This window comes from Odontesthes bonariensis, chromosome 24 (genome assembly GCF_027942865.1).
Source record: "Odontesthes bonariensis isolate fOdoBon6 chromosome 24, fOdoBon6.hap1, whole genome shotgun sequence".
NCBI lineage: Eukaryota > Metazoa > Chordata > Actinopteri > Atheriniformes > Atherinopsidae > Odontesthes > Odontesthes bonariensis.
The window spans coordinates 25,485,010-25,557,098 of NC_134529.1; the positions used below are offsets into that span (position 1 = coordinate 25,485,010).

The 72,089-nt window shown below is 40.3% G+C and overlaps 4 protein-coding genes and 1 long non-coding RNA gene across 5 annotated transcripts in view; all 5 read left to right on the top strand.

Annotated features, from left to right (window-relative positions):
• LOC142374722 (adhesion G-protein coupled receptor F1-like) overlaps positions 1 to 2,637 on the top strand; it is a 2,761-nt gene extending 124 nt beyond the window's left edge. The window contains exons 1-5 of the mRNA XM_075458495.1: positions 1 to 1,012; positions 1,119 to 1,160; positions 1,562 to 1,612; positions 1,716 to 1,779; positions 2,005 to 2,637. The exon at positions 1 to 1,012 is cut by the window's left edge and continues 124 nt beyond it. Coding sequence (XP_075314610.1) covers positions 1 to 1,012; positions 1,119 to 1,160; positions 1,562 to 1,612; positions 1,716 to 1,779; positions 2,005 to 2,069 — 1,234 coding nt within the window. The 3' untranslated portion in view covers positions 2,070 to 2,637. The remainder of the gene's footprint in view (positions 1,013 to 1,118; positions 1,161 to 1,561; positions 1,613 to 1,715; positions 1,780 to 2,004) is intronic.
• Positions 2,638 to 14,901: 12,264 nt separating this feature from the next.
• LOC142375137 (uncharacterized) lies at positions 14,902 to 33,833 on the top strand. The gene is made up of 13 exons (XM_075459069.1): positions 14,902 to 14,967; positions 18,657 to 18,763; positions 18,966 to 19,017; positions 19,137 to 19,280; positions 20,443 to 20,472; positions 21,304 to 21,366; positions 23,310 to 23,414; positions 23,556 to 23,657; positions 23,804 to 24,003; positions 24,114 to 24,175; positions 29,290 to 29,411; positions 33,545 to 33,733; positions 33,826 to 33,833. Exons 2-13 carry the CDS (start codon positions 18,662 to 18,664, stop codon positions 33,831 to 33,833), a joined length of 1,179 nt encoding a protein of 392 aa, XP_075315184.1. The 5' UTR covers positions 14,902 to 14,967; positions 18,657 to 18,661.
• A 226-nt stretch (positions 33,834 to 34,059) lies between these two features.
• Positions 34,060 to 35,852, top strand: LOC142374723 (uncharacterized). Its single transcript, XR_012768785.1, has 3 exons — positions 34,060 to 34,133; positions 34,252 to 34,430; positions 35,699 to 35,852. It is a non-coding gene; the product is annotated as an uncharacterized LOC142374723 (long non-coding RNA).
• Positions 35,853 to 36,223: 371 nt separating this feature from the next.
• Positions 36,224 to 38,367, top strand: LOC142375138 (adhesion G-protein coupled receptor F1-like). The gene is made up of 3 exons (XM_075459070.1): positions 36,224 to 37,357; positions 37,464 to 37,505; positions 38,350 to 38,367. The coding sequence occupies exons 1-3, from the start codon at positions 36,308 to 36,310 to the stop codon at positions 38,365 to 38,367; spliced, it is 1,110 nt and encodes a 369-aa protein (XP_075315185.1). The 5' UTR covers positions 36,224 to 36,307.
• Positions 37,637 to 41,221, top strand: LOC142375450 (uncharacterized). The gene is made up of 3 exons (XM_075459469.1): positions 37,637 to 37,957; positions 38,061 to 38,124; positions 38,350 to 41,221. The coding sequence occupies exon 3, from the start codon at positions 39,362 to 39,364 to the stop codon at positions 41,147 to 41,149; it is 1,788 nt and encodes a 595-aa protein (XP_075315584.1). The 5' UTR covers positions 37,637 to 37,957; positions 38,061 to 38,124; positions 38,350 to 39,361; the 3' UTR covers positions 41,150 to 41,221.
• Positions 41,222 to 72,089: the final 30,868 nt, after the last annotated feature.

Below are 72,089 nucleotides of genomic sequence, written 5' to 3' on the forward strand. Positions count from 1 at the left end.
ATCGTTTAATTCTATCAATGGAAGGGTTGCACTTATTCAGTCAAGTGGCAAAATCAATAATATCTCAATAACCTTTGATACTCTAAATGATAATCTGGGGAATCCTAAATGTGTTTTCTGGAACTTCAATCTCTTAGATGGTCTCGGAGGATGGGACGATGAGGGCTGTTCCTTGGTAGTCTTTAAAAATAAAACCGTCAGCTGCAACTGCAACCATCTCACCTCTTTCTCCATCCTTATGTCACCAAAAAGTCCTAAAAACCTTCCTTTGGACATCATAACCTACATTGGAGTTGGCATATCCATGGCTTCTTTGGTCATTTGTCTCATCATTGAAGCTGTTATATGGAGAAAAATAAGAAGGAACACTACATCTTACTTGCGTCATGTCTCCATCGTTAACATCGCTGTGTCTCTCCTGATTGCAAACATCTGGTTTATTGTCGGGGCGTTCATTTCCGAAGCAGATCAGGCAAATCCACCAGCATGCAGTGCAGCAGCCTTTTTTATCCATTTTTTCTATCTATCCCTGTTCTTCTGGATGTTAGCCTCAGCTTTGCTGCTGTTCTACCGCACAGTCAGCGTCTTTGACGGGTTGTCTAAAACGGCAATGTTGGCTATTGGATTCTCTCTCGGATATGGTGTACCTCTCATCATAGCAACAATAACCATAGCTGTCACTGCACCCAAAGAAGAATACATCAGAGATATTGAGGTCTGCTGGCTTAACTGGGACGAGTCCAGAGCTCTGTTGGCATTTGTGGTCCCTGCACTGTTAATAGTGCTGATAAACTTCATAATCCTGGTTGTGGTGGTATACAAAATGTTGAGGAGAAGGGTTGGGGCAAGTGCTGCACAAGCAGCCGAAAAACATGTGCTGGTGGTTATTGCCAGATGTTTGGCTGTGCTCACACCATTCTTTGGATTAACTTGGGGTTTGGGAGTTGGAATCATGATCGACCCAACAAATAATGGAATCCATATTACATTTGCATTCTTCAATTCATTGCAGGTACAAATTTATTACCTTTGAATATTGATCTGTATATCATATTGTTTAATGATGTTTTTCTTTTATCACCAAATCCCTCAGAGTTGACATTACTTTGTGTCTTTAGGGTTTCTTCATTTTGGTATTTGGAACACTGTTGGACAAAAAGGTATGTCTAAATATTGAAATTTTTAACCAACTTTATTTTACTAACTTTTAAGAAACATCCACCTCTACTCATACTTTTGAAAATGTGTAACTAAAGTTTTATATATGAATGAATGATTCCAGTAGAGTTATGGTGTTTATATTACAAAGTGATCTGCTAGGATTCAAATCTAATCAGTAAAAGGCTAAATGCTTTTAACAGAAATTTTATTCATTCACAAACCAACCACAAGTAGTTGTTAAAATACTGCTACAAAATTTCTCCTACTGAAATCATACCTGAATGTTTAAGTTTCTCCATGCTGCAAAAGACCAGTGCAGTAATGAGGCTTCACCATTTCTTTCAAGTGTATGCATGAGTTTTTAAAGCGGCACACAAACTTTTGAGAATTAACTTTTCAGGTGCGGTCTGAATTAACATCAACGTCACAAACTTCCCAGAGTCGCACAGCGGTAAGAACAGTTTTTCCAATCATGTCTGTTGTTGTTGTTTTTGGTAATTCTTTGTTTGCTTTTTGAGGTGGTGTTTTATTTTTTACTTTTGCTTTCATTTTAGAGCACCAGTGCTGGATTTTCATTCAGCAATCTGAGAATTTTCAGGAAATTGAGACCAAAAAGAGGTACATCAGTCATGAATAAACTGAGGCTAAATTTAATAGCATGTTTAATATTTTTGGACATTTTATGCTCCTGTCCAAAACTTGGGTACAGGCAGAAATCAACTATTGGATTTATCATCTTGAACTTTTGACAGGCTTACTTTTAGATTTATAGCCTCTTGTACTATTACTTTATCTGCTGTTGTATTATTTTGCCTAAGACAGAATGATGTTTGTTTGTTGCAGGTTCTTCAAGTGGCTTAAATGTGTCCTCAAATGCATCTGAATCTCAGTCATTCGCCAACACTTAATATGTGCATTAAACATTTGTCAATTTAGAAAGAAAAGCAGTGAAGCAAAACCAGCCCTTTATTTTTCTTCATTGCGGCCAAAATCATTCAAAAGTATCTAGTGTGTGATGTTACATTCTAAAAGAGTTTGGTTTGATTTGTCTTTTTTTTTCATCTTTCTTTTTTCAAAAAATGAAGAAAACATTGTAAAACTATGTATCATCAACTATATATCTTGAAAAAGTGTACTTGTCTGAAAGCTGCTGACAACTTGTCATGTACACCAGCCAAATGTTTTAATATTATATGTTTAATTTTGACAGTTAGGTGATGCAGTGATCCACGTGAAAACCTATGTTGATTGTGTTGTTGTTGAACGTTGATTGTGATATTCAATACAGGTTATGTTCAGTCGCACTGTCTTGCACAAAACTAAACAGATGCACTTTATGAAAGCTCTGTTTTAATTTGTTTTGTTTGAATTTTAAAAAGACCAGCTGTTATTTTGTAGTGTGATTGTCTTACTTTTACCTACTTTTGTTGTGATAATGAGTGGCACACTAATATTAAATGTACCCTGTCAATGCTATGCCTGGAGATATTAATATGTTGTTGCATGTACAGTTAAGCCCCAAATTATTCATATCCATGCCAAATTCAGATATCTGTTGAATTCCTAATTGACCAATAGTTTCTGTCCGAGTGGAACTAATAGAAAGAAGTCAAAAACAAAGCAAGGAACTGTTTTACAGATGCCAGTGAAAACGTTTCATGTTTTGTTTTAGATTTGGGAGAAATAAAAAGTCATGGCCTTTCAATACATTTCTTTTATTAGTAGCCCCGCCCTCCGCCAAAATTCTGTCTGTTGAATATCAGATCCCTCAGTAACAAGGCTCTGTTGATCGCCGACTTTATTGCTGACCACAACCTAGACATTCTATGCCTCACTGAGAGCTGCCAACAACCACATGACTTCTCCCATCTCAACGCCGCTGTCCCGCCTGGTTTTTCTTTTATTAGTAAAACCCTCTGCTGCCTTCCTCACTGAATTCTCATCACTATTAACATCTTTATGTGCAATGTCCCCCACTGTTATCCTCCTCGGCGATTTCAATATCCACATTGACAACCCATCTAGTATCTTTGCTAAAGACTTCACATCACTCCTGGACTGTCTTGGTATCACACAACATGTCAACCTCCCAATCCATAACAAAGGTCATATATTGGACTTAATCTGCTGTACTGACATCACCCCCACTAACCTTAATGTCACTGATTTCCCCATTTCCGACCACAAAGCTGTACTTTTTGACATTCACACCCAACTACACAAAGCCAAAGAACAACGGACCGTCTTCTTCAGAAACATCAAACACATCGACACCACAGACCTCTCCACCCTGATCAGCTCCTACCCCAGCCCTCACCCAGCATCCTCCCCAGCTGACCTGGTGACTCACTATAACAACTGCCTCTCCTTTTCTCTCACCACCCTGGCCCCCCTGAAAAAACGCTCAGTCTCATTTACCCACACTGCTCCCTGGTTCACCCCTGAGCTTCGCCAGCTCAAAGCCACTGGCCGTCGATTGGAGCGACTCTACAAAAGGACTGGACTCACTGTACACAGCCAAATGTACTCAGACCACCTCCATCACTACAAGGATGCCCTCACCACTGCCAAATCTTCATACTACTCCAACCTCATCAACACTGGTACAGGAAACAACAGAGTCCTCTTCTCAACTGTCAGCCGCTTGCTCCAACCGCCAAAAACCCTCCCTCCTGACATCTCCACCGATCAGTGTACAGCCTTCTTGGACTTCTTCAACTCCAAAATCAACACTATTCACCAACAACTGGCCTCATCCTGCACCTCCCCAAAAGATCCACCCTGGATGATCACCACTGGAAAACCTCTCATCAGCTCTCTCTCTGACTTCACCCCAGCATCAGAACACACCATCTCAGAATACATCAAGAAAGCCAAAACCACCACCTGTCAGCTTGATCCTCTTCCCACCTCGCTTGTCAAAGCCTGTCTGCCATCCATTTCTCCCATGATCACCAACATAATTAACTCCTCCCTCACCACTGGTATTGTACCCCCCATTCTCAAACTGGCTGCCATCACACCCATCCTGAAAAAACCTGGTGCTGACCCACTCACCCGAACCACATTCTTCCACCTCCGCAACATCTCCAGACTCCGCCCATCACTGACCCAATCCAGCACTGAAATCCTGGTTCATTCATTTGTCACATCCCACATTGACTATTGCAATGCCCTGCTTACTGGACTCCCCACCAAACTCATTAACAGACTGCAAATCATCCAGAATTCAGCCGCACGGATCATCACCGGTACCAAATCTCCGGACCACATCACCCCTGTTCTCATTCAACTTCACTGGCTCCCAGTACAATACCGCATTCACTACAAAAATCTTCTCCTTACCTATAAAGCTCTCCACAACCTAGCCCCCACCTACCTCAGCGACCTCCTTCACCAACACACTCCCTCCCACACCCTCCAATCAACGTCTGCTGAACTGCTAACCATCCCCACGTCACGCCTCAAGACCATGGGTGACCGAGCCTTCGGTCAGACTCCATCACATCATTCAAATCCCAACTTAAAACTCACCTATTCAAACTGGCATTCTCCCTATAAACTGGACTCTGTGCACTTCTGTTTTATGTTGTCTCATGTTTTTATGCTTTTATTATTATTTTTTAATGCTCTCAAATTTTAATGTAAGGTGACCTTGGGTGACCTGAAAGGCGTCACAGAGTCTGGATGTTTTTCATTTCAGGACTCTCCCAAATAATTTCTGTTCAAACGAAGTTGAGCAAGAAGAAGTTTTTCTGCAAAGAGCTAACTCTACTTCTCCAGGTCATCACTAAGGCCCTCCTAATTGGAGACAAAGATTCTTCATGATCAGCCTTGACCAAGGCAGAAACACTTACTGAACAGTGTCTGACTAATCAGTGAGACTTTCACACATATTTGACCCATACTGGCTTAATAAGCAGGATATGTAAATCTTGGCAACCCAAAATTCTGCACTGCTGAGTCATGCCTCCTTGTGTACTCCTTGTGTTGAAATATAGACATTTGAGAGTCTAATTGTATATCCTACATAGAAATTGATATGTTCAGATGTAGCATTGTGAGTTCCACATGTGTACTGTACATATACATATATGTGTACTGTACAGTACACATATGGCTTTGAAAAATGCAATACAAACCTCGGCAACCCCAAACTCAGCACTGCCAAATGAAAACTCCAAGAAATGTAATGCTCTACAGAGCCCACCCGTGGCATCAATACAGCAAGAATAGAAATGTAAACATCAATTGCCAGGTATATTCATCACATAGTCAACAGCGTAGTGATTTCATGAGTGTGTTACATGCTGTGCCAGAAAAACAAAATACACTGAGCACAGAAAAAAAGTTTGACTATTAAAAGGTTCAGATGAAACGTATAAAGAACATTTCTCTCAGTGGAATAGCTTTAAATGTTTGTAAACTACATAATACTCGAGATAATGTATATCCATGAATGAAACCTATAACCTATGGTGCTTTGATTTTGACCCGTAATACACCTCATAAATCTTTGTAATGAGTGACAATAACCGATAGACTCTGTTTATTTTGCTGTGCGTGTTCCCGCAATGGGCATTCAGGGCATTGCAGTTCGCGGCATAACCCGACCAATGCACGATTACTTCCGGGTTTTAAATAGGCCAGCTAGGGCATTTCCGGTCAAGATGGCTTTCTATACGCGCTGCCTGCAGGACCTCCCGCAAGTTAATATTTTGAGACTCGGGACAATCACTGACCAAGTTGGTAACCTCGGAGTGTTGATAGACTCAGATCTGACTTTCAGCAGCCACATCAAAGCTGTCACCAAGGCAGCTTTTTACCATCTCAAAAACATCAACAGAATTAAAGGTTTCCTCTCCCAAAAATACCAGGAGAAACTCATCCATGCATTCATCTCCAGTAGACTCGATTACTGTAATGCTCTTTTAACTGGACTTCCCAAAAAGAGCATTAAACATCTGCAGCTCATCCAGAACGCTGCTGCTAGAGTTTTAACCCGGACTAAGAGATCTGAACACATCACACCAGTTTTAAAATCTTTACACTGGCTTCCAGTCAGTCACAGAATAGATTTTAAAAGCCTGCTGATGGTTTACAAATCCCAGAATGGTTTAGGCCCAAAATACATCTGTGATATGTTCAGAGAATATAAACCCAGCAGAGCTCTTAGATCCAAGGACTCAGGTCAGCTGGTCCAGTCCAGAGTCCAGACTAAACATGGAGAAACAGCATTTAGCTGTAATGCTGCAAACAAGTGGAACAAACTGCCAGTGGAGATTAAACTTTCACCAAATGTAGACATTTTTAAATCCAGGTTAAAAATATTTCTTTTCTCATGTGTCTATGCATGAAATCTGCACATTATCTTTTAATTTATCTGGACTGTTGCTTGCTTTTAAATAAATTTAAATAATTGTATTTGTTTCTCTTTATATTCTTTTATGTATTTTTAATGCTTCTTACACTCCCTGCTGCAATGCTTTTATTTTATGTGAAGCACTTTGAATTGTTTTGTACATGAAATGTGCTATACAAATAAATTTGATTTGATTTGATTTGAAAATTAAGTGGTATGTTCTGGTGTTACTTTCCTTAACTACCTGGGTAACATTAAGACCGAGACCACTTCATCTTGCGCCCGTAGCCATTTTATTTTATTGCTTTTATGAACCGGCAATCTCATGTACATCAACGCGTCTATAACATCAGACCTCTAGAGGGCAGCATCAGACTACAAATCTCATACATGAACAAACGTCCTTGCGTGCCTCAATATACACATACTCCTCCCCACTAAATGAAAAAGCTATACTGAAATAAATGTTCCTCATATTCGTCACTTGCATATTCCTATATGACAACTAGAATAAGTTGCAACAAGAGTGTAACATTAACAATGTAAACGTATGGCCTTCTTGTGTAACTGAAACAATACTGTAAGTCCCTCATTACGGTTTAACAGAAAATCACAGTATACTCTTTAACTAATCAAAAATTCAATTTTCAATTCAATTCAATTCATTTTTATTTATATAGCGCCAAATACAACACATGTCATCTCAAGGCACTTAGATAGTAAGTCCAATTCAAGCCAATTGGAATTCAATTAATTAATAAAAATGCCACGAAACAATAAACACAGTGCATACATCAGCTCAAATATTTCTGTCTCTTTTTTTTTTTCTTTCTTTCTAAGGGAATGAGGTAGCCTGCTCATCCCTGACATTACCCTGGGGGTTATTCTGCCCTGCACTTTTTCATGGAGCCACATTGCCACCTAGTGCTCCATAGCACCGAGTAGTTAAACTTAATCTTACTAGATAAACTGGGTTATCAGTCTTTATATACATTTGACTCAAAACTTATAAAACTCAGCCTAGAGAGCCTAAACAAATTTAAGGTAGTCAGTGTTGTGTTGACAATTATTTGCTCATAATTATGGTGTTATTATGTGCATAATTACTTAACCAACTGATCAATCATAATTGCTTTGTGTATCACATGATTTTTAAAAACTTCCCTATAAACAGGAAGATACTGCTATCTCATGATATCTGCTTCAAGTTATAACTTCAGTTATAACACAAAATTACCTGTACAAAACTTTACAATTACTTTTAGTGTTGAAGTAGCTTGACCCATCTTGGTGTTTGGTCTGCAACAATGTTCATGTCGGTGATACATGTTAAAGACGCTTTCCAGTTAATAGGGACCCAACTTTTCGTACTAAAAAGTTGCATTGCAACATTATGAGTTATTCACCTGCAACTGTCAGTGTTGTGCAAATATGTGTTTAGGTAAAGCTACATCAATGCACATTTGAAGTAGCATTCATAGGAATCTACCCTCAGACATGGATAATTCATTCCTCTTTATGTAATTAATTCTTCTTGCTTTTGAAACTTAAAAATGCGATGTGCAGTATGATACTTTGACAATCATGAAATTGCTTTTATAAATTGCCTATGCTTGATTGTCTGGCCTTGTTTGTGTATTTGTTGGGTGGTTTATTTTTTTTTATTGCTGTTGGTGAACAAGGTGTATTGTGGTTAGGTGTTTTAACAGTGTCAAACTGAAAATGAAGCTTTTTTTATTCTAATCTTTAACTATAATAATCAAATTCTCAGTGCCATATTTTTTGTATGCAGATGGCTTAACAAACCATATATAGCTCCTGACAGGGCTGGCATTAACTCCTTTCGTACAGCTTTAAAGTTTTAGTTTTTTTTTTCAAAGCATACTCATGTCATGCTGGCCTGAAGGAATAAGCTGTAAGGAAAACAGCTTAGAATAGCACAGCAGAGTATTCTGAGAGAGTTACACAAGTGTCAGCTGGTCGTCACTAATCCAGAACAGAAGTACAGTATTAAAGTTACTTGTCCAGTAAAAATGCAAACACCCTTACCATGGTCAGAGACTAAAACATCAATACTTTCTTTTAATTACAATTAAACACATCCAATAGTTTGCTATTACCAATTTTCTGTGATAGCTCTTTTTTCACTTGGACAGCCAAAAGACAATGCAGTCTTTATGTAGTTTATGTTTCTGTTGTCAAATGGCTGAATTAATACAGCCAAGTCTCACAAGAAAACATGCAATAGATATATTTGTTCACATGTCCAAAACATAGCAGTGGCTTAATTCAAGGTTAAAAAATTAATTCAGGGGAAAAAGCAGGAGCGCAACTACATATTTTTTAGGTGGATGCGAACACATCATCGGCACCCCCCCCCCCCCCCCCTCCTTTTTACCTGCCGCCTCATACAGCTTTCCTCCCTTAGTCATGCACTTAGAAAATACAGTAGTAATATTACGGATTTTTTTTAATGTTACATATTATATCAGGTGATCATTTCAATCATAAACAAATAAGAAGTTTAATAAAGTACAAATATATAACAGTAGTGGTACTCAGTGCTCAACATTTTATGTAGTGGAAATATGAAATCTTAACAGCCTGGAGTCCATGTCAGAGTTTTAAGATTTATTACATTTAAACTGTTACATTCCGTGACTTTGCATTTGCCCATTTGTCAATTATAACATCAAATGAAATAGACCGTGCCACACTGTTTTCAACAGAGATCACTGCTAACTGGGACAAGCGATCATTACTCATATTTGAACGAAGGTATGTTTTGATGAGCTTCAGCTTGCTAAATGATCTCTCTGCAGATGCAACTGTCAGAGGCATGGTTAAAAATACTCTAAGGGCTACTGTCAAATTTGGAAATACCAAATCAAGGTCTTCTTGAATTAGGAAATTTAACTTTTCTAGAGCCTTGTAACCCTTCAGTAGACGGCTTGCTGGGTATATTTCTTGGATTATATCTCTTGAAACATCACAAGTGGCGAGGGCATATGTGGTCACTGATTCCTCCAGCTCAGCTCTTGTCATGTGGTCCATGTTAGTGATGAATTTAAATTTCTCAGACACAAGTTGAAAATTGGAAAACCTCTCAGACAGCTCTTGGAGGAGTGTGTCAACAATAACATTAAAAACCATGAACCTGAATTGCCTTGTGGGTTCCTTTTCATGATGACCAGTGCAGGAATTGTCATCTGGGAAATTCTTTTGCTTCCTAAGTCGTTTCTCTTTGAATTCAGGAGAAGCATCCATTTCGATGGCTATTTTGCTTGCAATGTCAAGTGACTTCTGAAAGCCCTCTTCTCTATACTTGAGCAAAAATTCTTTCAGCGACTCGATTAGCCTAATGGCTGTGTCCATTGACACATCTGCTGCTTGTAGTGCCTTGCTTGCAAAGTTGATCTCACATAATAAGTCATACCAAATTATGAGGCACACAAGGAACTCCATACTGACAATCACATCAGATAGTGATTTTGCCTCTGAGACAATCTTGCTGTCTCCTGCCACTTCTCCAAGCTTTTGTAGTGCATCTAAAATTCCCCCCATCTGGAAACGTATAGCTTTGACAGAGTCTAGCTTTGCCTCCCACCGGGTGTCACTCAGAGGCTTCAGTGTGATGTCGACAAACTCTGTGAGAATGTCCCACCTCTTCACAGAAGACGAAAAGATTGTGTACAATCTTTGAACAGTGCCAAAAAAAGTTAGACACTCTCTGCTAGATGAGGCTGCATCACATAACAAAAGGTTCAGGCTGTGGCTGCAGCAGGGGATGAATAGAGCCTCTGGACATCTCTGTTGTATTAAAGCTTGAACACCCTTGTTTATTCCCCTCATATTAGAGCCATTGTCGTAACTTTGCCCTCTACAATTAGCCAAATCCAACCCCAGACTCTCCAGAACCCCTGTTAGTGTATCTGTGAGGCCTTTCCCAGTTGTGTCCTTCACAGGAGTGAACCCCACAAAAGACTCTGCAATAGTGACTTTTTTCCTCTCATCAGTATTAATGTATCGAATAATGACTGAGGCCTGCTCTTGCTTTGAAATATCAGGTGTGCAGTCCAGTTCCACTGCAAAGTACTTAGAGGCTTTGATCTGGGCAGATATTTTACCCAAAACACACTCTGATATTGAATCTAAAAATTCATTCTGAGTGCACCATGTCAGATATCCAGTGGTTTGTTTGGAGGCAGCCTTTCTAAGATGTTCTGCCAGTGTGACATCGTATCGTGCAATGAGCTCAAGGATTCCCAGAAAATTTCCATTTTTAGGATTTCCTAAATGAGAATTTTTCCCCCGTAGTGGCAAGTTTCTCTCTGCAAGGAAGAGTATGCAGTCAATAACTCGAGTCAACACACTTCTCCAGTGTGCTTTTTCAGCTGCCATGGTTCTCTGCAGTTCACTATCAATAGTCTTACCTAGGCGTAAGCGAGATACCATTTCTTTCCACATCAGATAAGCGTTTATGTGAGAACTACTGGTTTCATGGTGCTTCAGTGTTTTTGAAAGACATCGCCAGTTATTGTACCCTGCCACAAGGCATGTATCAGAAACTTTAGCTTCACCAAAAAGCTTACACGCAAAACAATAGACTCTGTTAGTATTTTTGGAATACAGTAACCAATCTCGTTCAACTTTCTCTCCATTAGACATTATACGAAAACAGTACGCTTTGGAAAAACACCTCTTACTCTTCTCTGATCTTGGATATGGGCCATCAGAAACTTTCTGTGGGCCATTTTCAACCATGTACTGCCTAAATGTGTCCCCCATTTTGTGTGGTAAAGGCCATTCAGATGGATCTTCTGAATAAAGCCTTGCCTCAGCCCTCTCCTCTGCAGCTCTGTGCTTCTCTCCCTCTTCATCATCTGGACCTCTCTGCTTCTCTCCCTCTTCATCATCTGGACCTCTCTGCTTCTCTCCCTCTTCATCATCTGGACCTCTCTGCTTCTCTCCCTCTTCATCATCTGGACCTCTCTGCTTCTCTCCCTCATCTGCACCTTTCTGTTCCACATTCTCCTTTGTGGTGATTAACTCACCATGTCTGCCTGAACTAATTTTCCCAAAAAAGAACACAATGAAAGATGTTCATCAGAAATTCAAACCGTCATGGTATATAGGTTTTTGTTGCCTCCCTAATGTAATTATTCCTACCTGAAGTCATCACTTGTCTCCTCTATCACTGACCTCGTGTCTGTCTCCTTCACCCTTTGTCTGTGGCATTCAGCACTAAGTCATATGGTCAAAAAAAGCATTATATATTAGTTGTAAAAATTACAGATCTTAATGCAGTTTAAAAAAAACAATGTTTACACGTTATTGCTTGGGATTAAGTAGCTGTTCCCTCACTTCCACCTGCAATAGACAAACCTGGTGCCTTCCCCAGTCTGTCCTGATTCTTCCTCTGTCATCTTTTCTTCCTTCTGTCCATCCTCACAGCTGAATGACATTAATTTTGTGTTAAGTAGGTTTAAAAACACAGCAGTCAAACCACAATAGAAATTAAAATTTAATTTAAATGATCTCCTTGTTGGATAACAGTTACTGACTGGACATTTCATCTGATCTGACTTACCAGATACATCACAACACACACCACTGTAGTGATATTGAATAAGACATTTACTCAAGTGTCCCTCTGCCAAAAAGGTTGGTAACATGGGTCACCAAGCTTTTTTAGTCTAAGGGCTATAGTGACACTGAGGACTAATTTGTCTGATACACACATAAACGTGTACAGCTCATCTTTAATTAAAGAATCAATAATAATAAATGTACATATGAGTGAATAAATTGCAGCACTGAGGGCTAAACATTGAAACATAGCTGGGAACTGCCGCCACAACAGTTTAGCTTTCCTGTGTTAATATTTCCTGACTTTTATTTCGGTCATTCTTACACTTAGTGTGTGGATATGTGTGTGTGTGACAGGCGTATGTATCAAATATTCATAAAAATACGAAACAAATCACGTCAATAGGGGAGGCAACATTTAATAGCCAAATATGGGACGATTCCGTATTAGGCTAGCTTTAGCTAACCTGAATATTTACTGTCCTGCTAACACACTGACGGTACTTACCTGTTATCTTTCAACCACATTGAAAGGCTTTTTTTCATCCCGCCAACATTTTTATCTTTCTCCCTTTTCCTTTTTCTGTTTTGCGCCCCGGATAGCTTTTTCTTCTGCCGCTCCATCTTGTTGTCAAGTGCACGAGTGGTACTCCAAGATTTAAAAAAAAAAAAAAAAAAAAGAAAAACGCCTGAGTGCGTCTCTTAGGGGCGTGTTCACAGCTACCTGTGTGGGAAGGGAGAGCGATAGGAGGGGAGGTGAAGGAGCAGAGGGGCGCCTAATCAGTGCTGTTCCCCTGTTTTAATGCTGTTAAATATAGAAAATGCCTACTAGAAAAAAAAAAATTCTAGAGAGGGTTTTGACGCCCCCTGTAGTGCAGCGCCCCTATGCGTTGCATACACTGCATACCCGCTTTTTGCGCCACTGACGGATGCCCGCGAGTCGGATAAAATATCCCGGATTTTAGACTATTCGAGGGAGTTTTTTTTTTTTTTTTTTTCAATGCGAGCGAGAGCGTGCAGGCAATAAAATAACTCGTGCAACTTGCGCGTGTGACTGCGCAGGCACGAGAGAGAGAGGGGTGTGGGGAGAGGTTGCTTGTGAAACCTGTCTGTCCAAAGCGACGCTCTGGACAGACAGGTTTCCAAAGCGACGGGGGGGGGGGGAGGAGACTTAAGGCTGATTCATACTCGGCGCAAACGCGCAACTGTTCTGGCTCGAGAACCATTAATGACGTCATCGAAAGCGCCAGCCCCTTCACAGTTCCTTCAGCTCATAAGCGCAGTTTGCGCCGAGTATGCGTCACATTTGCAGTTCTCTCCAGACCAGCGAGCGTCACTGTTGAGGAAACAAGCTGAAAAGCACACGAAGAAAGCATACACAATGCCACCTGTGGTGTCACGTCAGCAGAGGCTGGCACATCTGATGAGGAATGAATTTACTCTGGGTGTAGAACTGTATATGTATCTCAGAGCTAAGCGGCTGCGGCAAAAACAGAAGAGAAGGTGGAATGTTCGTCCTTTGCAACAAGACGAACTTTGTCAAACGTTGTCCCAGTGTAACTTCATAGACGTGTTGTACAGATGTTTGTAGAGGCGCATCCTCTCAGTCACCGCGGTCTCTGCAGTGTTCATTTTTTCTTTTTCTTGGTCAGCTGTTTCCGGTTGAGCGCGCGTGAAGTCAGAAAAAAAGTTGTGTGCGCGCCCTTGCGCCGCGCGAGGATTTTCTAGCTTGCGACGGGGGCGTGGCGGAATTTTGGGTCACGTGACCGTTTGCGCCATTTGCGACCAGCTAGTATGAGCGAGGTTGCGCCGAGTATGAATCAGCCTTGAGTCATCTCCCTGAAATGAGTTTTTGGAACTTGGGATGTCTGCGTTAATGTTTGATTAACTTTCGTGAAAACTTATCCAACTGGTTGGTACATTAGCAACCCTTACACATTTTCTTTTTCCTTTCAAATAGCCTATAACTATTTTATGCTAGCTCTCCAACCATGGACGTGAAGAAGAATTAAAACAATCCTAATTACAAGTCGAATGTGTTATAGTTAGCTAAAAAAAAATGTAAAAATGTTAAAGAACATTGCAAGACGGATTCAATGAGTTTTAACTTACCTGGGGATGTGATCAGAAAGTGCAGATTAAGCTGGATATCCGTTGAAAAATGTTTGCTTCCACATGTCAATGTGTGCCCGAGAAATACGGTAAAATTCTGCTACAGCAGAGACTTCTAACCGTTAAATCCGAGATCATTCCCAGAGTGCAATGCTACAGCACAGTATATTACAGTATTTCAAGTGAAAGAGAAAATATTGCCCAGAATGCATTGTATTATATGGTATGGTACTGTTTTAATAAAACACAGTTTAATACTGTTCCATTTTCACCGTTTTTTTACAGCATTTTGTTACAGTGCATTATTAATTTGGGAGAGCTTTTATGTTACAAGGAATATATAAATGAAGATGTAAACTTTTGGAGTTGTTACCCAGATGCAACTGCTGATTCTTCTTCTTAGATTATCTGCAATCCTAAAGAAGCAAACATTTTTGATAGAATAATCATCAACTCTAAAACACTATAAACATGTTTTCTTTCTCTCAGCAGATTGATGAGCAGCAAAGATTCCTAACAAGAAATCTGTTTAAACAGAAGTATCATCCCGATCAAACTGCTCTGCTGCAGAATAAACCAGTGCATCTGCATTTGTCAGGAATCATGTCACTTAACCGGCCAGACAAGTGTGTGACTCAGACAATAAATATCCGGAAGTTGAGTATGAAAATTAGTCTGTGGCTCCAGTGCATTAAAATGCCGTCCTGACAACAGCCTTTACTGAAGCCAGAAGACAAGGAGAGGTAAACTGGTCTTGATACATTTTGAAATCTTTCTTATTATATATTATAGACTTTTACTTATCCCTTCAGTCCAACTGTGGAGCATGTTATCCAGGAACGGATTATATTGCTTTCTTTCTTTGGCTTAACATTTCACCTTGTGTACAGAATGAACAAAAGGCAAGATGGTACTTAGTGAAGGTAAATAGTAATTGTAATGAGATATAGGAACTGAGATGTGGAAAAGAGATTTTTTTTCTCTTTTGAGCAGAACTTTTAAAAGAAGCTAAAGGACCATCAACATTTTAACTCAGCAACAAACAACAGTAAAGATGCACAGATTGTATTAGCTTGTAAATTCTATTTTGAAATAGAATATGATTATAGGTGAGATTCAGCTTTTTAAAAATCTATCAGTGCAGAAAAAAAGAAACAGAGCCACGCTTAATCGGAACAATAATTTTAATTAAATTGTGCTATTGAAGAGGAGCATTGTCACCATTTTTTAGCTGAACTGAACCGAATCCTTCTATCAAAAAGATTAATCTTTAAATACCCATTTTCACAAAGTGTGAACTTTCACTTTCTGCTTTGTTGTTGAAGTGAGAAGTGAACAAAGATAAACTCATGCCTGGGCCAGTTTGTCCAAGAGGTTCCAATTTAACGGTTAGAACAATGCTTACAAAGAGTTAACTATCATAAAAAGTTGATTCTTGGCATCTGCACACTTTTAAAAATCAAATCTAATATGTTATGACCATAAGATGCAGCGTTATCTTATGAGAATTCTGGGTCTCGTGAACTAGAACCTGGTCCCCATATGAGGACTTTTTTTCCCCTCAAAAACTATTCACTATTCAACCACAGTGCTTAGATGTCTTACTTTCTTACTGACTTACTCGGTTCAAGGAATAGCCAGGAGAAATTAAAAAAGATTAAAGAAATTAAGACTTTTTCAAATCTCAGATAAATTATTTACTGCCACCACCCTAGCTAAATATGACAAAGGGTTCAATGAGATGGTACTAAATTGTTACATCTTACAAGATACAAAAACCTGTTTGTGTCTCAATCAAATCTTTGCAAAATATATTTGTATAGAATAGTATGTATGTATCCATCCTGGAGATCCATATCTGTCATCTCTAATATAATTTTTATATGATCTGTATCCTATTAACGTTGGGAAAAAAAGTGAAATGTGGAGCAAGGGGCCAAACACAAAAAAGAAAAGGCATTCAAAATTGGACTGGACTAATCCGGAAGAGCAACTTGTAAAAATTATAGTGTTAATCATATGGCTTGGTTTGATTCCTCGTCGGTGAAGACATCTCAAAATAAAATGACAATTGAGGAATTTATGACTTTGTACATTTAACATCAGAGACTTCTTAGGAATCCACAAATACCCTAGGTTGAATGTTTACTTTGAAATAAATTTTTAACAGCAGTATTTATTTTTAAGTCATGTGCACTGTGTGACTGTATGACAAAATAAAAAAAGTTTTAACACTTTTCAAAAACCGGTTTCACAAAGGTCACGGGGAAGAAGAGTTTCAAACAAGTGCAGTTAACCAGGAAATGCTGAATATATCATTTAAAAAGAATGCAGTGTTGAGATGATAAACTGAAGGGGTAAACTGTTAAAATTGCCTGAGTTGGGAGAGTGATAGTATCTCATTAATTGAGATTCAGTGAAAAAGATTTCAGTCAGCAAACATGATGATTTAACTGACTCAACTCAACTTTTATCTATAGAGCGCATTTAAAAACAACCGGGGCTGACCAAAGTGCTGTACAGGTTAAAGCAGCATGGATGATAAGAGAAAGAAATTAAGATAAATACTAAATTTATTCCTTTGTGTCATCTCAGCTTCAGGATTCAATTTACCAATCACTAGGATACACTAATATGCAGTCTAGTCTAGTGGACTTTTATCAACTAAGCATGCACTTTACAGACAGCAGTATTGACTGTGAAAGCAGAGTGCCTCAAAACTGACACAGGCCCCATTGCTTGGAAAACATGAAGTACAGGAACTGCAGTTTACACACCAAAGGTTTTTTTCAGACCTGAAACACTTCCTTGATGTCTTTCAGTCTCACTCTGATAGCGCTCTATGCTTCCCTGTCAACTTACCTAAAGGCTTCTTTTATGGCTCTCCATTCTTTCAGGCCATTATTATTGTGGTTACTGAGTCATCAACACTTTTGCTGATGAATGTCGTCAGTGTTTAGATCTTAAATCAATGAAAAACATATCTTATTGTGAATCTTCCCTTGTTTTATACCCTTATGAATCTATTAAAAAGTCTTGATCTGTCTGTGAACCGTCATCTTCAGGTCTTTCCTCAATGGGTTAGTTGCTTGGTTTAAGTCTGGGATTAAACTGGTCCACTTAAGAAGAGACTTGTACTGATGCTGTCTTGTATTGTTGTGGCTGTAAACTTCGGCAGAATGTTGTGGAGATGACGTGTCACCAGTCGGACGTTGCTGCACTTCAGAACAAATGATTTAAAAGGAACTCTCTGAATTAAGGTGGTTTTATTCCTCCCTTGATTTTTTTTAAATATTTTTGGGGGCTTTTTATGCTTTTAATGGATAGGACAGTTGAAGAGAGACAGGAAGCAGGGGGCTGAGAGAGGGGGAAGACATGCAGCAAAGGGCCGTTCGGTCTGGGACTCGAACCGGGGCCAGCTGCAGTGAGGACTGTAGCCTCTGTACATGGGGCGGCTGCTGGGTTACCACTATGCCACCGACCACCCCCCTCCCTTGATTTTGAACAATTTATCATTGTCATCATCCCAGGGGCATCAAATTACCGCCTATCTGTCAAAGGCACTGGCATCTGTGGCACACAAAGTATCTTTTGTTGCACACAGCAGGCAATTATTAGACAATGACAGCAAAGACTGCAACCCTAACAATAAAGTGGTAATTTATGAAGAAAATACAGGGTCATTATAAGGAGGCTGGAAGGGGTGGGGTTTCATGTATCAGCTATTGTTTTTGTACTTCCTTGTTGTCATTCATTCCCTCGGTTCTAAAAGTTTCTCAGTTTCTTTGATTAGGTTTTTGATTAAGACTGTGGGCAGGTTTTTAAAGCACAGCTAATGAGCCAGCATGACAGATAACAATGTGGAATACACTTTTTCCATATTTAGCCAGTGGAGAAGAAGAATGCCGGAGGCAACTTTATTTGATAGTTAGGGCCATTAAGGTCCCTATAAAGTGTGCCAACACACAGTTACCTTCCATAAGACAAGGACTTTTTACGATTCAGGTTTGTCCTACTCATCCAGGTTGTATTCCATAAATGTGGAACTATTTATCTAAATCTTTCTAGCTGGCCATTATTGTATTGGGCATTAGCCTTATCTGTAGTCAGTGGAGCTTACCAAGGCTCTCCAGTCAACTGAAACCAAAAGCCAATCGAGGAAATTCCAAAAACAGGTGAAGTCAATGGAATGAATTTGAACAGTACCATCAACCTCAGGTTTTCACTCATCAGAAAGTTATTGCATTCTTTCATTGTGAGCTTCCTGGTAGCGTTTTGAACAAAGATAATGATCTAGTACAGCCTTACATAACACCTCAAGCATCAATTCTATCTTTTAGAATCTACTGTCTACACAGTTTATTCCCACATTACATGAATGTATACATGTTATCTAACTTAGTTTATGATGTTCATTATTTCCTCTCTGTAGTCAGGATGGCATTACCAAAGGCAGTACAGTTTGCCGTTATTCTTCTGGTTGTATGCTACAGTCTTGAGAAGCAGGGATACAGAACGTCTTTGACTGTCTTCTTTGAGGTAAGATTAAGACTTAATATAAAAGGTTGTAGTGCTTACAATGTGAAACTAAAAGGGTTGTGATTTGGCCACATCACAAAACATACTCTAAGAACTGCTATAGTACACATAGCACTTGTCTATTTATAAACTGGTAAATGGTTGTAGATATTGCTCTTTGTAGCTAGAATGCAGAGTTGAACTCATCTATTAATTATTCCAGGAACTGATTGGTATCAAAACCTCTAGTCTTCATGGCAGAGAAAAAAGAGCAAGTGAGTCATTGCAAAGAACTTTGACATTCTCTTACTAGATCTATCCTATCCTTGTTATTTAAGGAAGGATTATCAGTTCAACAGTGATGCAGTATCTCATTATGTTTTTCCAATTCTAGCACTTGCAAATGCCACTGAGTACGAGCTCCAAGTTGTTATAAGCCTCTCTGAACTGGAGAGTCTCAGAGTGCTTTTAAACTCACTCAGCCTACCCATACTGATCAACAGCACTGCTGAAATTACCAGCATTGACACCACAACAGGTATAACATTCTTATATTTTATCACTCCACTGTTTGCTATAGGTTAGTATTGCATATTCTGACATTACCTGCAGACATAATCATTAAAAATTGATAATTGTTTGGTTCTGTATTTCTCCATAGTATGTTCATCAAACATGACAGTATACCAGTGCACATGTGAGGAGAGCTTTGCTTGGTCTTATAACAACTGCATTAGCCATGGAGCCTGTGATCCCATTATTGGTAACACGTGTTTGTTGAAATATTGTTGAAAATGTTAATTTTCTAAAGGATAAAGTATATGCGATTAAAATGCGATTAATTTCGATTAATTAATTTCAAAGCCTGTAGTTAACTCGATTAAAAATTTTAATCGAGTCACAGCCCTAATATATATATATATATATATATATATATATATATCATATTCAATGTGGTGATTCCAATAGAATTTTTGTTTCTGGTTATAAGTAACACAGGCAAGTTATAAGTAATTAGCAAGAATTTTTGAGTCTCTGCATTTCCTCTGTTATATTTCAGTTGGTAAGAGAAATGTGATGTCCTTGATCTGTGTTCTAGGAATGCTTCTACAATCCTTCTTAAGTGCACATAAGGCAAAAAAATCCTGTATAAAAATATGTCTCTTAAGCGCAGTTACCCATACAGTATGTTGGGGTCTCAGTCATTCAGTGGTATATCATCACAATGTATATGAAATTTGACTTGTTGATTTTAAAACTTTTGAGCATGAGATCTTCAGCACTCTGGAGAAGTGACTGTATATTGATGAGAAAAAAAAAGAGTAATGGACTGTACTTATATTGCACGTTTCTCGTCTAGTTATAATGTTATAGGCTACACAGTGCTTTTTTCTTTATGACACACTGAAACACCGATTGACACATTGGAACCACCGTATGTCTTGCCCAAAGACAATTTGACATATGGTCCAGGTAAGCTGGGAGTAGAATTGCTGACCCTCTGGTTGGCAGACAACTGATCTTCCTCTTGACCTACAGCTACCCAATAGAGTTTGGAATAGAATCTAAAACTCTATTGCAAACTGTGTTAATACACAGATAACAGTTATGTCTCAATACTCTGATGCTAACTATAATTGAAGGGTGTTTGGTTTCTGACCACCAAATTAAATAATTCTGTTCTGTTTGTTGCTCCACAGATGTCTCTTTATGTCCCACACCACCTCCTGGTATGAAAAACATTTAGCTTATTTTTACAATTCAACAAATACGGTTAGTAAATATTTTTTTGTTTCAGAACAGCTGAATGGAGTTAGTTGAGCGAATTCTATGTTGACTCTGAATTAAACATTCAAACGTGTTTTGAAAAATGCAATCATTACTGGGGCTCCAATACTGTGATTCACCACTGGCAACAAGTGCACTGATAGCAGCTCCATTTCTATACAAATGATCTACAAATATAAATGTATGCCAATGTATATTTGAGAGAGATTAGATAGGGGTCAATAAGAAAGTGCTGTTACATTTTATTCAGCATAATCCATAGCTGGAATCCTACTGGATCTTTTGACTATACTACATTGGAATTATAACTTGTTTATTAGTCGTAACCTGGTAGCAGAAAATACATTTCACACAAATGAAAATGAAAATGAAAATATGAATTGAATAAATTGAATACATTGGGTTATGGACCTATAATTAAAAGTGCAGTCCAAACCAATAATATTTATTTTGAGATTTTTCCAACTGGAAAGGTCTCAGTTCAAAAATGATTTTGAATTCATAAATGTGTGTGAAACACAATCAAAATGCCCCTAAAACTTATTTTTACTCCAGAAGTAGAATCTTAAAAACTAATTTCCAACCACAATCATTCTCATCAAAAAGGCTCCCTTTTCCTGACTGATCACAGCATAACAAATTATTGGTCATTTATCAGAGGAAACAAACCAAGAGTTTCTCCAAAACTTACTTTCTGGAATAACCCCTGTAGCTATTTAACTTTTTATCTAAATCCTTTTTCATGCTTATAAGGCTGATTGTTTTATTTACAGTGATGACGACCACAGTAACAGCTTTGCCAAACACAACAGCAGCATCTTCTCCAACACCAACTGGTATGACTTGTAAAATGTTAAAGATGAAGGTCTGTGTCTAAGACTCTGACTATTGCCACTTGCTCTGTGAACCCCTGCAAAGACTGAACAGCTATCAGAGTATCTCTTGTAATAGTATGGCCTGATGATGCAGTTTTGCTCCTGTTCACTTAATCAGAACCCAGTCCTTGAATAAGATATCCATGTCATCAGAGTGACATCACAAGTACTGGGCAAGCTCCAAGTCCTGGGGCAATAATCTCTCATAGAGCCTGGAAGCCTCACATTTGTTTTGTTTGTTTGTTTTGTTTTTTTAAATCTTTGGATGATTTGTAATAATGTCCTGCAATCTCCTGCAGTTGATTATAGTACTGCAGGAGATTGCATACCACAAGCATTGAGTTGCCTGTGGTATGAAATGTGCTATATGAATAAAGATGCCTTGCCTTGCCTTGTCACCATTCATATTATTATTGGTAATGTATTGTAATTTGCTTTTTTGTAGTAGCTTTTCAATTGGCAATTAAAACTGTATTGTTTGGTGTCCATATGTAGAATAGTTTGTTGAAGAATAAGACTACCAGCAAGCAAGTTAGGTTTGCATAATCTGTTACCATGAGTTGTAGCTCGTTCTGAATGGGAAAAAGGTGAAAAACTGCAGGGAAAAAAGATACTCCTGTTTTTTTTATTTACAGTTATTTCAACAGTGACAGCAGTCATGCCAACCTTCTCTACTCTACCGCCAACTGGTATGATTAATTAAATGTTTCGGATGAATGTCTGTTTGGTGTGCTTCTGGAGGCTGGTACTTGCAATGTGAAGGTGTTAGAGTATCTGTCATAACAACTTGGCCTTTTTAATGTTTGCCTGAAGGTTCATGCAACTTGAACATGTAGATTATAACTTCAACTTCATACAAATATGTTACATTATGATAAACATTACCAAAGGGGATTTGTGCAGTAAACAATGCCAGTATTGTGGGAATAGAGTGGGTAAGAATTATGGAAAACGGATTCTGATATAATGTTTCTGCTCATGTGGTTTCATGTGATTGTGATCAAAAGATGATGGAGTCACTCCTGTTCACCTCAACAGATCCTTTGGACACTGTCGTAGTTCTTGAGTTGCGCATTCCAGTTTCCAGCGTGTCATTAGATTTCACTAGAAATGCTCTGCAAAATTCCTCCTTCCCCGACAACCAATATTTAAAAGTGATGGACTTAAACTTCACCGCAGGTAAGTATGTCATGGTTTACTTGCTGGTCCATCTCCTTTATTAAACTGAATACTGATCATAAAAAATTTTTTTTTATATTTTAAAATGTCTTTAAAAGCATGCTATCCAAACTCAACTGGAGGAATGCAATGTCACTGTGAGGATCAGTTTGCTTGGTCATGTGACAAGTGTGCCAACTACGGTGAATGTAGTAATGCAAGCAAACAAACCTGTGGGTGTATAAATTATCTTCCTGTTGATGGAGAGTTCTGTCAACCAATCACAAGTAAACATTACTATTTTGTAGCTATGGAAATAAAAGCTTCAACGCATTAGGTAAAATTGTTTTAGTAGAAATGGTAATATCTTGATCTTTATTGTTGCTCCATAGGTATTGCTCCATGTTCACCATCAACTCGTGGTAGGAATAATGTTATTTTCTGGGGGGTTTTCTATATTGTGTAGTTGCTCATTTTAAGAATATTTATTGATTTTGAACAATCCTCATTTTATCTCTTTTATCTTATTTTGCAGTGACCCCAACTACATCAGTGATTACAACCACACTGCCAATGACTTCGATAACAACACCAACAACACCAACAACACCAACGCCTTGTAGGAAAAATATTTCCTTTTCTTTTCTTCACTGTGGCTAAAGAATAATTACTGGCTTTAAACCGTTTATTTTATTTAGTTTTCTTTTCTTTCATTTAATTTTGATTTATCTTATTTTATCTTACAGTGACATCAACTACATCAATAATGACAACAATGCAAAACATAACATCAAAGCTGACAACCACTCTGCCAATGACTACGACAACAACAGCAACAACAACAACGCCTGGTAGGAAAATGTTTACTTTTCTTTTCTTCACTGTGGAGTTGCTAAACTAAAGAATAATAACTGGCTTTAAACCATTTATTTTATTTAGTTTTCTTTTCTTTTCTTTAATTTCATTTTGATTTATCTTATTTTATCTTACAGTGACATCAACTACATCAATAATGACAACAATGCAAAACATAACATCAAAGCTGACAACCACTCTGCCAATGACTACGACAACAACAGCAACAACAACGCCTGGTTGGAAAATATTTCCTTTTCTTTTCTTCACTGTGGAGTTGCTAAACTAAAGAATAATTACTGGCTTTAAACCGTTTATTTTATTTAGTTTTATTTTATTTTATTTTACTTAATTTTATTTTGATTGATCTTATTTTATCGTACAGTGACATCAACTACATCAATAACAACAACAATGCAAAACATAACATCAAAGCCAACAACCACTTTGCCAATGACTATGACAACAACAGCAACAACACCAACGCCTGGTAGGAAACAAAAGTTGGACCATGTCATGAACTTGCCTTTCAAGGAGTCCTACAATACTCCAAGCGATCCATTGTACAAAGCCATTAAAGAAGTTGTAAGTCCTAATTCATTTCTGTCAGTATATTTTATTTTTAATACACTGTTTCACTGAATGTACAGTATGTAATTATTATACTACTATTTCTGTGTCTGTTTTTCAAACAGATTGAAAGTAAATGTCGGGAGCACATTAGAAATCTACAGTCAGTAAAGCTTCAGAATATCCGGTGAGCTAAGTCTTTTGATTTTACTCTTTAAGTAATTTTTTACTTAGATTATACGTATCTATCTATCTATTTGTGCGGGAACAGAAAATGGACATACATATCTATACATATATATATATATAGATATATATATATATATATATATATATCTATATATTGTGGAAGTTGCCTTTTGGCGAAAAGATGAGCCGAAAACTTCTCACATTAAGACTCTGTGAGTCGCGTTTATTAACTGACAAAAACTCACAGTTCCAACTGACAAAAACTGACAGTTCCAACTGACAGCTCGCGCATCAACAGAACAGCTGTTATCATGAAACGTCACCAGATCTCTTAAAGAGACCGCAACTATTAAATGCATCATAACATTAAAGACGATGAACCAACAACATAACAGATAACAGAACACATATAAGAAAGTGAATTATGCCGTCAGTGTTGAGAGCACTACACATGCCCCCCCAGAATTTACTCTAACAGAAAACCTGATAAAAAAAAATCAACGGCGTGGGGGGCGAATCAAACGTCCAGTGCGGCTCCGCCGAATTTGAGAGTGCGGAACCGCCCCCTCAGTGGCTGTCTGTGGGGCTCCCCTGCGGCATGGTCGAGGGGCAGGAGGAACGGAAAGGGGGGGCCTAGTCAGAGGCCGTCCCCGTTTTGGGGGCTGCGCCAACTCAACTGGCCTGGCCAGATCAAGGTGAGCTGGTTTAAGGCTTTCCACAGAAATACACTCCGGTTTGCCCCCAATGTCCACCACAAAGTGCTTGTCCCCAGTTTCCACAACATGGAAAGGGCCCTCGTAAGGCGGACGGAGAGGTCCGCGGTGCCCATCCACACGAATGAAAACATACCCAGCAGACTGTAGGCCACTGGGGACGTTAGAGTTTGGTAGACCATGGCAGGAGGTAGCAAGTGGAGCAAACAGCTTGGCATTGTCTAACAGGCTGGAGCGCTGGAGTGTGGCTGACCAAGGGGTCGTGGTGCTGGGGACGAAATCCCCAGGGACCCGCAGTGGCTGACCGTAGACCAGCTCTGCGGAGGAGGCCTGGAGGTCTTCCTTCGGCGCTGTCCTGATGCCCAGCATGACCCATGGGAGCTTGTCAGCCCAGGAACTGTCCTTCAGGCTGGCACGCAGGGAGGCTTTCATGGACCTGTGAAATCGTTCACAGAGGCCATTGCTCTGGGGGTGGTAGGCCGTGGTGCGGTGGAGTTTAACTCCCAAGCTCCCTGCGACAGCGTTCCAAAGCTCGGAAGTAAACTGTGTGCCACGGTCTGAGGAGATGTCTGAAGGGGCGCCAAAACGGGACACCCAGGTGCCAATAAATGCCCGTGCCACGTCCGCTGATGTTATGGATGACAGTGGAACAGCCTCTGCCCACCGTGTGGTCCTGTCGACCATAGTGAGTACATGAGTGTAACCCTGCGAGGGTGGAAGTGGGCCAACTAGGTCGATGTTGACGTGGTCGAAACGTCGTTCAGGCACTTGAAATTGTTCCAGTGGCGCTTTGGTGCGGCGGTGTACTTTGGCACGTTGGCACTCTACACAGGTGTTCGCCCAGTCCCTCACGTCCTTTTTAAGTCCGTGCCACACAAACTTTGCTGCCACCAGCCGTTGTGAGGCCTTGGTTCCGGGGTGTGAGAGGCTATGGATGGCGTCGAAAACAGGCCGCCTCCACTTCGCAGGCACAACAGGCCTAGGGGAGCCCATAGAGATGTCGCAAAGCAGAGTGGTGCCAGCGTCGTCGAATGCCACATCCTGAAGCTGCAGCCCAGTAGCGGATGAACGGCAAGCCTGCACGTCCGGGTCTGTGGCCTGCTCCGTTGCCATGCTGCCGTAGTCCAAACCGAGGTGGACCGCCCCCGCAACAGCACGGGAGAGGCAGTCAGCAACCTGGTTGTGCTTCCCAGAAAGGTGTGCAATGTCCGTCGTGAACTCTGAGATGTAAGTCAGCTGCCGCTGTTGCCTGCCGGACCATGGCTGAGTGACTTTGGACATGGCGAAGGTCAGAGGCTTGTGGTCCACAAAAACGGTGAACTGGCGTCCTTCCAGCAGTGAACGAAAGTGTCGGATGGCGAGGTACACTCCAAGTAGCTCCCGGTCGAAAGTGCTATACTTCCGTTCACTGGGACGTAACTGCCTGGTGAAAAAGGCGAGAGGCTGCCAAGCATTACCCACCCACTGCTCGTAAACCGCACCGACCGCGTAGTCCGAGGCGTCCGTGGTAAGTGTGATTGGGGCAGAGGAGGCGGGATGGGCCAACATGGCAGCCTTAGCCAGGGCTGTCTTAGCGTCCACAAGAGCCTTGTCTCTTTCCGGGTTCCAGTCCACAGTGTGCTTAGGCTTGGCACCTTTCAGAGCCTCGTACAGGGAATGCATAGTTTGGGCAGCCCTGGGGAGAAAACAGTGGTAAAAGTTAACCATGCCAAGGAACTCCTGTAAGGCTCTGACAGTGACTGGGCGTGGAAAAGTGGTGATGGCCTCCACTTTTGACGGAAGGGGAACAACCCCGTCCTTCATGACTCTGTGCCCCAGAAAGTCTATGGTGGACCGACCGAACTCGCACTTGGCTGGATTGATGATGAGCCCGTGCTCGGTAAGTCGCTCGAACAGAGTGCGAAGGTGCGAAAGGTGCTCTGGAGGTGATGAACTGGCCACGAGGATATCGTCAAGGTACACAAACAGAAAAGGCAGATCCCGTAACACAGAGTCCATGAGACGCTGGAATGTTTGAGCAGCATTTTTGAGCCCAAATGGTGTGCGCAGGAACTCAAACAAACCAAACGGTGTGATTACAGCTGTTTTTGGAATGTCGCGAGGGTGTACGGGCACTTGATGGTTTCCTCTGATCAGGTCCACCTTCGAAAACATGACCTTACCAGCCAGGTGTGCTGAAAAATCCTGGATGTGCGGCACTGGGTAGCGGTCAGGCGTTGTCGCGTCGTTGAGCCGTCGGTAGTCCCCGCAAGGACGCCAGCCCCCCCCTGGTTTGGGGACGAGGTGTAGGGGAGAGGCCCAAGGACTGTTGGAGCGTCGAACAATCCCCAGGCGCTCCATGGACTCGAACTCTGTCTTGGCTACGGCAAGCTTGTTCGGCTCGAGGCGTCGAGCGCGGGCGTACACAGGTGGGCCAGTGGTGTCGATGTGGTGCTCTACACCGTGCTTGGCTGTAGAAGAGGAGAAAGTGGGCTGGGTGAGTGCTGGAAACTCGGCGAGCAGCCGTTGGAAACTGTCCGTGACAGAGAGCAGGCTGGAGAGGTGTTCTGCACCAGAGTCGCTGAGCGCGCAGGCATAAGAACAGAAAGTGACGGCGTCGATCAAGCGCTGATTTTTAACGTCCACTAACAGTCCAAATGCACACAAAAAATCTGATCCTAAGAGGGGAACAGCGACTTTGGCAGTCACAAAGTCCCAGCCGAAGCATTGGCCGTCAAAACACAGTTCAACATGCCTTGTGCCGTATGTACGGATAGGGCTTCCATTGGCGGCTTCCATGGGGGGGCCGTGGGTGTCAGCCACCACGTCCACCTGTGAAGCAGGAAGTAGACTCCGCTGTGCCCTTGTGTCGCAGAGGAATCGCCGGCCGGAGATGGAGTCGTGGATGAAGAGCAGCCCGCCGGCATGGCCGACGCTCACGGCCACTAGTGAGCGCCGGCCTTGGCGTTTCCCGCTCCACTGAAGTTGCATGGAGAGCGGCATCGTTTGGCCTTGGGGCCAAACCTGGCATGGTAGTAGCACACACCTGAAGACTGCTGCCGACGCGGGGCTGCTGCTGCGATGAGCATGTGATCATCAGATATTTCTGATACAGCAACAGCACCAGCAGGAAGAAGGGCAGCTGCGCAGAGCTGTTGACTAGCCAGGAAACACTTGTCAGCCTCAGCAGCCAGTTCTCTACAATCAGCTCTGGCAGTGTTGGCCAAAGCAGCTCTCACATGAGCAGGCAGTTGGCGCAGGAAAAGGTGGAGGAAAAGGAAATCTGGCTTGTTGTCACCGAGCAGATCGAGCATTCGGTCCATTAGCTCTGAGGGCTTGCTGTCACCGAGCCCTTGAAGAGAGAAAAGCCTGCTAGCCCTCTCTGTGTCAGATAGTTTGAATGTTTTCAGTAAGTATTCTTTCAGAGTTTCATACTTTCTCGTCAGAGGAGAACGTTTAAGAAGGCTCACTACTCTCGATGCCGTAGAACTTCCGAGAGCAGATACCACATAGTGGTATTTCGTTTCGTCGGCCGTTATCTGACGCAAGGCAAACTGTGCCTCAGTCTGAGCGAACCAGGCAGAAGAAGACGATTCCCAGAATTCGGGGAGCTTGAGAGACACAGCGTTTGCGGTCATGGCGATCTGGATACGTCCAGTAAACAAACGTCGGGGTCACCAGTGTGGAAGTTGCCTTTAGGCGAAAAGATGAGCCGAAAACTTCTCACATTAAGACTCTGTGAGTCACGTTTATTAACTGACAAAAACTCACAGTTCCAACTGACAAAAACTGACAGTTCCAACTGACAAAAACTGACAGTTCCAACTGACAGCTCGCGCATCAACAGAACAGCTGTTATCATGAAACGTCACCGGATCTCTTAAAGAGACCGCAACTATTAAATGCATCATAACATTAAAGACGATGAACCAACAACATAACAGATAACAGAACACATATAAGAAAGTGAATTATGCCGTCAGTGTTGAGAGCACTACAATATATAGATATGTATTTATATGAATTTTCTCTACATATAAACACAGGGCTGCTGCTCAAGAGTGTGTCTATGTTCTATGTTCTGTACTGACAATGTATTACTTTAGTTACTTTAAGTCATTGTGTTTTGATTTTAAGTAAATAACAACTTTTAGTTTCTTTCTATTTTATTTTTGCTGTTATTTGCACTGTCAGAAGCTGGTGAGAAACAACATTTAATTTTGGACTGTGTATTTTTGTAAATACCATGTGAGATGACAATGAAGAATTGTAATAATTTGATCATTATTGTTCTAATAGATTCTTTAAGTAATTGGTTAATGATGATTAACAATGATGCTCTTGAGCAGATATGATATGCTTCTAAATATTATGTCTCCTAGTGATGGAGTTTTCATTTGGATTCTATTCTGTATTGCAGGAGTGGAAGCACAATTGCTCAGTATGAAGTTGAAGCTCCTTTTATCAATGCTGAAGAAATTGAAAATGTAAAAACTGGGATATTTGGTGAGCTGGCTAAAAGCTACTCAATGACATATGAAGGTAAGACAGTCTAATAAATTTTTTGCGCTTTCTAAATAGTCACAATTGTGTTGCCATACTCAGACATACCTGATCTTTGTGTCAGAAACATTCTGTAATAATTTCATGACTTTTGTGTCCTTCTCATAAAGGCGGGACTTTAGAATTTTATCCAAAAGAAACTTTTTTCTTTGGACAAACTATGATTGTGAAGTGTGGACCTCCACCAAAGAATTTAGGTTAAGAATGGGAAGCTGAGTGGACACGTGATAGCAAACCCATAGTTCGCGATACGCAACAAAATGTTTTGAAAGAAAATGGACAATCGAAATTAACTGTGAAGAGTTTTTTTACAGGTGATAAAGGTAAGAAATAAATGGAGTATGTTATGGTACATAGTTTCCTTCCCAAAATACACACATCTAAAATGGACATGTTGCTTGAGACTTTTATTTGAGGTCTGACCTAATTGGTTTGCCATTGCAACCATGGTTTATTCTGACGCAATGCCCCAAAATAGATATAGATAGATACAATGTACTATCTGTTGTAAAAATATATTTATTTATTTTTTGTACAAACTAGCGGCTGAACTATTGACCTTGTTGCAGTAAAGACAAAATCTCGAATCTCTGTTGCAATTTGAGTAATACGCTGTTCCACTGCTGCACTGATCAAGTTATGTATCAGTTATGAATTATGGACAACCCTGAACATCCTCTCCATGAGACTGTTATCAGAAAACAGAGTCTCTTCAGTCAAAGGCTTCTTCAGTTTGGATGCAAAACGGACCGCTACAGGAAATCTTTCCTGCCCACAGCCATCAGCATCTATAATAACTCTTTGATTTAATTTAGCTACATCAACATTTAATTTCCCTCTGGGATAAATAAAGTATTTTGAATTGAATTGAATTGAATTGAATTGAATTAACTATCTATGGATACCATGCCATGATGTGTTCAGGGTCCCTGCTATAGAAGTCTGATTTCTGACAGCTGTTCTGAGAACAAGCTGGGACCCAATAGGATTCCTGTTTTAGTTAGTAAAAGAAGGAATCGAAAACAGTCAACCTGCTGGGTGAATCTATCTAATCTGTTAACGGTACCACGTTCAACTCAGAATACATCAGAGACCAGTGTAAACTCCACAAAGCTAGCCTTACTTAATATTAGATCACTGTCCAACAAGTCACTGTTAGTTAATGACTTCATAATTTCACACAATTTAGATTTTCTTTTTTCTGACAGAAACATGGTTAACAGAGAGCACAAGTGCGACTGTTGTTAATGAAGCAGCCCCCCCAAACTTTAGTTTTATGGATAAATGCCGAAATGGTAATAAAGGTGGGGTTGAAGCTGCCTTATTTAAAGATACCAGTGTAAAGAGATACCAGATACCAGTGTAAAGAGATCTCATTTGGTGATTTCACTTCTTTTGAATATCTGAGTTTTATTTTAAAGGGTGTTCCTAAAATCCTGTTCTTAATCATTTACAGATCTCCAGGATACTGTGCAAGTTTTATTGATGATTTTTCTGAATTATTGTCTGTTATTTCGACTGATTTGAACCATTTTATCTTGACCGGGGATTTTAACATTCACATAGATAATATAACGGATGGTCCTGCCAAAGAATTTTCTTCTGTGCTGGACATGTTTGGTTTGTGGCAACATATAACAGAACCTACCCACTTTCGAGGTCACATTCTGGACCTGGTCATTTGTAAAGGTGTTGATATTTCTTCTGTTGTGGTTATTGATTTGGCCTTGTCTGACCATTTTTGTATTTTATTTGATTTACATATTACTCAAAATGTTCAAACAACCAGCTTCTCAGTTAAGAAGAGGTACATCAATGAGAAAACAAGTGCTCAGTTTAGGAAGGCCATAGCTATGTTACCAATAATGAGCGCAGAGTCGGTTGAAGGAATGCTGGATCATTTTAACTTGAAAATTTTTTATGTAATGGAAGCTGTTGCTCCGATAAGAATCAAGAGCACCTTGATCAAGCAGAAAACCCCATGGAGAAACACCACTACGGTCAAAAACCTGAAAAGAGAATGCAGGAGAGCTGAACGTAAATGGAGGAAAACAAAGCTTCAGATTCACTATGAGCTGTACAAGCTGTGAAAGCCTGCGTAGTTATAACAATGAGCTGTGCAAGGCCAGACAGCTGCATTTATCTGAAATGATTAATAAGAATGTCAACAATTCTCGAACTCTGTTTGCTATGGTTGAAAAACTCACAAATCCTCCTAAACAGTCAAACCCAGTCCTGGTTCTGTTGGACCTCAGCGCTGCGTTTGATACTGTAGATCACAGAATCCTGTTACACAGGCTGGAAAACTGGGTTGGACTTTGTCGAGGAATTTTCAATGCACGGTGGAAGAATTGAACAAAGTCGTTGCAGTCTTCATAGATTTATTACACACACAAAAACATACAACATGCTCATTTCTGAACATGGAGAGATCTCTAACTGAGTGGCTTACTGTCAGTCTTATATAGGCTGACAGTAACTGATAACAGGGCTCATTCCACATCAGCCAATCAGCACAGTTGCTCTTTGCACTGCTATGTTGAAGAATTGTTGAATGGACACATTAAGCAAACTGAGACTGTATGACTTCACTTGTGTGTGCTTGAGTGTGTTTTCAGTCCAAAGAACCAGGACTAAAGTGACTTACTGTTCATCACTCAGGTTGACACAGGATGTGCATGTGATAACAGATAAGAGTAATGATGCATTTAAAAGACACAATGCTTAGTCACACGTTACATACACACGTTAGATTGACAATGCCGTAAACAGAATAATAAAATTCCTTTACAACTTTCTGGAGCGGTCCTTAACTGGTTCAGGTCCTACTTAGAAGGCCGGAGTTATTTTATTACAATTGGCAGCTATGAATCTGAGCGAGTGGCCATGACTTGTGGAGTCCCCCAGGGGTCAATTCTTGAACCTCTTCTGTTTAACTTGTATATGCTCCCTTTGGGTCAGATATTGCAGAATTTTAACATCAATTATCACAGTTATGCAGACGATACACAACTTTATGTGTCTCTGTCACCGGACGACTGCAGCCCAGCAGACGTACTGTGTCAGTGTCTGGAGGAAGTAAACACCTGGATGAGAGAGAATTTTCTACAATTAAATGAAGACAAAACTGAGATCATTCTGTTTGGTTGCAAAGAGAAGAGGGTCAGCGTTGGTAAATATCTTGAGACTCGGGACCTTACAATCACTGACCAAGTTCGTAACCTCGGAGTGTTGATAGACTCAGATCTGACTTTCAGCAGCCACATCAAAGCTGTCACCAAGGCAGCTTTTTACCATCTCAGAAACATCAACAGAATTAAAGGTTTCCGCTCCCAAAAAGACCAGGAGAAACTCATCCATGCATTCCTCTCCAGTAACACATCACACCAGTTTTGAAATCTTTACACTGGCTTCCAGTCAGTCACAGAATAGATTTTAAAAGCCTGCTGATGGTTTACAAATCCCAGAACGGTTTAGGCTCAAAATACATCTGTGATATGTTCAGAGAATATAAACCCAGCAGAGCTCTTAGATCCAAGGACTCAGGCCAGCTGGTCCAGTCCAGAGTCCAGACTAAACATGGAAAAGCAGCATTTAGCTGTTATGCTGCAAACAAGTGGAACAAACTGCCAGTGGAGATTAAACTTTCACCAAATGTAGACATTTTTAAATCCAGGTTAAAGACATTTCTGTTCTCATGTGTCTATGCATGCAATATATTTTAACTTATCTAGACTGTTGCTTGTTTTTAAATTCATTTAAATTATTTAATTTTTTTCTCTTTATATTCTTTTATGTATTTTTAATGCTTCTTACACTCCTTGCTGCAATGCTTTTATTTTATGTAAAGCACTTTGAATTGTCTGTACATGAAATGTGCTATATAAATAAATTTTATTTGATTTGATCTAGCTTGTCCACCACTAGAATTCCTACTGATTCTTGTTACTGTCCAGAATATTAAGAATACACTTACCATCTTTTGAGATAATCAACAATATTCAAACAGTTAAAGCAAAACGTGTGGTGTGTTTACCGTCAGGCCATTGTATTTGTATTTTTGTACATTGTACTATGATGATGATGATGATGATAATTGTCTTTCATTTCAGGACTTTATGCATCTAAGTTGAAATTTGGAGAGTCATATTTCAGACAGACGGGAGAGCCCAAAGCAGTGGAAAAACCCGACATCCGAGTGAAACCAGTCAAAAGTCTTGTGCATTGTGACAGTACATCTGTGACGCTGGAATGCTCCGTTACTGGTACCTATAAAGTCAAGTTTAATGACTTTGAGGAAGGTAAATATCCCACAGTCCAAAGGCAATTACAGTAAGTTAGATTGATTGGTGACTCTAAACTGGCTGTTTGGTTCTCTGTCTTTGTGTGTTAGCCCAGTAAATGACCGGTAACCTGTTTTATCTCTCTTCTGGCCAAGTGTCAGACTGTGATGGGTTCCGGCTCCTTGGGTTAAGGGATGGATGAATGGATGGATGGATGGACAGATAGATCAAATATTTATACTGCACTACTCGCCAAAAGTTAACTTTAGTCAATGTTTTCATTTAGTTCCAGATAACAAGATCACCCGTAAGTACTCAATACTTGAGGACTGTGAAATAGGGACCAAAACGTTCAGCTGTCAATTGGAAAACAATGTATTAGTTAAAAGTGACATCACACTGGACTTCACCAAAACCGGTGAGTACTTATCCAAACATGTGAACATTTAGCATTTAATGCTATCCAGATAAAGATATGTCAAAGTAATTATAAAAGTATTCTTTTAAGGTGAATGAAAACTTTCCTTTTTTTTCAGAATTTGTATGCTTCGATGATGTCTATGGTAATGGAATATTAGATTTCAAAGCTGAGGTAGCTTGTGAGGAAAACAAAGTTGGAAATAAGACAGCAGTCTGTTCTGCAGATGGTACCTATGTAAATAAACAAGACAACTGTGTCCTGAAAGAGGTTCAGAAACTGCTCGATCAGTCTAAGGTGACATAATTCTTCTGCTGTTTCTGGCACCAAATGATAGCATGCACAATGCAAAATCAGACAGGTGGCATGTTGTGCCCATGTGTATAATGAATGTTGTAAGTTTGTTCAAATGTAAATATTTTAAAGAATTTCATGGGGGCAAACAAAATGTCTGCCTTTTGGTGATCACACATAACAAAGGAGTTGGTTCTATGGATCTATGGATATTTCACTATTTTTGGAACAGATAATGAATATGAAAAGGTAATGCGTTAAAGATAGCATGAAACTTTAAAGTCATGACAAAATAATTCTCAGTGTACAGGCCACAATTTAAAAACTAGCCTTCATTTCATGTACTGCAGATTCCCACGAAAGCAAAAGGTGATCAATATGCTCTAACTAAATTAGTGTAATAATTTTCCAAACAATTTTTCAAACACTGATGGTTGATAATAAAATGTTAAAATGAAGACTTTAAAGCGACACTCCGGAATTTTCGACATTGGACCTCATTTCCGAGTCAACCAGAGTGTAAGAAATGTGTACAGATGTTTGTTTGTTTTTTCCATGCAGCCCTTGTAAAACCACTGGTCGCTGTTGCTAAGCTAGCGCAAGTGATCCACTTTTGGTAGCCTGCCACAAGAAAACATCTTGCCCAATTCAATAAACACTCAAAGCACATCAATTATTATGTCAGGCAGTGGATGTAAAGGTTTGTGGTGATAGAGTAATGTTTGAAATAAAACTGACCTTGCATTACATGGATTTTTATCATATGAGGGACTAGTTTCTAGTGGTCAGCGGAATTTTTCCTTGCTCTCGGCAGTTGTGATGTAACTAGTACATCGTTCCATAGTCTATTATTGTAAGGTTGGTTTTACTCCCTAAATCTCTCTATCAACGTAGATATTTGCATCGATAGCCTGGCAAGACAATTGATGTGCTTTGAGTGTTTATTGAATTGGGCAAGACTGTTTTCTTGTGGCAGGCTACAAAAAGTGGATCACTTGCGCTAGCTTAGCAACAGCGACCAGTGGTTTTACAAGGGCTGCATGGAAAAAAAAAAAAACATCTGTACACATTTCTTACACTCTGGTTGACTCGGAAATGAGGTCCAATGTCGAAAATTCCGGAGTGTCGCTTTAAAGCGATTAATAAGAGGCCCCTGAAAATGATGAAAATGAGACTGCAACTCAGAACTTTCTTCCATCAGTATTAACGTTTTAACTGTGGCCAGTTCAAGGACAAACAATAACTAAATCTTTTTCTCTCAACCGTCACAGAGTATAACTAAAGAAAGACTGCCAGAATTCTTGGACCAACTCAGCAATGTCACTGTGAACAACGTAGAGGGTGTAACTGACTCTCCTGCCACCATTAAAGCCATTGTTTCGATATTTGAAAATGTAGCCAATGCAGCTTTATCATTAGGTATCCCAATAAATAGTAACTTAATGGAGGTAAGTGAATGTATGTGCTTACTAAAAATTAATGGTTTACATATGCTAAGCAATACAGGATTTTGGATCTAATATTTTCCCTTTTTGTTTATTTGCTTTCCAATTTAGGATGTCTTGTTAACTGCAGGTGTTCTCACCAGTGAGGAAGCAGCAAGTTCATGGGTGACTCTGAACAGTGATACCACAAACAATATAGAAACAAAAAGTAACCACTCTGAACCCACAAGTTTCAGCTCATCCTTCTTACAGTCGCTTGAGAATATTACAAAAAGTCTAAACAACGAGTCCTTTAACATTGCCACAGATTTTATTCTCTTGAACAAAACTACATTCACTGACAGCTTTAATGAGGAGTTTAATTCCTCAGTGGAGATAGAAATATCAGAAGCTGATGGAGGAAGGAAGTCAATCACTGTGATAACATTTTTCTCCATGGATAATGTGCTCCCTGCAAGAGAAGAAGCCAATTCATCGTCTAATTCTATCAATGGAAGGGTTGCACTTATTCAGTCAAGTGGCAAAATCAATAATATCTCAATAACCTTTGATACTCTAAATGATACTCTGGGGAATCCTAAATGTGTTTTCTGGAACTTCAGTCTCTTAGATGGTCTCGGAGGATGGGACAATGAGGGCTGTTCCTTGGTAGTCTTTGAAAATGAAACCGTCAGCTGCAACTGCAACCATCTCACCTCTTTCTCCATCCTTATGTCACCAAACAGTCCTAAAAACCCTGTTTTGGACATCATAACCTACACTGGAGTTGGCATATCCATGACTTCTTTGGTCATATGTTTCATCATTGAAGCTGTCATATGGAGAAAATTAAGAAGGAACACTACATCTTACTTGCGTCATGTCTCCATCGTTAACATCGCTGTGTCTCTCCTGATTGCAAACATCTGGTTTATTATCGGAGCGGCCATTTCCGAAGCAGATCAGGCAAATCCACCAGCATGCAGTGCAGCAGCCTTTTTTATCCATTTTTTCTATCTATCCCTGTTCTTCTGGATGTTAGCCTCAGCTTTGCTGCTGTTCTACCGCACAGTCAGCGTCTTTGACGGGTTGTCTAAAACGGCAATGTTGGCTATTGGATTCTCTCTCGGATATGGTGCACCTCTCATCATAGCAACAATAACCATAGCTGTAACTGCACCCAAAGAAGAATACATCAGAGATATTGAGGTCTGCTGGCTTAACTGGGACGAGTCCAGAGCTCTGTTGGCATTTGTGGTCCCTGCACTGTTAATAGTGCTGATAAACTTCATAATCCTGGTTGTGGTGGTATGCAAATTGTTGAGGAGAAGGGTTGGGGCAAGTGCTGCACAAGCAGCTGAAAAACATGTGCTGGTGGTTATTGCCAGATGTTTGGCTGTGCTCACACCATTATTTGGATCAACTTGGGCTTTGGGAGTTGGAATCATGATCGACCAAACAAATGAGGGAATCCGTATTACATTTGCATTCTTCAATTCATTGCAGGTACAAATTTATTACCTTTGAATATTGATCTGTATATCATATTGTTTAATGATGTTTTTCTTTTATCACCAAATCCCTCAGAGTTGACATTACTTTGTGTCTTTAGGGTTTCTTCATTTTGGTGTTTGGACTACTGTTGGACAAAACGGTATGTCTAAATATTGAAATTTTTGACCAACTTTATTTTACTAACTTTTAAGAAACATCCACCTCTACTCATACTTTTGAAAATGTGTAACTAAAGTTTTATATATGAATGAATGATTCCAGTAGAGTTATGGTGTTTATATTACAAAGTGATCTGCTAGGATTCAAATCTAATCAGTAAAAGGCTAAATGCTTTTAACAGAAATTTTATTCATTCACAAACCAACCACAAGTAGTTGTTAAAATACTGCTACAAAATTTCTCCTACTGAAATCATACCTGAATGTTTAAGTTTCTCCATGCTGCAAAAGACCAGTGCAGTAATGAGGCTTCACTATTTCTTTCAAGTGTATGCATGAGTTTTTAAAGCGGCACACAAACTTTTGAGAATTAACTTTTCAGGTGCGGTCTGAATTAACATCAACGTCACAAACTTCCCAGAGTCGCACAGCGGTAAGAACAGTTTTTCCAATCATGTCTGTTGTTGTTGTTTTTAGTAATTCTTTGTTTGCTTTTTGAGGTGGTGTGTTATTTTTTACTTTTGCTTTCATTTTAGAGAACCAGTGCTGGATTTTCATTCAGCAATCTGAGAATTTTCAGGAAATTGAGACCAAAAAGAGGTACATCAGTCATGAATAAACTGAGGCTAAATTTAATAGTATGTTTAATACTTTTGGACATTTTATGCTCCTGTCCAAAACTTGGGTACAGGCAGAAATCAACTATTGGATTTATCCTCTTGAACTTTTGACAGGCTTACTTTTAGATTTATAGCCTCTTGTACTATTACTTTATGTGCTGTTGTATTATTTTGCCTAAGACAGAATAATGTTTGTTTGTTGCAGGTTCTTCAAGTGGCTTAAATGTGTCCTCAAATGCACCTGAATCTCAGTCATTCGCCAACACTTAATATGTGCATAAAACATTTGTCAATTTAGAAAGAAAAGCAGTGAAGCAAAACCAGCCCTTTATTTTTCTTCATTGTGGCCAAAATCATTCAAAAGTATCTAGTGTGTGATGTTACATTCTAAAAGAGTTTGGTTTGATTTGTCTTTTTTTTTCATCTTTCTTTTTTCAAAAAATGAAGAAAACATTGTAAAACTATGTATCATCAACTATATATCTTGAAAAAGTGTACTTGTCTGAAAGCTGCTGACAACTTGTCATGTACACCAGCCAAATGTTTTAATATTATATGTTTAATTTTGACAGTTAGGTGATGCAGTGATCCACGTGAAAACCTATGTTGATTGTGTTGTTGTTGAACGTTGATTGTGATATTCAATACAGGTTATGTTCAGTCGCACTGTCTTGCACAAAACTAAACAGGTGCACTTTATGAAAGCTCTGTTTTAATTTGTTTTGTTTGAATTTTAAAAAGACCAGCTGTTATTTTGTAGTGTGATTGTCTTACTTTTACCTACTTTTGTTGTGATAATGAGTGGCACACTAATATTAAATGTACCCTGTCAATGCTATGCCTGGAGATATTAATATGTTCTTGCATGTACAGTTAAGCCCCAAATTATTCATATCCATGCCAAATTCATATATCTGTTGAATTCCTAATTGACCAATAGTTTCTGTCCGAGTGGAACTAATAGAAAGAAGTCAAAAACAAAGCAAGGAACTGTTTTACAGATGCCAGTGAAAACGTTTCATGTTTTGTTTTAGATTTGAGAGAAATAAAAAGTCATGGCCTTTCAATACATTTCTTTTATTAGTAGCCCCGCCCTCCGCCAAAATTCTGTCTGTTGAATATCAGATCCCTCAGTAAAAAGGCTCTGTTGATCGCCGACTTTATTGCTGACCACAACCTAGACATTCTATGCCTCACTGAGAGCTGCCAACAACCACATGACTTCTCCCATCTCAACGCCGCTGTCCCGCCTGGTTTTTCTTTTATTAGTAAAACCCTCTGCTGCCTTCCTCACTGAATTCTCATCACTATTAACATCTTTATGTGCAATGTCCCCCACTGTTATCCTCATCGGCGATTTCAATATCCACATTGACAACCCATCTAGTATCTTTGCTAAAGACTTCACATCACTCCTGGACTGTCTTGGTATCACACAACATGTCAACCTCCCAATCCATAACAAAGGTCATATACTGGACTTAATCTGCTGTACTGACATCACCCCCACTAACCTTAATGTCACTGATTTCCCCATTTCCGACCACAAAGCTGTACTTTTTGACATTCACACCCAACTACACAAAGCCAAAGAACAACGGACCGTCTTCTTCAGAAACATCAAACACATCGACACCACAGACCTCTCCACCCTGATCAGCTCCTACCCCAGCCCTCACCCAGCATCCTCCCCAGCTGACCTGGTGACTCACTATAACAACTGCCTCTCCTTTTCTCTCACCACCCTGGCCCCCCTGAAAAAACGCTCAGTCTCATTTACCCACACTGCTCCCTGGTTCACCCCTGAGCTTCGCCAGCTCAAAGCCACTGGCCGTCGATTGGAGCGACTCTACGAAAGGACTGGACTCACTGTACACAGCCAAATGTACTCAGACCACCTCCATCACTACAAGGATGCCCTCACCACTGCCAAATCTTCATACTACTCCAACCTCATCAACACTGGTACAGGAAACAACAGAGTCCTCTTCTCAACTGTCAGCCGCTTGCTCCAACCGCCAAAAACCCTCCCTCCTGACATCTCCACCGATCAGTGTACAGCCTTCTTGGACTTCTTCAACTCCAAAATCAACACTATTCACCAACAACTGGCCTCATCCTGCACCTCCCCAAAAGATCCACCCTGGATGATCACCACTGGACAACCTCTCATCAGCTGTCTCTCTGACTTTACCCCAGCATCAGAACACACCATCTCAGAATACATCAATAAAGCCAAAACCACCACCTGTCAGCTTGATCCTCTTCCCACCTCGCTTGTCAAAGCCTGTCTGCCATCCATTTCTCCCATGATCACCAACATAATTAACTCCTCCCTCACCACTGGTATTGTACCCCCCATTCTCAAACTGGCTGCCATCACACCCATCCTGAAAAAACCTGGTGCTGACCCACTCACCCGAACCACATTCTTCCACCTCCGCAACATCTCCAGACTCCGCCCATCACTGACCCAATCCAGCACTGAAATCCTGGTTCATTCATTTGTCACATCCCACATTGACTATTGCAATGCCCTGCTCACTGGACTCCCCACCAAACTCATTAACAGACTGCAAATCATCCAGAATTCAGCCGCACGGATCATCACCGGTACCAAATCTCCGGACCACATCACCCCTGTTCTCATTCAACTTCACTGGCTCCCAGTACAATACCGCATTCACTACAAAAATCTTCTCCTTACCTATAAAGCTCTCCACAACCTAGCCCCCACCTACCTCAGCGACCTCCTTCACCAACACACTCCCTCCCACACCCTCCGCTCAACGTCTGCTGAACTGCTAACCATCCCCACGTCACGCCTCAAGACCATGGGTGACCGAGCCTTCGGTCAGACTCCATCACATCATTCAAATCCCAACTTAAAACTCACCTATTCAAACTGGCATTCTCCCTATAAACTGGACTCTGTGCACTTCTGTTTTATGTTGTCTCATGTTTTTATGCTTTTATTATTATTTTTTAATGCTCTCAAATTTTAATGTAAGGTGACCTTGGGTGACCTGAAAGGCGCCTCGAAAAATAAAATGTATGTATGTAATTAGTTCCCTCCACAGAGTCTGGATGTTTTTCATTTCAGGACTCTCCCAAATAATTTCTGTTCAAACGAAGTTGAGCAAGAAGAAGTTTTTCTGCAAAGAGCTAACTCTACTTCTCCAGGTCATCACTAAGGCCCTCCTAATTGGAGACAAAGATTCTTCATGATCAGCCTTGACCAAGGCAGAAACACTTACTGAACAGTGTCTGACTAATCAGTGAGACTTTCACACATATTTGACCCATACTGGCTTAATAAGCAGGATATGTAAATCTTGGCAACCCAAAATTCTGCACTGCTGAGTCATGCCTCCTTGTGTACTCCTTGTTTTGAAATATAGACATTTGAGAGTCTAATTGTATATCCTACATAGAAATTGATATGTTCAGATGTAGCATTGTGAGTTCCATATGTGTACTGTACATATACATATATGTGTACTGTACAGTACACATATGGCTTTGAAAAATGCAATACAAACCTCGGCAACCCCAAACTCAGCACTGCCAAATGAAAACTCCAAGAAATGTAATGCTCTACAGAGCGCACCTGTGGCATCAATACAGCAAGAATAGAAATGTAAACATCAATTGCCAGGTATATTCATCACATAGTCAACAGCGTAGTGATTTCATGAGTGTGTTACATGCTGTGCCAGAAAAACAAAATACACTGAGCACAGAAAAAAAGTTTGACTATTAAAAGGTTCAGATGAAACGTATAAAGAACATTTCTCTCAGTGGAATAGCTTTAAATGTTTGTAAACTACATAATACTCGAGATAATGTATATCCATGAATGAAACCTATAACCTATGGTGCTTTGATTTTGACCCGTAATACACCTCATAAATCTTTGTAATGAGTGACAATAACCGATAGACTCTGTTTATTTTGCTGTGCGTGTTCCCGCAATGGGCATTCAGGGCATTGCAGTTCGCGGCATAACCCGACCAATGCACAATTACTTCCGGGTTTTAAATAGGCCAGCTAGGGCATTTCTGGTCAAGATGGCTTTCTATACGCGCTGCCTGCAGGACCTCCCGCAAGTTAATATTTTGAGACTCGGGACAATCACTGACCAAGTTGGTAACCTCGGAGTGTTGATAGACTCAGATCTGACTTTCAGCAGCCACATCAAAGCTGTCACCAAGGCAGCTTTTTACCATCTCAAAAACATCAACAGAATTAAAGGTTTCCTCTCCCAAAAATACCAGGAGAAACTCATCCATGCATTCCTCTCCAGTAGACTCGATTACTGTAATGCTCTTTTAACTGGACTTCCCAAAAAGAGCATTAAACATCTGCAGCTCATCCAGAACGCTGCTGCTAGAGTTTTAACCCGGACTAAGAGATCTGAACACATCACACCAGTTTTGAAATCTTTACACTGGCTTCCAGTCAGTCACAGAATATATTTTAAAAGTCTGCTGATGGTTTACAAATCCCAGAATGGTTTAGGCCCAAAATACATCTGTGATGTGTTCAGAGAATATAAACCCAGCAGAGCTCTTAGATCCAAGGACTCAGGTCAGCTGGTCCAGTCCAGAGTCCAGACTAAACATGGAGAAACAGCATTTAGCTGTAATGCTGCAAACAAGTGGAACAAACTGCCAGTGGAGATTAAACTTTCACCAAATGTAGACATTTTTAAATCCAGGTTAAAAATATTTCTTTTCTCATGTGTCTATACATGAAATCTGCACATTATCTTTTAATTTATCTGGACTGTTGCTTGCTTTTAAATAAATTTAAATAATTGTATTTGTTTCTCTTTATATTCTTTTATGTATTTTTAATGGTTCTTACACTCCCTGCTGCAATGCTTTTATTTTATGTGAAGCACTTTGAATTGTTTTGTACATGAAATGTGCTATACAAATAAATTTGATTTGATTTGATTTGAAAATTAAGTGGTATGTTCTGGTGTTACTTTCCTTAACTACCTGGGTAACATTAAGACCGAGACCACTTCATCTTGCGCCCGTAGCCATTTTATTTTATTGCTTTTATGAACCGGCAATCTCATGTACATCAACGCGTCTATAACATCAGACCTCTAGAGGGCAGCATCAGACTACAAATCTCGTACATGAACAAACGTCCTTGCGTGCCTCAATATACACATACTCCTCCCCACTAAATGAAAAAGCTATACTGAAATAAATGTTCCTCATATTCGTCACTTGCATATTCCTATATGACAACTAGAATAAGTTGCAACAAGAGTGTAACATTAACAATGTAAACGTATGGCCTTCTTGTGTAACTGAAACAATACTGTAAGTCCCTCATTACGGTTTAACAGAAAATCACAGTATACTCTTTAACTAATCAAAAATTCAATTTTCAATTCAATTCAATTCATTTTTATTTATATAGCGCCAAATACAACAAATGTCATCTCAAGGCACTTAGATAGTAAGTCCAATTCAAGCCAATTGGAATTCAATTAATTAATAAAAATGCCACGAAACAATAAACACAGTGCATACATCAGCTCAAATATTTCTGTCTCTTTTTTTTTTTCTTTCTTTCTAAGGGAATGAGGTAGCCTGCTCATCCCTGACATTACCCTGGGGGTTATTCTGCCCTGCACTTTTTCATGGAGCCACATTGCCACCTAGTGCTCCATAGCACCGAGTAGTTAAACTTAATCTTACTAGATAAACTGGGTTATCAGTCTTTATATACATTTGACTCAAAACTTATAAAACTCAGCCTAGAGAGCCTAAACAAATTTAAGGTAGTCAGTGTTGTGTTGACAATTATTTGCTCATAATTATGGTGTTATTATGTGCATAATTACTTAACCAACTGATCAATCATAATTGCTTTGTGTATCACATGATTTTTAAAAACTTCCCTATAAACAGGAAGATACTGCTATCTCATGATATCTGCTTCAAGTTATAACTTCAGTTATAACACAAAATGACCTGTACAAAACTGTACAATTACTTTTAGTGTTGAAGTAGCTTGACCCATCTTGGTGTTTGGTCTGCAACAATGTTCATGTCGGTGATACATGTTAAAGACGCTTTCCAGTTAATAGGGACCCAACTTTTCGTACTAAAAAGTTGCATTGCAACATTATGAGTTATTCACCTGCAACTGTCAGTGTTGTGCAAATATCTGTTTATGTAAAGCTACATCAATGCACATTTGAAGTAGCATTCATAGGAATCTACCCTCAGACATGGATAATTCATTCCTCTTTATGTAATTAATTCTTCTTGCTTTTGAAACTTAAAAATGCGATGTGCAGTATGATACTTTGACAATCATGAAATTGCTTTTATAAATTGCCTATGCTTGATTGTCTGGCCTTGTTTGTGTATTTGTTGGGTGGTTTATTTTTTTTATTGCTGTTGGTGAACAAGGTGTATTGTGGTTAGGTGTTTTAACAGTGTCAAACTGAAAATGAAGCTTTTTTTATTCTAATCTTTAACTATAATAATCAAATTCTCAGTGCCATATTTTTTGTATGCAGATGGCTTAACAAACCATATATAGCTCCTGACAGGGCTGGCATTAACTCCTTTCGTACAGCTTTAAAGTTTTAGTTTTTTTTTCAAAGCATACTCATGTCATGCTGGCCTGAAGGAATAAGCTGTAAGGAAAACAGCCTAGAATAGCACAGCAGAGTATTCTGAGAGAGTTACACAAGTGTCAGCTGGTCGTCACTAATCCAGAAAAGAAGTACAGTATTAAAGTTACTTGTCCAGTAAAAATGCAAACACCCTTACCATGGTCAGAGACTAAAACATCAATACTTTCTTTTAATTACAATTAAACATATCCAATAGTTTGTTATTACCAATTTTCTGTGATAGCTCTTTTTTCACTTGGACAGCCAAAAGACAATGCAGTCTTTATGTAGTTTATGTTTCTGTTGTCAAAGTCTCACAAGAAAACATGCAATAGATATATTTGTTCACATGTCCAAAACATAGCAGTGGCTTAATTCAAGGTTAAAAAATTAATTCAGGGGAAAAAGTCAGACCTCACAATCGCTTGGCGCTATTTTCTCTCCCTTCGTATCACTGCGTGCTACCACCTGCCGACAGCCGCGCCTGTTACGGTGTTTACTGCTCGGAAGCATGGGACTGTTCGGTCTGCACTTCGGTCTGCAGTGCTAGCCACTACATCATGCAGGCCTACAATACATTCCCAAAAATGAGTTTGGACGGGGCAAGTTATTTAATTTAAGTTGGAATCAGTTTAACAATCATAATAATAATAACAGCAATGGTGTTATTTCAAATAGGTGATCTCAACAGTTGATTATAATCATGATTTAGAACAAATGCAGAAAGAATGCATCCATGAAGGGGTGTGTTTTAGTTCTCCAGTATGTCAACCAATAAATTAGAAAATCTTTAAAATATCTGAAACCAATGTTTCTCAAAAAAAAGATTGAAAGGATTTGCTCTTTTTTCCCTCTCTAGAATGTGATATTATTTAAATATACCAGAGCAACCTGGAGGAGTTTCAGCGCATAAAGGGCAAAGGTGCACACCTAAGTTGCACACACACATGATCTATAATGCCTCAGATAGCACTGCATCAAGAACTGTCACTCATCAGTATCTGATATAACAACATGGACAAAAGGGATCACAGAGACTAACCTTTGTCAGGCACAACAATATGGAATTACATATAAGTCAATATATTATATTATTGATTTATATTGCTCAATTTTTATTTATCTAAAGTAGATGTAGTCATACTACTCAGGAACACAACACTTTGTATAAGTGCTTTGCATATGGAGAGACCTAATGGTTTTGACTGAGCAAGCACTTTGTAGTGGTTAGAAGGGAAAAAACAGAAAACAAAAACCCTCTGACAGGATAAAACTTCTGGCAAAGAAGATACAGAAAATATTTGCCTCAGCCACTTTGGGTGCAGTGACAGTTTTAAGGTAGGGTAAGTATAAAGTAGCATGTAATAAATACTTTGGTATAGTACCTCAAAATTTAACTTACTTTCTAATTGGACTTGACCTGGCTTACATTTACTAAACCAATTTAGAGACTACACATTAAGCAGATGGCAGACTTTAAACAGCTTAAGTCCCTGCTTGCCTAGTTCCTGTAACTGTGGTACATCTGGGTGTGGGTGGCATGGATTACATACCTCCTTTAAGGCAGATAGCTTTCTGAGATTCGCAGGTGCTGTGGTTAATTTGGTTTGAAAGACAGTTTAAAAAAAAAAATCTTGTTAATCTGGTCACTGAGCTTGCTTGTTTTCCAAAATTCTGATATTTACATCGTTGCATTCAAAATCGGAAATGATCTTTTTTGTCATGAGACTATGTTTTAGATCATGTTTGGTTTTTAGATCATGTCTTAGTTTAGTTCTTAGTTTTCTCATGTTTTAGGTTCAGGTCTTGTGTTTAGTTTTTTTTCACCCTCTCCTGCCCTGCCTTCAGCCTCACGTCCCTCACCTGTGTTTTCCCCATCAGCTGCACTCAATCCCTAATCATCCTCCACAGTATTTTAGTTTCCAGGTCCCCTCATTGTTTTGTGAGATCCTTGTACCAGTCAACACCCTCCATACCACGCCACGACCAAGATAGGTTTTCTTTCCCCATGCTATGCCAAGTGTTTTGTTTTGTTCAAGAATTATTCCACAGTTTAGGTTTTTTTCTGAATCCGGCTCAGCTGCGCTTTTTGTTTGAACTTTGTTTTTTTGTAAATAAATATAGTTTGCTTTTTGAAGTCCGCATCCTTTCTCAACCACCCAAACTGACCTTTTTGTGTCTAAGTATTTTGTAAAATAAAGAGAAGTTTGTTGAATGGCCTGATTTTAGTTCTGGCTGTGATCCTGTGGCATACATGTGCCATTGTGACATGTGACATTTATGCTTCACAAAAAAAAAAAAACATGCATTGGTCTCTAGCATTATATATGGGTATCATTCCCCAAAGTATTATGTGATGAAGTCCAACACACAGACTGCTAACTGATTTTTAAAATAAAATAAAATTACAGGTATGACTTTCTCTTTTTAATTTTTTTTTATTTCTCCATCTCCATGCATGATCCACTGAAATAAGTGAGGTCTTGAGTTTGTGTCAAACAAGTCTCATTAGGTTTTCTTTACATCTTGGAAGTACAGTATTCACACCTGACACACTAATGCTATTAAGAAACTTTCCATGATAGTCACTGTTTTGAAGGATAATGTAATACTAATGTTCCCAGTGGTAACACATTTCTGTGTTTGTTGTAATACATGTTAGAGGAACATAATGGTGAGCTCTCAGTGACTAGCATTCTGAAAGAAAATCTTGAATAAAGAACAATCTTACTGTCATCGTGCTTGGGATTTTATTTTCAGGTTTTAACTTGTCTTTTGGTTTCCTATTTCTAATACCTTGTTCTACTTTAGTTTTTGTCATCAGTTCAGTTGTTGCACCTTAGTTATCTTGCTTTCTGTTTTATTTTGTAGAGAGTGCCCTTTTAGTATTGATGGCAGAAATGGAACGGAATTGAATCATATGGAACAATTGTTTTGGAAAAAGAATTGATCTTTTGGAATGTTCGGAACACATTACCATAGTGACATCTGGTGGCCAAATACATGTGATTTTAAAATATTACACTCAATTTACTGGAATGTTTTCATGTGACTTGTGTCTTTTTGTCTGTAATTTTTTGTGTTATAGTATTTGTAGTCTTGAGAGGTGACGTGGCGACATGCAGCTGCAGAGTGTGAGACGTGCTAGTGAGGCTGGGTTTTTTTTAAATACTTTTAGTGCTGTTTAATTTCAATTTACTTTTTTAGCTTGTGAGAAATAATGGCAGCAGGGACTCACCCTAGTTTGGTTGGCATCCTTTTCCTTTTTATGCCACTTTTTGGGAAACCTATCCAGTACAGCCATGCCTTCTTACTCTTGCTTCGTGACTCTGGGATGGGCATCGTTGAATCCTAGACAGCTGTCCCTATGGAAATCTACCATGGGTGACTGAAGCTGAAATGAGGCGTACGAGAAGGCGGCAGGGCCACCATCGGATTCAACTGTCATTCTGGCGAACGTTCAGTCGATCTGGAATAAAGTGGATGAACTTCAGGGACACGTGAAGTTCCTGGCTGAGTACAGTACTGTCTTATGGCTTTGACGGAGACAGCGGTATAGATAATGGATGGATGGATATATTGAACAAGCATGGAGGACTTTCAGTGGGAAGACATTTCAGACGGTAGCGATTGTGAGGAGTTTCTTGGCTTTTGGCTTTAATGATGCTGATGAACGTGCTGACCCAATTGATTGAGATTTATGGCTAGCACATATGTTTGAAGATGCCGATAACGACGCGGATGATTTTGAAGGGTTTGAATGTGAGTGGAAGACTGACAATTACCACCGTAATCGACGGAGAGATTCCAACCGCACACCAGGGGTGAAAGTCGATTTACCTGCAGATGCCACACCGTTGCAGGCATTTAATCATATTTTTACCAAGGAGCTTTGGGCGCATCTCGTTTCGAATAGATACAGACATAGATACGAATAGATACAGTGACCAGGTACTTCAGACTCCAGCTCGAGCAAAGATGGCAAGGTGGTCACACGTAACTGTGCCGGAGATGAAAACGTTTATTGGAATGGGCATGGGACTCCTTGTGCTGCCAGTACAAAGAGATTACTGGCGATAAAATAAATAAATCATTTAAATATTACATTTTATTTTATTAATGTTTTTTTTAATTGAAAATAGTGCTGTTCCTGCACTTTACTTTTTCTATTTTCGTGAAGGTGTATGTAAATAAACTCAATTTCCAAAGAAAGCCACAGGTGTAAGCTCTCAAATACTTTTTGAATTTTGTTTCTATCCGCTACAGAGGCTGAGAAATCAATCATTTAGTAGGCGTTGACACAATTGCTGAATTTCCAGAAAAACTTCAGGTTTTAGGGGGTTTAGGGGGGCTTTCTGAAATCGCCCATAGGTTTTACAGGCATTCTTTTCCAGGCGTTTTAGGCCTAAATGGGTTAATGGCTTTGGAGCTCCCTATCACCTTGATAGAGACTCCGCAGTGACCGGCAAGTCTCTTTGTGTGGGGGGGTGTCTTTGGCCTTGTCCACACGTAGCCGGGTATTTTTAAAACCGAATGTTTCCCCCCCTCCGTTTATAAAAAAATTTGTATCCACATTACCTCGTTTTCGAAAAAAACACCTTCCACACATAACCGAACATCTGCGTTTTCACCTGTCTTGACAACCCAAATGCATTTGCTGTTTTGCGCAATCTGCCCTCGTCAGCTAAATAATAAAGTGTGCACGCCACTTTTTTGAGCACACGGACAGGTGATCGTATGACAGTGGACTGCCCCTCGATATGAGGACGTAATAATTCCGACAGCGACAGGAGTGAGGAGTACGACTTGGGCGTGTAAAATCAAGGCAGTAAACAGCGCCTGCACAATAATAACCACCACAGTTCTCAAGACATCCATGCTTCTTCAGTAAACAAAGGTCGCACTTTAGACTTTTAAGCAGATTTGTTGTTGTTTTGGCGCATATTGTGACGTTCGAAAACGCAAAACTCCGGTTATCTCTGTCTACACGCAGCTGCATAAACGGAGTTTTCAAAAATCTTCACTTTGCCCGGAGTTTTTAAAAACATTCGTTTACGGTGCGTTTTTATGCGTTTTCATGTGGATGACAGGTCCAAACGTAGAAAAATATATTTGTTTTACCAGATACCCGGCTACGTGTGGATGGGGCCTTCATGTCAATACGAACTGGTGTAAAACAGTTGTTGTTAGGGAGACACTGTGCACCGAAGATGTTGAATTACTGTCTGTATCATTGCGACCCTTGTATCTACCATGGGAACTCCTCCAATTATTTTTTTTCTCTGGCTTATATTTGCCTAGGGTTGCCAACCGTCCCTTGAAAAACTATATTATTTTGGGCGTGGAGTATGCAAATTTACTATCCTTGTGTACATGCACTTAAATACGCACGGATGGCATTCATCATTTATGCAGGTCGTTTACACACTTTTTCCAAAGTTAAGACCGTTTGTTTTGTTTTTTTTGTCATTCAAATTTTTATTTACTCTAACATAATATCTTCACAGACATTTCAGATGTCACAGATGTAACAAACCAATTGAATTAAATTAACAGTCTGTTTAAGAAAGTAAAAAAGATAAAGATAGAATATAACATTGATAAATAAAATAAAAATAAAACCCATCTTACAAATTAAAGGCAGCCCCTGTCCCTGGCACCTCTCAAATTTCATTCATAGTCAAAGCATACATGAATGCAATCACAAATATAACATACTTATCCTCCCCACCATGCCCTGCACCCCTCTATGGCGTTATACCCCTTATGTGAGTCACAAAGACTTCCCACACCTAACTCATTTTACATGAAACATTATTAACCCTGGCAATCATCTTTTCAAAGGCAGCAGTCTCTGTCATGAGTTTAAACCACTCCACAAGCTCTGGTTTATGTGGGCTCTTCCAATTGCGAAGTATGAGTCGAGCCGCAACTATAAACCGGTTACTGTCAATCGGAGCTCCGCTTTAGTAAGGCCTGGTGGCATTAGAGCCTTATCCATTAACAGGCACGGTTGTGGACAGGGCTCTCAAGTCTCACGCAATGAGCGTGAGACACACGCATTTCAACAAGTTCACACGCGGCTCACACGCCACACATGCCATTTCTCACGCTGAGAAATGATCAACTTCGTCGCACAGAAATTCTAATGGCCGATGCTATAAACGAGTCAATGGCAGGTTACTGTGCGCTAGTACAGCTCAGAACTATAGCTCTGGTACAGCTGTCTTGATTTAGCAACCCATCGGCAAATCACAAAACAGAATTTCTCAGCCAATCAGAAAACAGAATTTCTTGTTGCCGGGTGTGAAATAGCTTTCAGCTGCAAGCACGCGTCCCATGAATGCACAGCGGACATAGCCTATTATGCTCTGAATGCGTGCAGAAGTTGAAGACGAGCTGGAGGTGGAAGAGAACCGTCAGGATCATCAGCAGGTCATATCTCCATTTATTTTAATCTTTTATTAGTTACTATAGTTTTCCTGCTCCTTGTAAAACACCAATACCTGCCGATTAAAATGTTTGTTGGAGTAGTAGACCTAAATATTCAGCACACACCCTTTGACATGAGCAACTTAATGAAAAATGAAAAATATGTGGGAGTGTAATTAGGCTTCCGTGGTTCATTCTTTTCAAAGGTGACTGGTATGAGCAGATTCCCAATAAGGCTATCTACAATTGCCAAACTGGTATTAGTTCTGCCACACTGAAATGCTGATGCAGAGAGGGTTTTTTCCATGGTGGGGCTCAATAAAACCAATGGAACTCTGTCATCCATCATGACTGTGAAAATGGCTGACATTGAGCCACAGTGCTTTAAATGGGAGCCCCCAATATCAGTCATCAAGCATCAAAATCTGCACCAAACACTCATAAACAAACACACACAGAGAGGGACTGCTCAAGGGGCCCATTTGGGGTTATGTTTGTTTTTCTTAATTTAATTTGTCTGTTTTTTTGTTTGTATACTTTGCATACGTAAAACAATTTATTTTAAAATATAGCAGAATTTAGTGTAAAAGTGAAGATTTGTGATTTTGGTATAAATAAAACAATTTCTTTGTTCTTTAAGTAGCTAGTTTATGGCGATGGGATACTGCAAGGGACCCCCCACCCAAAAAAAACGAAAGAAACCCCCCCACGCACACGGCCCGGCCCCTGCCCCGCCCGAATCTCACTCCAAGCAAACTTGAAAACTTGAGAGCCCTGGTTGTGGGGATTCTGGTAAAGGTCGTTTCAGCCATCCCTCAAGGTTTTTTAGCACCACCTTCCAGAAGGGCAGTACCATAGGACAGTCCCATATGGCATGATGGAATGTGCCCAGGTCCTTCTGACATTTCCAGCATTTATTATCCTGAGTTAATCCCATTCTAAACAATTTCAGTGGTGTGAAATAATATCTGTGTACGATCTTATAGTGGATGAACTTATTCCTTGCCTCCCTTGTTGCCCAGCCTACATTTGAGATCAAATCCTGCCATACATCTTCACTAATCTCACCACCTAGGTCCTTCTGCCATATTAGTCTCAAGCTTTCACACATTCTTGTTTGAATATTTGACATTTTCCTATAAAGCAGCGAGGCGGAGTGCAAAGTATGACGACAATTGAGAAATTCTTGAGCCTTATTTACTCCTTCCTCCGCCCATTCTAATCCAAAAGTAGAACTCACACTACTCCTCAATTGTAAATGCTTCCAGAAATCCCCTTTCTCTGTCAAATTACATTGTTCTTTAAGGTCCTGAAATGATCTAAGTGACCGGTCCCTGTATAGGTCATTGACAACACGTATCCCTTTTGCCAGCCACGTATGCCAAAAACATCTTTTTCCCTATACATATTGAAGGGTTATTCCATAAAGAAGAATAGCCCTGCTTATACTGTGAGATCCCCAAGAGCTTATGTGCTCTTGCCCATGCCCACCGAGAGTGTTGTAAGATCAGGTTTTCTTCTTCTGGCTGTCTGTCTTTTGTCTTCTGTGATACTAATTCCACAATATTAAATGGAGCTGCAAGTTCCTTCTCAATATTAACCCAACTAGGGCTTGACCCATACTCTGTCCAGTGATTCGTTAGCTTGTTCATTTCAAACGCTATGCTATATAATTCCATATTTGGAAGAGCCAGTCCCCCAATATCTCTTGAGGCAAAGAGTTTCTTCAAAGCAATTCTGGGCTTTTTCCCGTTCCATAAGAAGTCTGTAATCATACGATTATATTGTTTGAGGATCTCGTCAGAGATGGTTATTGGTATCATCATAGATGTAATTAAATTGTGGAGCGACCACCATCTTTATAATATTAATTTTCCCCCACAAAGTAAGGTTTATCAGTTTCCACTTGTCCAGATTCATCTTAATTTTATGAATTAAAGGAGCTGTATTAATAGAAATTACATTTTCTAGATCTGAGCATAATCGAATCCCTAGATATTTCATTCCAGATGGGATAACCTTAAACTGAAATGTAGAGATTACTGATTAGTTGCATCCTCTTGATATTGGCATACTTTCAGATTTTTGCCAATTTATTTTATAGCCTGATAATTTTGAAAATGATTCAATTGTTGATAAAACATTAGGGATTGACGCTATAGGGTCTTTGGTAAGTAATAAAATGTCATCTGCGAACAGAAACAATTAGTGTTCCTCCCCCCCGTGTGACACCCCTTTAATACTAGTTTCTGTCCTAATTGCAGTGGCCAGGGGCTCAAGGAACAACGTAAAAAGTAGAGGACGAAGAGGATCTCCCTGTTTGGTCCCACGCATTAGGCCAAAGAAGGGCGATGTCTGTCCATTCATTATCACTGTCGCCCTGGGATCTGAATAGATCACAATTACCCATTTGATAAAACCGTCCCCAAACCCAAATGACCCAAGTGTATGCCACAAAAAGCCCCATTCCACTTTATCAAACGCCTTTTGGGCATCCAAGGAGAAGGCAGCTATTGGGGTGCCTTCATCTCGATTAAGCTGTATGAGGTGTAAGAGGCGTCTAACATTATCTGAAGCCGACCTTCCTTTGATGAATCCCACCTGATCCGAATGTATTAAGTGTGGCATAACATTCTCTAGTCTCTGAGCAAGAACCTTCGTTAAAATTTTACAATCCACATTGATCAGACTGATAGGTCTAAAACGTCCTGGATCCGTGGGATCTTTATCTTTTTTAACAATTAGGGAGATCAGTGCTTCATTAAATGTTTCTGGTAATTTTCCCAATGAGAATGATTCATCATACAATATTTTAAGGATAGGAGCAAGTTTGTCAACATACTTCTTACAATATTCTGAGGGAAAGCCGTCTAGACCAGGAGACTTTCCAACCCTCATTGATGAGATAGCCTTTTTAATCTCCTCTGTTCTTATGAGGCTGTCTAAAGAGTCTTTCTGATCTCCTGACAATTCTGGTAAGGTGATATTTGAGAAAAATGTCTCGTAATTAACCGCCCCTGGATTGACCTCTGATTTATAAAGTTGTTCATAAAAATTGGCAAATACTTTGTTAATATCCCCTATGTTTGTCACCAATTCACCTTTCTCATTTTTAACAGCTGGTATAGCATAACTGGCCTCCTTTTGATGTAATTGTCTGGCCAGTAGCTTCCCTGATTTTTCACCACTCTCATAAAAATTAGCTTTCAACCTAAATAGGGCATACTCAGCTTTTTTGTTGTATATATCATTTATTTGAAATTTCAAATCACATACCTTTTTCAACAACGGTTCAGAGTGTTTCTCAGACAGTGATTTCTCCAATTCTTTAAGCTGAGATTCAAGATCTTTTAACTGTTGTATTCGCTCTCTTTTTTTCCTGCTTGAATAGGCAATAACTTTCCCTCTAATAAAGGCCTTAGAGGCCTCCCAAACAGTCCCAAACTTATCTGTTGATCCAGTGTTTACCAGAAAGAAATGATCAAGTTCATTTTCTAATAAACTATTATTAGAAAATGGATCTTGTAATAACGATACATTTAGCCTCCACCTATTTTTCCTTACATCATCTGACTTCATTACTATATCTAGCTGCACTGCAGCATGATCAGTCAGTGCTATGGGTCCTATTGTACAGTCTGAGATGCTCTCTACCAGATCCTTTCCAATCAGAAAATAATCTATCCTAGAGTGAGATGTGTCATTATGGGAATAAAATGTATATGTTCGGTCGGTGGCGTGGTGGGTTGAGCGGCCGCCCCGTTTGCAGGGGCTTTTTTCCTCGCTGCGGCTTGCCACGGTTCGGGTCCCGCGCCGGGTGGCCCTGTGCTGCGTGTCTTTCCCCTCTCTCTGCCCCCTGCTTCCTGTCTCTGTCGGACTGTCCTAGCATTGGGGGCATAAAAGGCCCCAAAAAATACTTAAAAAAAAAAAAAATGTATATTGTCTCTGTCTCGGGTTGACCAGCCTTCATATATCAATCAATCCCAGGTCCTTCATCAGGAGTTTAATTGTCATACTTTCTTTCGGTATAATATTAGAAGAGGTGGTTTTATCCAGGGTCCCATCCAGAACTTGATTAAAATCCACAGCTAAAATAGTGTGTCCATCAGGTATACCCCCTATTAACTTGTTTGTTTCATGAAAAAAAGTTGGATCCTCGATATTCGGTAAATAAATGTTACATAAATTAACTTTTTTCCCATCAATTTTAGCTTCCACAAATACCATTCTTCCTTGTTCACATTGTTGCCTGTGGTATGAAATGCGCTATATAAATAAAGATTGATTGATTGATTGATTGATTGATTGTTCATCCTTTTGCTCTTTTATAATGAGAAAATTTAACTTTTTGTGAACCAGAATAGCAACACCATGCTTTTTACTTGTATATGAACTGTGATATATTTGACCGACCCACTCTCTCTTCAATTTGGCGGCCTCTGAATCAGTCAAGTAGGTCTCTTGTAAAAAGGCTATATGGATTTGTTGGGACTTAAGGTATGATAAACATTTTTTCCTTTTCACTGGATTTTGTAACCCGTTTACATTCCAGGATACTATCCTTATGCAATTAGCCATAATTTAACAAATACCTTACGTGGACCATAGTCAAATGATAACTCGCATAGATGGAGGTGAAAGATGAAAAAAATGAAAGAGGAGGTGCCGCCCCACTGCATGTCAAAACCCTGGTTAACCACAACATACAAAAAAACCTTGTGTAAAACCCCTTCGGAACATAGAACATCAAACGACCCCCCACCCAACCCCCTTTTCTCTCTCACTTTTGAGAGACCCACCGCAAACACGGTCCATGAGTCACACACAGATGATCCCCCTTAGAAGCCCCCCCACCACCCCTCAAAAGTCACCTGATATTCGTCTCCTTTTACAATATGCCACACATATAAGCCACTGTATGTAGCACGCACATAGTGCGTGCATAAACCTAACAGCAGGTTTTCCACAATCTTAAAATATTACCTATATACCTCGGGATCAAAACCCAAACAGAAGAAAAAAAAGAAAAAGACAAAAAACAAAACAAAAAAAACAGCGCATCCATTTCCATTTATTGCAAACATAAAGAGGACCACTCAGGTTATTTCACAGTCTTGGGCCGCTATATAGCCCCCTTGATGCTGAACCAGTTGGATAACGTCCCATACTCACTGCGTCTTGAACGTATTCGGAAATCAGGTGGAAAAATAATGAGATTAAAAGTCACGTCCTGTTCATATTGGATTATGCCATCCGGATCCTTATATCGTGTATCGGTCAAACTGTCAGCATCGGAGTAAAGATCAGGTGTCGTCCCCTGGTGTTCTCAGCCGTCCGGTCTCCTCCTTGTTGAGAAAGTCCATTGCCTTTCTGTGATCCGTAAACTTCATCCTTTTCCCCTTCCATGTGAAGCGTAGTTTGGCCGGGTACGCGAGGGTAAAGCGCACATCCAGATTGTGCAGCCGGCTCCTGGCATCCGTGAACTTTCTCCTCTTCTCTGCCGTCTCTTTAGTCATGTCAGGGGAAAATGACAGCCTGCAGCCTCCCCAGATCACATCCTCTTTAATCCTGTATTTCTGCCTTGCAGCTGCCAACACTCGTTCTCTCTCTAAGAAGCTTAGAAACTGCATGATAATGGGCCTGGGTGGTCGGTCTTCATCGGGTATTGGTATTGGGGCACGGTGCACCCGCTGCAGCTGTGATTCATCCAAATCAATCCCCAGGATCTCGGAAATTATTTTCTTCACGCAGTCTGTCGGGTTTCTACCTTCAAGCTTTTCTTTCAGGCCGACGAGTCGCAGATTTTGGCGTCTGTCTCTGTTGGCAGCATCTTCAACTGCCTGGTGCAACTCCTCACACTTTTTAGCACTTTTATCCGCTGTTTGACGAAGTTGGTGGTTCTCGTCCTCTAACAGGGAGATGCGGTTTTCTGCTTCATCCAGCCGGGTCAGTATCCCGTTGACATCCGTTCTCAGACCGGCACTGGCCTCCTTAATTTCGGTCATGTCCGCTTGCAAAGCCGCCAAGAGTTTCCCGACCTGTCCCATCTCTTGTGTAGCTTTCTCTAGGGACTGTTGCATAGCAGCCAAGACACCTCCGCCGCTGAACTCTCCTTTACCGGTTCCCGTCATGTTGCCTGCGCCCTCTGTTAGCTCAGCGCTCGTCTTGCTAGCTTGCAAAGTATTGCCGCTGAGTTTTGTTGCACTAGTTTCCATTAAACACGAGTTACCAGCGCTCCAAATGTGGTTAAAGTGTTAAACTATCGCTTCACCAAGACTTAGAGCACGACCCCTTAGATTCAACTAGCGCATTTAGGGTGAATTGGTGGGTTAATCGGGACAGTTCTAACTAGGCGACCATCTTGCTCGGTGACGTCACAGGACCCCCTTAAGACCGTTTGTTTAATCTGACGTGATGTGTTTGTATGAGACCTTCTTATGAAAAAAGTGAGAGAAATTTAGAATAAAAATACGAAAATGTTCTTGCATGAGGCCCATTGTTTCTTCTCAGAGCAGTGTTGTTGTTGAGAAAAGTAACGTTGTCAAGCTCTTTAGTGGAGTTAAGGAGAGGAAAAGTCCTAGGGCCTCATGTACAAAGACGTGCGTGGATTTCCTACTGAAATATGGCATACGCTCAAACCCAAATGCCAAGAGAAGAGGGGCCCACCCTGTTTGAACAGAGAGTCAACTATGGGTGACACTGCTCTCTCAGGGGTGGTGGGAGCAAATGTGGGTGACTCTGATTACCCCCAAGGTAAATACCGATGTTTTTGTGTTACTCAAAACAAACGTGTTCATACAGTAACCTTTTGTGCAGAAGTAAAAAAGATGAAAACGTGAGACTGATTGATATATTTCACACTTTACGTACAGGGTTATCAACACACAGAGACGATCAGGGGCTTGTTAGAAATATCTTGAGCTTTAGTTTAAACAGTAAAAACCTTTATTAATTAACTTTAACCACTGACTAGTAATGATGCTGTGAAGACGGGATAGAAATTGGGGGCGCACATGCTCAATGCACGTCACGGGAAATAATATTAGGACAATTACACGAATAAAGTTACTCCGCCACCCATGCTGTGGGTCAGAATTCTGTTACTCAGAATGTATGAGTCGTGCATTGAACCAGGCCACCTCACCACAATGTTTGTTAATTGCATGTGCGCATCACATATGATCTGTACATTTATCAAATGAAAATGTTTCCTGTTGACATATACAAATTCATCATGTGATGGCGCTTTTATAGCAATGTGTGTGCAGTCGAAAGCTCCGATTACATTAGGAAAACGTCTCTCGCTGCAAATTGCGCTTTAATGTTGGCCTGTTCAACTGCATTGTATAGGAATTTGATATACCTGTACAGATAATTCCGTCCCACACGGCTAACATGTCTCGGCTCAGGGTTGACTGGCACAGTCCCAATCGGTTGGCCTCTGTGTTGCCCTCCAACGCCGGCCGCAGCTCTGCACACAGTTCCAGCTGTAGAGTGCGTACGCCAGCCCTGAAATTGGTGCTCTTGATACATCTGATTGTTGACGTGAGAAAGACGTTGACAAATGGGGTATGCACCCTTTGTACATGAGGCCCCTGGTCCTAATGGTATTGGAGGTTGTGTTCTTCAGTGCTGTCCAGCTGGCAGGCATATTTTATTTTTTCAATGTCCCTCCAGCTTCACAAGGTCCCCTCCCTTTGGAAAATGTCCATCATTGTTTCAGTACCTAAATCTGCATCTCCCAAATCTCATAATGAGTTTAGACCTGTTGCAGTAACATCCCTGGTTATAAAGTCATTTGAAAAAATTGTTAAGGAGTCTCTTCTGACTTATGTCCAGGATAATCTGGACCCACTGCAGTTTGCTTACAGGTCAGGTTGAGGTGTTGAGGATGCAGTCGGCACTCTGCTGAACTTAGTTTTAACCCACCTTGAGGGAGCCAGGACCTTTGCTTGTCTTTTATTCATTGATTTTTCATCTGCTTTTAATTGCATTCAGCCACATATTTTAGCAGAATGATTAAGGGACTCCCATAGCATCGATCCTGGTCTTGTAGCCTGGATGACTGACTTTTTAACTGAGCCACAACATGTGAGAGTAAATGGTGTTCTGTCAGACACTCTCATCTCTTCCACTGGATCACCCCAGGGCTGCATCCTTTTACCCTTATTATTTGTTTTATATACAAATGAGCCAACACGTCAGTCGTAACATTTTGAAATTCGCGGACGACTCAGTTATCGTGTCCTTCCTGAGCAGGGATGATCCTGATCACGGACCTGTAGTGAAGGAATTCAGTGAATGGTGCAGGTCTTCCTTTTTAAATATCAACACAAACAAAACAAAGGAATTGCTTCTTGACTTTCGGAAGAATCCTCCAGACCGGGGTGCCGATTTATTTTTCTGCTAGTGCACACACAAACGCTCACTTTCACAAACACACACAAGCCCCTTTCACACTGCGACCCGCTACCTTAGCGGGTCCAAATTGCACCAAATTGCACCTTCGACCCGTGTCGCCTGAAGCCGAGTTCAGGGGGCGTTGCCTAGAGGCAGAGCGTCACACGAAACACATAAAATGATGGGCGTGTACAATGACGTAGACACAAGCCATGTGTCGGAGGTAGGGTTAAATACACCTGTCTGCATCACATTTTTCAAACAAACAATGGCGGGACACCTTGAGAACTCGTTTTTGCAATGTAGTTCATGGAGATGTTACTTTACGGTGCGTGGGAAACCGCGCTCTCCCATCTTTCTCGCCAGCCCTTCCAGCAGAGGTCCATCCTTCACCGTCCCCGACATGTGGCGGTAAATAACGTCCTCTGCTCGGAGGCTGAGGAGCTCGCGGACCTCCTTGTCTCCCCAGTTGCTCATATTAAAAAATGTCTCAAACTTGATGTAGGCTAAAACAGAGTAAAACTTGTCCTCACCTGTCGCTGTTGTTCTGAATCAGCTGTCCATTCTGTCTTTTAAACTCCTCACGTCACGCCCACGTCCGACCCGCGTCGATTGTGTTCACATCAAACTCGGCTCGGCAAAAAGACTAGGGTCCGAAGCGGGTCGAAAGGCGAGTCGAGTTGACGCGGCTGCCCGGGTCGGCAGTGTGAATGCAACAGCGGACACGCTAAATTCGCGAATTAAACGCGGGTTATTCGGCAGTGTGAAAGGGGCTACTGTTTACACACTGGTGATGCTTACCAGAAGTTAATGGGAATGTAACTGTAAGGCAGTTACCTGTTTATGCCACTGTGGCACTGTGACATTGTTCACAGGTAGTTTTTTGAGGTTTCCCCCGTGTGGGACGCCATGTTTTTTTAGTGTTCATCTACCTTTGCCCCAAAAGGTAAGAATGGTCAGGCGTCCTGCATTATAATCGAATATTATGTTGAAACTGTCCTTTTTTTGTTGATTTGTTCATGCGTATTGGTCAGTTGTATGTCAGACTAAAGTCTGCTGTTGTTATTAACGTTGTGTTTTTTTTTCAGTTTGAAGTAGGTAGGATGTGGCTGTGAGTGTGTGGCTAGCATGCTGGTGTGGGCTGTGTGAGCCGGGCGGAAATATATGTTTTGTGTTTATTTATTCAGAGATGCTGTATTTTGTCTGGTTTGGCAGCAATGTTTATTTTTATTTTGTGATATATGTTGTTGTTTTTTATGTTAATTATTGTTTGACAAGGAGATTTATTATTTACGAGTGTTCATCTACCTTTGCCCCAGAAGGTAAGCGTGGTGTCCATGCGGTCAGGTGTTACCGTGAAAGCCCCTTTCACACTGCCGAATAACTCGTGTTTAATCCGCGAATTTAGCGTGTCCGCTGTTGCGTTCACACTGCCGACCCGGGCTGCCGCGTCAACTCGACTCGCCTTTCGACCCGCGTCGGACCCTAGTCTTTTTGCCGAGCCAAGTTTGGTGTGAACGCAATTGACGCGGGTCGGACGTGGGCGTGGCGTGACGTGAGGAGTTTAAAAGACAGAATGGACAGCTGATTCAGAACAACAGCGACAGGTGAGGAGAAGTTTTACTCTGTTTTAGCCTACATCAAGTTCGAGACATTTTTTAATATGGCCAACTGGGGAGACAAGGAGGTCTGCGAGCTCCTCAGCCTCCGAGCAGAGGACGTTATTTACCGCCACATTTCGGGGACTATAGTGCTCTTGTATTCTCCGCATATGTTCTTCGGCAGCCTCCCACGTTGTAACCATCCACACCCCGTAAAATAACATCTCCATGAACTGCATATTCAATTGCAAAAACGAGTCCTCAAGGTGTATTTAACCCTACCTCCGACGCATGGCTTGTGCCTACGTCATTGTACACGCCCAGCATTTTCTGTGTTTCGTGTGACGCTCTGCCACTAGGCAACGCCCCCTGAACTCGGCTTCAGGCGGCACGGGTCACCTAACACGCCAAGCGTTCACATTGCTCGACGCGGGTCGAAGGTGCAATTTGGACCCGCTAAGGTAGCGGGTCGCAGTGTGAAAGGGGCTAAAGAGAAACGTCTCGGACTCACAATCCAGAATCCTGTCTCCAGTGCTTCCTTCCCTCCGCACAAGACTCCACGACAAATAAAAATAAAATCACAACGCAGAGTCCAGGGAGGGTGCAGAGGGTCTGGGCAGCGGACGTGCCAGGTTCCATAACCTAATGCAAAAGGCTCCGATGGAAATAAAGGAAAAACAAAATCCACTATCCAAGAGTGCAAACCTAACAAAATACTTTCTTTTTTGCAGAATCATAGTCTATCCATGGGTATTTACCTTTCCAGCTAGCTTGAAAAGTCTGACCTTTTTTCTGCCTAACATCTGGACTGCTACTGTCCTCAGTTGTTGATACGGTAGAGTTCTCACTGGAAGACGGTGTCGGGTCGGTGGATATTTTTGTGACAAATTTGTCCAGCCTTTTTGGCTGTTTATCTGATATCACAACGCAATGTGTTAATAGTGTAGGCTGCCTGGCACACGTGGGTACTCTGGAATCTTCGTGGGTGCTCCGGTCCCGAAAGCGCCTATGCTCCAGACGTCTTTCCTGTCAGCATTGAGAACCAAGCCGTGGAGATAGTTGATAACCATAAATACCTCGGCACTCACTTGGACAACAAGCTGTCCTTTGAGCTTCATGTTGATGCTGTGTGTAAGAAGGCACATCAGCGCATGTATTCTTATCGGAAGCTTCGTAGTTTTAATGTTGACTACTTTTTTATAAATGTTTTACTCTTGTTTTATAGAGTCCCTTTTAACATTTTCCTTTGTTTGTTGGTACGGTTCCCTTTCTCTTAAAAATAAAAACAGATTGCAGGGGATTGTAAAACAGTGTGGGAAAATTTCAGGGATTAACCTAAATGATCTCTCTACCCTGTATCAAACCAGAGTCTTTTGCAAGGCCAGTTATATCCTGACGGATCAGAGCCACCCTTTGGCTCATGTGTTTCTAATGCTTCCGTCAGGGCAGAGGTACATCCTGCCAAAGTGCAGGACAAATAGATACAAACATTCTCTCGTCTCTGCTGCCATTGCTCTGCCAAATAAGTAGTTTTACTTTGTTTTTATTCATCATTGTCCCTTGCTGCTATTAATTTGTTTTGCTTTGTCTTTGTTGTTTTTGCATGATTGTAAGAATGAATGACTGCTTGCTGCAAACCAAATTACCCCACAGGGAGAGTAAAGACACCTTGAACCTATTATTTGCATGGAAGGATATTTTGTTCTAACCTATCAGTATCAGTATGTGTATAGGGTGCTTCTGTACCTTAAATAGACATCAATCAATATTTGTAAGGTATCTGTATTTTTAAGTATTTTTTATTAAGAAAAAAAATCTGTTCAAGAGTACTCGACAATTTTGTCTCTTGCTCAAAGTCTATTCTGCTTTGGAGAATATTGTCTTACAGAGGACTGATGTGGCTGGAATGGAAAGATATGTCTTGGCCAGCTGGAATAGATGAGGGAATATGGTGGCATGTTGGGTCCAGTAATCTAGAGGGTCATCTCCTATTGGTATATATGGGGTTGAGATATACCGCTGAACCTTAAAGGTAGGGTAGGAGATCCTGGATTTTGAGTCCAGCGAAGCTGCATTTTGAAAATACACAGGTAAAAAGTCCCAACCCTTTTCTTCACTTTCCCCCGAAGGCACGCCTCTAGAGTACATGAACGCGCACGAGCACGAAGGTGCTCGAGCGCTGTTCTGACAGCAAGTATCGATCGTTGCCGTATTTAGTATTTAGTATTCAGTTTATGCTAACTATACGTTTAATAATGCTAGGTGCTAGCCAAGCTGGCTCTAGTTTAGCTTCCTGCCAAGCTTCTGGACGTTCACGGAGCAGGGTACGCGCACAGGGGGAAGGAGGGGGAGGGAGGAGCAGATTGCACTTTGATAGACGGCATCAGTATCCAATCATTGTGAACGGACCGTTCACAATGATTGGATACTGTTTTTCCTAGATTGTACGTTCTAGAGGCCACTAAAACTTTTCTTATTTGTGTCAAAACTTTTAATTAATTGGTTGCAATGGGGGTGTGAAGAGTATTTCAAGCAATATGTAAAAAAATGTTCCAGAAAAAGAACCCCTACCCCACCTTTAACAGAAGCATCAGTAGTGACATTCTGTCCTTGGTTGGTTTCACCTACCCTGGTGTCAAAAATATCCCAGAGGCTCTTGTCACGGCTAGGCCACCGTAAAGTTACTTGGACCCAGGAGCAGACACTGGAAACAAGGAGGATAAGGGTTAACAGAGTTTATTGTACGGAGGAGGTGATTGTGGACTGACAGGAAAATCCAGGTAAGGCGGTACTCTGGGGGAGGAGAGAGCTAGTCAGGAAGAGTCCAGATTTATGATATTCCAGATGTAATGGTAGGTTGTATCCTTAATAAATTCATGAGGGAATCCGAGAGATAGGGGAGGGCGCTGGCTGTTAGGACCAGTGGCTCTGAGTCGACAGCAGGGCGAGCAGGCAGGTGAGTAAAGTAGGCTGGCATTAGTACTCCAACAGCGGGTGCCAATCTTGACACGAGGAAACCAGTGCACGGAGAGAGAACGACGGAACCTTGTTCTCTATCCCCCATGAATGCAAAAGAACACTCTTGTCATCATTTAGATGCTCAGCTGTGCGTGTCACAGGACATTTAGAAAGTCCAAGGACAGTGGTGGAAAGATTGTTGCTTTCATCAGTGAAGTGGCATGTCACTGCTAGGTAGGCATCCATGTTAATTGAGGTCAACATATCTGAATTCAGACACACAGCTTTGGCCTTTTTCACCTCATCCATTGCTTTGTCCTTGCTCTATGCATATCTGGACTTCAGCATTGTTTTCAAGGTATTTTTGGATGGGAAGATGTAATTGGAGTCAAGTTTCTTTACAAAGTTCCTGAAACCTTCATCTTCCACAAGTGAAAAAAGGTTGTGAGTCTTTCACAATCAGGTCAACAGGTGTCTCGTCCAATTCGTTTTGCCTTCCTGTCAGGGAATAAAGGTAACATACATTGAGTGAGGAGGAATGCTGACATGCAACTTTTCCATTGTATTGTAAATTTGGTAAATAATTATAAATGTATTTGAACAAATGTAGGTGTATTACAAATATGTGTTACTGCTGAGGTGCATAATTTACATTTATTGAAAATAGTAAAAAAAAGTGCAAACTCACATGTCTAAAATACCATGAATTAACTATTTATTTTGTGATTAATTAAGTATTACTGATTTTGAATAAAGTTAAATGTACATACCATAAACAAAATGCTGGCTCGATTCAGCACTGGATTATGTTGTGCCAGGACTGATGCAGGCATGTTTTGTACGTGTGTCCACATTGTTGTTGTCCATCCATTTTCTATACCCGCTTAATCCGTCGGTCGGGAGCCTATCCCAGCAGTGGTCGGGCAAGAGGCGCATTACAACCTGGACAAGTGATCTTCACCACTTGAATTAACAGGGCTACGATGAGGAGGATTTGCCATGAATTTAAATGTTGTAAGGAGTTTGCTGGTGTGTGTTCATAGGGCCACACAGAGACAAACAACCACACACACTCACTCCTAGGGACAATTTAGAGACACCAATTAATCTAACATGCATGTTTTTGGACGGTGGGAGGAAGCCAGAGTACCCAGACAGAACGCATGCATTCACGGGGAGAACATGCAAACTCCACACTGAAAGGCCCCAGTTGGGAGTTGAACCTGGAACCTCTCCCTATGAGGCAACGGTGCTAACCACCAAACCACCGTGTAGCCATTGTTGTTGTATTATTGCAAAATGCCACATGTTGCATGCAGTGCACACATCTAACGGTCGAAAAACACACAAAACTACTCTTTCTTTTCTTTTTCTAAAACTTCTGTCCGTTACCGAGTTTAATTTTTGGAGGTGGTGCCATGACATGGGGTTAAGCTCAGTTTTCATAACTGAAAACTTTATGGCTTTTGTTCTCGCCATAGAGCAGACATTTTTCTAGTGTTAAAAGTTTTGATAAAACAAACAAAACTATTTCTCCATTCTTTTGTCTTGACGGACGTTTGTTCAGAGAGTTCAGAGAGAAATAAACAAGACTAGCAACAATGGTCATGGTACAAAACAAACAATAGACACAATTCCAAATTATATGGACAGTTATGCTTGTAGTTAAGCTGTAAAGCCAGGTATGAAATAACGGCATAAAATATAGGGACAAAATAAATAACACACTCTTAATCCTGAAGATGAACTGAAATAGTATTGATCACAGGTGGAAATCTTGAATAACACAGATCTGTTAGGTTACAAACACACAAATAAAGAAATAAACACATGTCATCTTATCCAGTGTTAACACAATGGAGCACACACAACAACATTGAAAATGGGTTAGCACTGACGTTAATTCACTTAAATATTTGATGAACTAATAATTTTAGACTTAACAACTTGATGTTACTGACCACTAGATGACAATGTGGCTCCATGGAAAAGTTACTATTTTACCTAATTAATTCTTTATATTATAATTATACTTCATACAATCTTGTAAGTGGTATCTCAATGAAAACCTTAAATGACCTATACAAAGATTATAAATACATTTAACAAGGTTTCAATAATCCATCTGAAAATCAACTTGAAAAAAAATGGTCCTTTTCTGTATTCCTTTGGAATGTGGCAACAGGGGCCTGGGAAAACTCTCTAAACTTATTTTGGTAAGAGGTAGATCTCTTGTAAAAAGATCTGTGATTTGCAAAATTTTTAGAGAGAGCATATGATCAGTCAATTGGTCCAACGTCCTTTGCTACATTTCAATGGTTTCTTTGAGTATTTTAACTGATGAAAAGTTTGTTAATTGTCACGATTCAATGGTGGAGACGAGGAAGGAGGACCCAGGTGCAGACACGGAGCGAGAGCCAGGACGCAAAAATGAATTAAAACTATTTAATCGGTAAGATACTGTTTTAAGTGGTTGGGCCTATGATGATTAGAGAATATTAACTTGTTCACATGATCAGGAGCTGTCCGTCATCCAACAAGTGAAGGCTGGTGCAGATTGGACTATGCATGTGTGAAGAAAATTTGCTTCCTGTTTCATGGCGAAATGTCAAAATTTGCCATGGAAGTGTTTTGCCAAACTTCTCAATTTTAATAAAGTACCATCATGAAAGGCTTAACTCCAGTGGCGGCTCCTGACATTTTTTTTAGGTAGTGCAATTTCCAGTCTGTGAAAGCTGCATCAGAGCGTGCTGTGCGAAGCTGAACCGATTGCACTGATGCAAACCTGTTATGTTCCCACACAGGAAATAAAATGTCCAATCGTCCAGAAACTCCTTGTCTTCCTTAAATAAACACAACGCAGAGTCGAGGGGTTATTTGGTCTTCCAAATAACCAAAGTGACTCTGCAATTTCCCCCGTTATGTCCATAAGTACCATGAAGTCCATAGGACTGAGGTATATATGTCTAGGTAGCATAATTTATTGTAATAATTTTAAATTATTTTTTGTTATTTTTTGCATAATTTGCCAATCAGTTAATATTACACCTTAACCATTATTTATTTATTTTCCTCATATTGTTCCAAGATTCTATGAAATAAGTAAACACATAACCTCTTAATGATAAGATTCATTCAATTTTCATTCTAAAGAATGTAATTAAAATGACAGCATATAAATCCAAGTCAAGTGTTTATTGAAGTTTTGGAAAATATGACTTAGAAAAGCATAACCAGTTGTCAAACATGGTTAAGTGCAGCTTACTTATGTGAGATTTCTCTCTTTTTTTAAATATAATACTGCACCATTAACAATGAATGTGTCATTATACATTCTTTTTTTTTACAACAATATATTTATTGACATTTTCTTACATTACAAAACCACATTACAAACGAACAATACACATACACATCACAAATATCACAAACATCCACTTCTCAGCCATAAAACATTTGTACAGAATTTACTGTCTTCCTATAATTGCGGGTATTGAACTCATTAAGTCTGTTACAAGGTTTACATAACCAACTACTTATGCCTCTTCATTGTCAATTCATTTGTCAGATCAACACCATTCTGTCATCTACAGAAATATTCAGATGACTCTGCAGTTGTCGGGTGTATCAGAGATGGACAAGAAGCTGAATACAGAGAGCTGGTGGACCGCTTTGTGGCATGGTGTGGGAACAATCATCTCATCTTGAATGTTAACAAAACAAAGGAGATGATTGTAGATTTCAGGAGAAACAGGGTCAGATCAAACCCTGTTTCCATCATGGGAGAAGAAGTGGAGGTGGTTGAGGAATATAAATACCTTGGTGTTCATGTGGACAACAGACTGGACTGGAGACACAACAGTGAAGCCATCTACAAGAAAGGACAGAGCAGACTGTACTTCTTGAGGAAGCTAAGGTCCTTCAAGGTTTGCAACAAGATGTTGCAGATCTTCTACAAGTCTGTTGTTGAGAGCGTCATTTCCTCTTGCGTCATCTGTTGGGGCAGCAGCATCAGAACCAGGGACCTAAAAAGACTCAACAACCTGATAAGGAAGGCTGGTTCTGTTCTGGGGACGACTGTGGAACCTCTGGAGACAATAATGCAAAGAAGGATTTTGCATAAAATCAAGAGAATTATGGACAACCCTGAACATCCTCTCCATGAGACTGTTATCAGAAAACAGAGTCTATTCAGTCAAAGGCTTCTTCAGTTTGGATGCAAAACGGACCGCTACAGGAAATATTTCCTGCCCACAGCCATCAGCATCTATAATAACTCTTTGATTTAATTGAGCTACATCAACATTTAATTTCCCTCTGGGATAAATAAAGTATTTTTGAATTGAATTGAATTTGAATTTGAATTGAATTTTGAATTGAATTGAATTAACAAACATCTTGAACGGTTCCCATATCTTCTCAAACATATCCTGTCTTCCTTTTTGTATATATGTCACTCTCTCCAAAGGAAAAGTTGTGAGCATTTGTTTCACCCAATATGTAACATTTGGTCTGCTGATCTTTTTCCAAAACATTGCAATGGATCTTTTGGCGTGCAACAAACACATATCTATTAATATTTGTTCACTTTTATTATATTAGTGACCTTTTGGGTAAAGTCCTAAGACAAAAAATGCAGGATACGTTGGAAAATTTTTTTAAATCCTTTTTTTTTATTGCTGTTTTAACCTCCTCCCAAAAAGATTTTATCTTGCTACATTGCCATACACAATGAAATAATGTCCCCTTAACCTCAGTACATTTTGTACACACATCTGGGATATTCTTATTGTATTTATTTAATTTAACTGGCGTAATATAAACTCTCATCAACCACTTATACTGCAATAGTGTAAATCGAGTGTTGATTGATTGGGTGTGAGCCTTAGTACATATAGATTGCCAGTCCCTTAGTGATATATCTGTGCCTAGATCTTCCCTCCATGCTTCTCGTTTATGATTTGCATTTTCAACCGAATTTGATAACAAATAGTTATACAACTCTGCTATAGCATCTTTACTTAAACTGTCCTTAGACACAATTTTTTCCAAATCAGAAATTGGAGGTCTGGTTAAAAGACTGTTTTGGCTCGTCCTAATGTAATCCCTAAGCTGGAGGAATTTAAAGAAATATTTTTTATCTATGTCATATTTATGCCTAATTTGTTCGAATTGGGCATATACAAATCTTGAATTTTTCCTAGTCCTTTTGATGCCCATTTTCTAAATACAGCGTCCGCTCTTCCTGGTATAAAACACTGATTTCCCCAAATAGGAGTGTACTGAGATATTCGATTAGTTTCTTTAGTAAATTTTTGTACTTCAAACCATACTCTTAGCATATTTTTGACAATCGGATTAGTAGTTTGTTTTATCAAGTTTGGCACTGGATCAGAGTAAAAATACAGGGGTAGCGGCAAACGCAAACATTCGTCATTATACATTCTGCTATCATTGTCAACATTATATAAAAGATTTAAATCATTACAAGTCAATGATTGAGCACAAAAGGGTAAATTATTTAGCTACATCGAATACTACATGGAAAAATAGCAGGGTTGGTGGAGCCCTGGGTTTCATTTTTGCCTCGCAAGGCTAGCCCGAAAATCCTGCAAAATTCTTCCAAACTTCCTTCCCCGCATTAGTACGACGACCACTAAAGGGTACTTCTGTCAGAAACACTACCGTATTGTTGCACTCGACCCCTCGCCATCTTCTTCATAGAATGTTTTTTTTTCTTTCTTTATTGAAAACCACAATGTTACAACAACAAGTAGAAAGTTTGTGGTCCCGCGCAACAGACATATGACGAAAGCACGTTGTGCGTCGTTTGTGCGAGCACATGAACCCTCATAGAAAATGCATTGGGAGCAGGATTTTTGAAAAAAACCGAGGTCCCATTCATGTCAATGGGAGCTTCCTGGTGCAAATTCGACCCTGACAGAAATCGCACAAAATGGGCGTAGCAACACCAGGCGCGACCTTAATCTGATTGGACAATGACATATACAACCAGTTTGCCCACAGTAGATCAGTCCCACTTTAGCGACTAGATTAAAAAAAAAAAAAAAAACTCCGTGTTTGGTAGTGCGTCGCACAAATCGCCCCTATGGAGGAGCCGACACTGCTTAACTCATTTCAGTTACTGTTGGATGAGATATGAGCGATTTATGACTTTTGTTGTTATGATGTGATATTAAAATTCACCCTGCCACCACAGACGGTGAAAACTCTTATATTTATATTTCTTATAAAAGTATTATTCATCTCTCAAAGAAATCCAGCACTTGTATGTGACGTTTACCAGTAGCACAATGGATGAGACAAAAACACGACCTGACAAACTCAGCTCTGCTTAAGCTGATGAGCTTAAAGTCTTACATAGAAAGACACAGGTGTGTGTGTGTGTGTGTGTGGTGGTGATGGGGTGTGACCATCTGTACATGCCCCTCCCTTCCACCCACCCAGCAAATCCATCTTATCTTCTGCACGTCTTCACAAACGCTAGTAGTCATTTTACTAAACAGGTTCGATGTAACTTTGCTTCACAGATGAGAACAAACTTTTGAGGAGAAAGCTTAAAATGACTGATGGAATATGACAATTTGCATGAGGATACTGGACTGCAAACAAAAAGCCAATATTGGAAGATTGTGAAGGACATTTTTTAAAAGATCTTGATCCTGTCTTTTTACCTTTTCTTTTTACAAATTTGTATTCTAAAAACAACAACTTTGAATTAAGAACAATGGGCTGCTCTCCGTCAAAAGGAAAGTTATTTTCAAAACCAGAGGCTCTTGGACTTCAGAAGGATCTGCTGGCTGAAAAACCACAGGCTACTTTGGATTGTAGACCTGAAGAGGTGGAGAAAGCATGTTGCAAGACTGAAGAAAAAGGAGATAAATTACTCACTGAGGAACTTCATACAAAAAAGACTGCATCCTGTGAGATAGGCAATGATACAACAGTTGCCCAAAACACAGACAACATCAAAGAAACTGAGGTAAATCTAATGCCAGAAGAAATAGACAATGATCTTTTGCATAGAGACAAAATTAAGACGGAGACACAAAAGAAAAAGAAAATCAAGAAACAATCTTCTGAAAAGCAGAGGAAGCCTTCTATTGCCCAAACAAAGATGGACTTACTACCACATGTGTTGAAGGCTCACCAGGCAGCCTATAACTTTCTGAACCCAAATATCTCCAAATATGAAACCTTGCTGGGTCTGCTAGACCATGCTGCTCAAGCACAGATGTCCCTTCAGCCCATGATGTGTGCTTTGGTGTTACACTTTGAAGAGATCAACCAGGCACTAGAGGAGATGGCAGAGGAGGGGGAGCTAATGTTGAAGGAGCATGGGGACCATATCACCTTGCCTTTTGGGATGATTGGCCAAGCTGTAAGGTCAGCTAAACCTAGCTCTGACACAGGAAGTCCTCTTGATCAATCTTCAGATATTTTACAGCAACTGGTCCAACATTCAGCAGAAAAAATGAAACTACTTGGAGGCTCAGTCCAGGCTCTGGGTGACAAGACAATTGAGGAGACATTGGTATGTTTTTCCTCCCTCTCTGAACAGCTGGTTGAGAAGATGCAGGCGAAGCAAACAGCAGAGCGCAGGTTAGCTCAAATACTTGCAAAGGTAGAGAGGGCAGCCATGCGGAAGTCAAATCCAGAGGATTCTGCACTGCACAGTGAGGACAGTGGTATTGGAGGAGAGAGTGAGAGTTTGACAGGGTCTGAAAGGCACCGTCGCGTCCGTGGGAATGCTAAATCTGGAAGTTGTGGGTCTGGAGTCCACATTCAGGGTGTACTTAATAATCTCCACAATAACTTAGCAAACTCGGTAGACCCTAACGAAGTGGATGGAGAGGAGGAGGATGACGATGACCAGGATGA

What these genes read in the sequence shown, in the direction of transcription:
- LOC142375137 (XM_075459069.1), top strand. Translation starts at nt 18,662, where the DNA reads ATGGCATTACCAAAGGCAGTACAGTTTGCCGTTATTCTTCTGGTTGTA. An exon ending in ATCTTCTCCAACACCAACTG is followed by an intron (nt 21,367 to 23,309) that starts GTATGACTTGTA and finishes TTTATCTTACAG; the next exon opens with TGACATCAACTACATCAATA. An exon ending in AACAGCAACAACAACGCCTG is followed by an intron (nt 23,658 to 23,803) that starts GTTGGAAAATAT and finishes TTTATCGTACAG; the next exon opens with TGACATCAACTACATCAATA.
- LOC142375138 (XM_075459070.1), top strand. Translation starts at nt 36,308, where the DNA reads ATGGATAATGTGCTCCCTGCAAGAGAAGAAGCCAATTCATCGTCTAAT. An exon ending in CATTCTTCAATTCATTGCAG is followed by an intron (nt 37,358 to 37,463) that starts GTACAAATTTAT and finishes TTGTGTCTTTAG; the next exon opens with GGTTTCTTCATTTTGGTGTT.
- LOC142375450 (XM_075459469.1), top strand. Translation starts at nt 39,362, where the DNA reads ATGACTTCTCCCATCTCAACGCCGCTGTCCCGCCTGGTTTTTCTTTTA.